We start from the raw sequence: 72,089 nt of genomic DNA, 5'->3' as shown, positions 1-72,089 counted from the left end.
CTACGATTGAGGCAACTGAAAAAATACAACAACAATGTAGTACAACTCAGCGTGGGTGTAGGAAGAAGACAGGGTCGGCTGAATTGGGACTCGCGCTTTATTTAGAAATAAAAATAAAGAAAACAAAAGGTGCGCTCGTGCGCCTTCACCGTAGTGAAACTCTACAGCATAATATAAGAAACACTCTGCCCGCTGTACCAGCTCACGCTGTATGTCTCCAGCTCTCACAGTCTCGTCAGATGACCACTCTTTCCATTTAACTCAAACTCAGTCCGTTTGCCAGTGCGTGCTGCGGGTCGCGTGCGAGTCCCAGCTCTCTCTTCCCGCTCTCTCATTCCCGGTGTCGTGCCAAGGTACTTACCCCTGAAAGAGAGTCCCACCCAGCAAAAACTCGTTGAAAAGACGTTGAAAAGACGACTTTGCCAGACGTCTAAACAACGTTAAATTTTGGTTGAAAAGTGAAAGGTGAAAAGCCGTCTTTTACAGGTCGTTGAAAAGACGTCTATAAAAAGACGTAAATATTACGTCTAAATTTGGTTGAAAGTGAAAGGGGAAAAGACGTCATTTTCAGGTCATTGAAAAGACGTCTATAAAAAGACGAGAAAAGACGTCATTTTCTGGTTAAAAATACCTTTTAGGCTTGACTTTAGCCTAATTTCAAGCATAAATTCATTATAATGTTATATATTCATTATATTATATTATATATTATTATTAATAATAATAATACTCTAAAAATAGAACAACTGACAAAAAAAATAACAAGAAAACGTTTATTTATTATACATTTATTTATTATAAATTTAAAACATTTAATGACAAAAACACACGAAAAACTCATTATTGCTTATTTCCCCCACCGCCAGATCGTCCAGGGGCATGCTTAAGGTGGTCTCCCACGGCTTTGTAGATCTCATGATCAGTGGCCTTGGTATTCCATTTTTTTATTGCATCTGTAATGATGACAACAACAAAAAAAATAATTTGTGTTCTGCTCAGTTTGTTACTCAAAAGAATTAATCAGAGAGGCAACGGTACACAGGCCTTTCAGTTCGGTTCGCATTTTCGCATGAGACTTCAGTGATGTTTTAACCACTGCACCTGCGGAAATTATTTTTAAAATATATAAATTTGCGACTATAGTTGGCTAAAGATGCTTTCGGGAAACACACCCCTGGACGGTAAGGATATGCTGGGAGTTGGAAGGGGTGTGTCGCGATTCTACAGGTTCGTGGATCTGAGTGTCACGATTTCGGTTTCATATCGCATATCGTTACAGCCCTAGTCATTTTAGAATGTTAAGTTCTACTTCTGTAGTTATTTTGGTGAAAGTAACTCAAAAGTAATACAGGAGTAATGTAACGCATTAAAATTCTGAGACAGTAATATTGTAAGGTAATGAATTACTTTTAAATAACAGTAACAATATAATGTATTACAGTTTGGAAGTAACTTGCACAACACTGTATAATATTATTATTACCAAACCAAAACCAAAGCGTGACTTCAAAAACCGAGGTACCAAACCATAATTTTTGTGTTCTAATTCTCCTCCGATCATTGTCTATTATGAATGGTCTGTTACATCATGATGTTGTGATGTGGGACTTTGAATTCCATAAAACAAAATCATATACCTATCACAGTGGTGAACAGTGATGTTGATTGAAAGGCTGTTTTTTGAGCCGTGGCCCTTCATGTTGAGCTGTGACATTAGATTGTTGGTCATCAGTCTGAAAGAGAAAGGGGGGAAAGAAAGTGGTGGGGAATAGAGATGGAGAAAAGATGATTAGTCACATCCTCTACTTACATCTTCTTGGTGCAAGCTGGCAAAAGATGTGAGAAGGGATGAGTCAAGGTAACAGGCATTTTCTTTTATTATCAGAAATAAAATATTTTATGATGAAATAAATTAATGCTTGTGATTTGAATGTACATACCTGTCCAGAATCTTTGTTGTGCAATCCCTGATATTTTTGCCTCCAACTTTACTTAACTGGGTAATCTAAGAGGAAAAAAAGAAAATATCATACTAATATTGGTAACAAACATTTTCAGTCCTTGCATTAACCTAATCAATTGAACTTAATTTTATTGGTTAGGACAAGTCCAAATGTGTGTAAATAATGTTAAAGTAAACACAGTTCTGTATTTTCAGTAAAGTAGAATTATGAGTATTTCTATATTATTGGCATCATTGCATGAGGAACCAGGAACACAATTTAAACACAAACATTTAAATACAATATTTAGTACAATAATATTTACAGGTAATTGTACTCTAACTGTCACTAACACTTATTACATATAATATGTAATAGTATTATTTGTGGGTTTTCACTGTAAATAAAATACAATAACAAATATTAAAACAATTTCTGAGAAAAGCTGCGGCAAAATCAGTCAGAGTCTAGTATTGAGTCTAGGCCGCAATAAAAAAAAAAAAAGAATCCAGGGCTGCGTTTCCCAAAAGCATCGTAAGCCTAAATTGATCGTAAAAACGATCGTACGACTGATCTTAATATTATGGTCTGTTTCCCAAAAGCATCGTAACTTAAGTAGCACTTGAAAATCTTCGTAGAACTACGAGTGCTCTGGAGTAATCGTAAATCCCCAAGTGCATCGTAAGAAGACAGAGTTATGAGCTCACCTGCAGGAAAACCGGCAGATTACACTTTTATCTAGATTTAACAGATTACACTGCAACGTAAGTAGGCCTATAATATAAGGTTTTGATTGTACTTTATTGTACACTTTGTTGTACTCGTGTTTTGTTTATGTTTGTTTGTGTATTATTATTATTATTAAATTAAACGAATGAACAAAAAACAAAAAATCATAAAATAAGTAATCTGGGAAATAGACCGGGCAAAATAGGGATGAATTCAAAAAAATCTGTCAATGACTTGCTGGCGTGCACGAAAACCATATTGGGCATTTCTTGCGGACCTCCTTCCCTGATCTTTGAACACAGCAGATAGTTTGCAATGTGACAATGTCCTTCCAGATGTTTTGTTTTTCCTTATTTGTACGGTGTCCTTTAAATCTGTTAAAAATAAAATCTTTGTTTCCCTCTATCTCCTCTAAAAGCACATTAATTTTATCTTTTTGAAAGGTATCTTCTCTTGTTTTTTTGTTTTTGTTCAGCCATTTTGTCAGTCTGTATAGGTGCTTTATATCCATATTGTATTGATTTCTAATCCACAACACGATTATTAGGTTAAACGTTCAGAATACGATTCCATATAAGGTTATATTTCAGCACTTCGCGAATGGACAGCGACGCTTAAGAGGCGTTCTCGCGCGTTCATGTTAAGTGCAGTTTTGGGAAACGCGCGTGGAATTGCGTCGAGCGTTCGTAACCTTGCACGTAGAGAGCGCTCTTAAGAGCTAAGATACATCGTTATCGGGAAACCCGGCCCTGGACTGATTAAATAAATTACATACAGTAAAAGTAAGTGATAAGTGTTCATTATGCTATATGTTTTGAAGAAGAAGTAGAAGAAGAAAAGAATAAGCAAACTGGTAAATAATTATATTTTACCAGAACATCTCTCTCTTCATTATTTTGGAGCTGAACTGTCCCTTTTTAGTCACAGTTTCCATTTTAATTAATGCTATTATAATTGTATATTTTTTTTTACTAATATACGTTTTTTTCTTTTTTGATGTGTACTGGCCTACAGTGACCTAACTTTGTTTTTAAAAAGTGTGTGTGTGTGTGATTTTCTGCAAAAAAAAAAAGACTATTTGGGAGAAATGTTTTCAGAAGCTTAGAATAAAATAAAAATAAACATTTTAATCTAACGCATACCTATAACTAGTAAAACCAAAGAAATGTACAACTTCAGTGTTCTAGAACTGCAGTGTTCTCTTAATTTTTTCTTTTAATTTTTAAAAAATTTAATTTAAAAATTTTAATTTAAAAATGTAAATATCTCAATTTAAGTTTAAAAATAAAATATACAACATGCATTACTAACAACGCATTTAGGAGCAGCTAAGTAATATTACTTACCTTGAAATAAAAACTGAGGCGGCAGAGGAAGGCAATCCAAAATCTAGTAAAACAAAGAAATGAAAAAAATATATTAATCAAACCTGATAACAGTCCTTATGTTTCATGTTACAGGTATGCTGCATTATGCCAATAAATAATGAAAACTTATCTGATAGTTAGTCAAAACATTGTGTACTTACAAAGACAAATAACTGACTGTGTCTGAGCTCTTAAAAGAACTTTTGGGGTGTATCGGGCTGCTGTGGACACATGCAAAAAAAAAGGAAAAAAAAGAGAAAAACAATAAACAAGGCTGAATACGAGAGTGATATAGGAGTTAAAATGTTTCATTAATGGTTACAGAGTGGGCGTCAGACAGGGTTAATAGTGGAACTATGGGGGAAGGGGGGGGAAGGGGGGGAGGGGGGGAAGGGGGAGGGGGGAAGGGGGAAGGGGGAAGGGGAAGGGGGGAAAGGGGAGGGGAAGGGGGGGAAGGGGGGAAAGGGGAGGGGAAGGGGGGCTCAAAGATATATTGATATATATATATATATATATATATTGTGGTGTTGTGAGGGGTCTAACCCTTGGTTCTGTGACCAGGGGCCCAACATTTTGGTGCTATGCTCCTGTTACAGACTAATCAGATCGTAATGAAAAAAAGCAAATGGCAAATCTGAAATTTAGGATGACTGGTATGTTTGACTTACAACAAGCAGATGGTAATCGAAGGTAATTGAAGAAGCTGAAAAAGAGAGAAGTGAACAATTGTTTTATAAATCATAAAACGGCTCAAATGTATAAATGTAAAATAAGAAAAAAATAAGCTATGAGTTCACATTAAGAATCAGAATTTTTATTTATGGGTGAACTATTCTTTTTTTAGTCACAGTTTCCATTTTAATTAATGTTATTATAATTGTATATATATTTTTTAGTAATAGTTTTTTCTCCCTTATTTTAATGTGTAGCTGCTACTAGCCTACAGTGGCAACTTTGTTTTAAAAAGTGGGTGGGACGGGTGCGCGTGCGTGCGTGTGTGTGTAAAAAACATCAGATTTCAGCGTTAGATCGCTGCTGATAGCCTATTCAACAAACGAACTAAATTAATTATCCGCTAGTTAACTGAACAGCGAGCTGTGCGGTGAGTAAGTAGGTCAAGTGCAGATGATGAGCACCTGTGTCTGATTGCAGTGATCGGCGTGGAGACCGCATATAAGCGACAGGTGTCGTGCCAAGGTACTTACCCCTGAAAGGAAGTGTATCCCCGGTCGCGGGAGCGCGCTCGCATTCAGCAGGAGGTGCGAATGTCCAAGGTAAATTAAACTATAACACGTGAATTGTTTAAGTTATCGTTTTACTGTTGTTGTTTTATCGACGAGGTTTAGCAAAGACAGCTATCACGTGGCCCATCAAAAACAAATTAGTTTATTCTTCTGTGGGCTAACCGATCGAACTTCATGCACTGAATTGATCAATTCTGACGACAATGTCTAAAGTTACAGAAAAACCAAGACGACCATATCGTTTCACAAGCAAACAGCCTGTGGATATAAAATTGCTCTGAATCCCCCCTCCTCCTTCCATGGTGAATTATTATCAAAATGATTCAATAATGCATTGCACTTAAACATAGGCTGGTCAATGGCATACACAAAAAACGATTTTACAGATGCTGGCCTATCATCAAGTGTTTTATTTTGTGAATACTGTACATCATGTGTAATAACAGCAGTGAATATGGACACATTTCTTGTTTCCTGACAAAAGTTATAGTGGGATACAGATTTTTTCAGATTGTATATTCGACCTGCCAAAATATGTATCCCCTCCAAAATCTACAGATGATGGCCTATCATCAAGTGTTTTATTTTGTGAATACTGTACATCATGTCTAATAACAGCAGTGAATATGGACACATTTCTTGTTTCCTGACAAAAGTTATAGTGGGATACAGATTTTTTCAGAGCATATTTAAACCTGCTATAAAAGGTATCCCCCTCTCCATATTCCACAGATGATGGCCTATCAACGTCTCCACTTCCTGTGGCGCCAAGAAAGCAAGGAAAGCCCCCCACCACCCATCCTCACCACATTCTACAGAGATACTATAGAGAGTGTTTCAGTCAGCTGCATCACTTTCTGGCGTGGGAATTGTAGGGCCTCCGACCGCAGCGGATAGTGCTCAACCTCCAAGATCTCTACACCTCCAGAGTTAATGAAAGGGCTAAGAAAATCACTTTGGACCCCACACACACAGCCCAATTTCTCTCTGAACTGTTGCCCTCCAGTCTGAACAGATACAACTCTAATAACTATACACTCTTTCATAACTGTCATGTTGTACATAACATCTCAAAATTGTTGCCTGCATCTGTAGCCTATATAGCATCTTAAACTGGACACCTGTAAATAACATGGGCCTATCTGTACATTCATATGGGCCTACATTTCTATTGCTGTACTATCTTGCATTATTTAAATGTTGTATCATTTTTAATATTGTTATTGTGTTATTTTTTTTTAAATTCCTATGGATGCCTCTATTATCATGTATGTCTGCACTTCGTCTGTACTTTCCTTCCTCATTCCTTCACATCTTTTTCTGATTCTAATTCTTCTTTGCGGCACTGTTGTCCAAGTGAAACGAAATTTCGTTCCCTTGCGTGTATATGAACTATACTATGCGGAAATTACAATAAAGCTGTCAAGAAGTGTCTTCTTTCCAAAAGTTAAGTGTATTTTCACTAGGGTGAGCACCCGTCCCGCTTTGCGCTGGACCGCACGTCGCATATTGAGATAATGTCCCGCATCAGTCTGTTGGTTTTTAATAATTTTAAGATGATAAGACACAAACTTGGAAGGTGTAATGTAATACAACAAGATTTAATTAATAAATTCCTCCGGAACAATAATGTACACAAAATTAAGGAGTACAAGCAGTACACAGGAAGGCCTCCTCCGTTGGTGGGCTTTGAACACACATATGGTGGAACCGACGCAAACAAATGTCACACTGAATCTGGAAAACAAATTATTTGGATTCAGTAAGAGGCTGCAAATTTTCATTCCTGTGTAATTGATGTTATATTTGTAATATACGGTAATTAATGTGGAGATAAAAGAATTCTGTAATGTTTGTAAGTCCTGGGTAAAATAGAAGAAATAGAATATAAATATCCAACATAACACTACAATAAAATTCTTAATAACTTTATATCAAAACATATTTCATTTCACATTTCTTAAGTTTGATTTACCCAACAGAAATCTGCCTTGGGTCCTTCTGATCCACAGAAGTGACATATGTCAGTCAGGTCATCTTAGAAACAAAACAAAACACAGAGCATGCATCTATAATGCAGAATTGTTTCATGCATCTTAGTTTTTCACACAAATACTTTTTAGGTTATTAATGAATAATTCTGATGGCTCCATAAAATGTTTAACAGCAATTATAAGGAACATTTTTTGGATGACCAAAACATCCCCTTATCCACCTTATTCCTACGCCCCATGACGCTTTGCGCGAATTATGGGTGTAACTTCCGTTAAGCTGTAAACAATCAGTGAAAGGCTCGCTCTATGAACGCATTACGTTAAAAAAGTGTCACAATGAGATGACATTAATCGACTCGCCCTTCAACCATCGAACATTAAATGAAATTTAAAAGTTTAAAAGAATCAACAAGGTCAACAGACCAAAAATAGCCCCAAGCCCGCGAGTCTTTGGTAAATATCACTGTAGTAGGCAAATAAATATCTGTATAACAGGCCTTAATCAAAAATGTTCATTAACTTCAGCATTACGTGACACTATATCAAAGTGATTTCCGTCATTTTGACAGATTATAAATTGCATTTACCTGTGAAAACAAACCTGGAAAGAAACGTGAGGATTTGAGGAAAATAACGAGAGATTCTGCGTGCATTCAAGTGAATTATTAACGTAAATTAAATTCGGGAGAACAGACCACAAATGTGCCGTATATGTTGTACTTTTTCATACTTTTACAGCGGATTGCAAAGGAAAAAATAAAAATCATCATGAGGAAAAGAAAGCAGCGACTGAAAAGAGCTCTTGCCATAGATATTCTTGTTATAACATGTCACGTTAAAATACCAAGTATAACGTTATTCTCATGATGTCTGAAAATAAATCATGAAGGAAAATTGACAGCTCATCCAGTCAAACTGACGGATCATTTTTATTTGAAGGGCAACCTTATGATTTGAAATGATTCATTTCAGCCTTTTTGTATGGAAGTTCCCCAAACCGGAAGTGCCACCCATAATTCAAAACGCAGTAAGGTCGTCAGGAATAAGGTGGATAGCTTTTTACTTACCAGTCTCTAGGAGAAGAGTGACAGCGATTTGCAGCCTGTGTGTGATGATAGCCTCTTTTGTAGCGGGAAAATCTACCGTCTCATTTTTCAATAGTTCTTCTGCAAACTGAAAAAGACATTTTATGATTACCTTAAAAAATGATGTTACAGAGGCATAAATCTGCTGTCAGTGAATAACTTTATAGTTTTAGGGTAACAGTCTTAACTGAACAATGGTCATATTATAATGTGAGGGTGAGGACACTGTTCTGAATAGTAGACATACTTTCAAGGCAAAGACTCCACATGCGGTACTGTCCGATTGTTTGGGATGTGGGACTGTGTCACATGTCCACCTTGAGACATTACATCCCTTATTTCGCATGAATGCCCTGAAGAAAGAAAACAAAATTAAACATGTTATGTTTTGCAATTTTGTCACACACAGTAGGGGTCAATGCCACCAGGTATGCATTTTTAAACTGTAACAAAAAAAAGACTAATAAAAACTACCAAATGTTCACATTTATGTTATCACATTTTGTTTTTTTGTTAGATTTGTAAGCTTTTCACATCTCTCCTAGGTGGATAGGTGATAATGTACTCGGTTACTAACGTAACCTTGGTTCCCTGAGAGTAGGGAACGAGTATTGTGTAGCTATACGCTGTGAGGAAACTCTTTTCCTCAGATTATTGAAACATTATGTAAAGCGCATTGCATCTTAGGTACATAGCCATGCCTGGGTTTGAAAGTGACCTTGGAGTCACCTATTCCAAAATCCAAACCGGTAGGGGCTCACAGAGAGCGCCTGCAGATCTCCCACTCGAATTGGCGAATTTGGGCTCCTTTTATGGATGTAGACACCCATTTCGGCGGTGTGTTGGCGCGCTGATAGCTGATTGGCGCACGCATCAGAGGCACCTCACCATTGGATATGCAGTTGCCGCAGCACAGCCAATGAGTGAGCCAGTCACTCACTGTGCTAGCTGTGCAGCTGCAATTCGCTTTACATAATGCTTTAATAATCTGAGGAAAGGAGTTTCCCCACAGCGTAAAACTACACAATACGAAGTGACCGTTCTCGAAAGGGAAAAGTAAAGAATGTAAAGCTCTAATGGTGGCTAAAATCCTGTGCTGACAACTACTCTACTCTTTTATGATTATTTTGTTAAAATGTTATAATTATGTTTTTCTATTGACAGTGGATATACTAAATTAAATTTTGAAATGTTAATAATGCTAAAGTTTAATTTTTACAGCTATCCTTACCTTGTTGTTTCAAGGCATGTTTTGATGTCTTGCTTAGACTCTCCCAGTGGATCCAGGAACAGGGACTTCCTTTGTTGTGGGTAGATCACCTTTTTCATAAAAACAAATTACACATTAGTTCTTTACTCAATCAAGTGTATCATCAAACATAATATTATGGCACTGCGTTTTTCTTCTGTGGCGTAATTTACTTTTATAATATGTGTATAGTAAATTTTACCGCTACTTTCCAGTGGTGATTCTCATTTATAATTCCCACAATGATTTCGTACTCCATGGGTTTAATCTAAAATTGAACAAAAATCATTGTGATTATTGAATTGTCCATAAAATATGAATTTAAATGTGTAAAGAAAATCACAGAATAAAGTCCAAATAAAAGGTAGTTCAAGGCAGTCTCTCGAAATATTAAATATTTAAAGGGATAGTTCTGTCATCATTGACTCACCCTCAAATTGTTCCAAACCTGTATAGTTTTTTTTTTATATATTGGAAGAATGTTTGTAACCAAGCCAATCTCCCCCATTGACCACCATAGTAAAAAAAAAATACAATGGTAGTCAATAGGGGGCGAGATCTGCTTGGTTACACACATTCTTCTTAATATTTTCCTTTTGTGTTCAGCAGAACAAAAGAAGTGTACACAGGTTTGGAACAATTTTAGGGTGAGTAAATGATGACAGAATTTTCATTTTTTGTGGGAACTATCCCTTTAAATTTATTTAAATTATTTAAATCATGAAATGTTATTTATATTATTTTGCTTTATTACACTGTAAATTTGTGAGATCCAATGAGATCCTTTATACCAATACAGACCTTGAGTCTTAGAGTCCTCCTTTTCCACATTGATGTCATTGCAAATGAATCAATGAATGCTGATTTTGTAGTATTCTGGGCATTGTACTTACGCACCAAGATCGCTAGATATGCATTAATTGACTGTTGAGAAATTTTAAACAAGAGATTATGATAGAATAATAAAAAAATACATTGAGAGCTACAGTTGATTTACAAAACAGTTAAAACTGTACATACCTCACTTTCCAGCTCCATGTTCGGACCAAGCTGGTGAATGTCCCAGTAAAATAATTTGTAAGCCCCGAATCTAGAGAGGAGGACATGGACATTCTTACTTGCCCAGGCATCCTGTACATCTGCCAAAAATAATGAATAAAGAAGTAAAAGAATAATAAAAATATCTAGTAAATCGATTTGGAAAATGTAAGTGGCAATTAAAATACGATCAAAGCTCCTAATGCATCACTTCATGCATTACTGTAACCACATGTGTCCATAAATGTAATACAGCAGTCACAGTCTCATGTAAATCATTAAGGGTAATGGGGAAATAATTATGAGACTAGTGTGCTTGGGTATTAACATCTCTTCCATTAAAATAAAAAGAAATCTTACATTTCTCTGCAAAAGCTAGAGTATGTCGTCCATGAGTCGGTGGCAGGACTGTGGTTGGTGGGCCTGTGGCTTGACAGGTTGCTGGTTGTGGTGTGGCAGGTGGTATTGGTTGGACTGTTGCTGATGGGCCTGTGGCTTGACAGGTTGCTGGTTGTGGTGTTGCAGGTGGTATTGGTTGGACTGTTGCTGATGGGCCTGTGGCTTGACAGGTTGCTGGTTGTGGTGTGGCAGGTGGTATTGGTTGGACTGTTGCTGATGGGCCTGTGGCTTGACAGGTTGCTGGTTGTGGTGTGGCAGGTGGTATTGGTTGGACTGTTGCTGATGGGCCTGTGGCTTGACAGGTTGCTGGTTGTGGTGTGGCAGGTGGTATTGGTTGGACTGTTGCTGATGGGCCTGTGGCTTGACAGGTTGCTGGTTGTGGTGTGGCAGGTGGTATTGGTTGGACTGTTGCTGATGGGCCTGTGGCTTGACAGGTTGCTGGTTGTGGTGTGGCAGGTGGTATTGGTTGGACTGTTGCTGATGGGCCTGTGGCTTGACAGGTTGCTGGTTGTGGTGTTGCAGGTGGTATTGGTTGGACTGTTGCTGATGGGCCTGTGGCTTGACAGGTTGCTGGTTATGGTGTTGCAGGTGGTATTGGTTGGACTGTTGCTGATGGGCCTGTGGCTTGACAGGTTGCTGGTTGTGGTGTTGCAGGTGGTATTGGTTGGACTGTTGCTGATGGGCCTGTGGCTTGACAGGTTGCTGGTTGTGGTGTGGCAGGTGGTTTTGGTTGGACTGTTGCTGATGGGCCTCTGGCTTGACAGGTTGCTGGTTGTGGTGTGGCAGGTGGTATTGGTTGGACTGTTGCTGATGGGCCTGTGGCTTGACAGGTTGCTGGTTGTGGTGTTGCAGGTGGTATTGGTTGGACTGTTGCTGATGGGCCTGTGGCTTGACAGGTTGCTGGTTGTGGTGTGGCAGGTGGTATTGGTTGGACTTTTGCTGATGGGCCTGTGGCTTGACAGGTTGCTGGTTGTGGTGTGGCAGGTGGTATTGGTTGGACTTTTGCTGATGGGCCTGTGGCTTGACAGGTTGCTGGTTGTGGTGTGGCAGGTGGTATTGGTTGGACTGTTGCTGATGGGCCTGTGGCTTGACAGGTTGCTGGTTGTGGTGTTGCAGGTGGTATTGGTTGGACTTTTGCTGATGGGCCTGTGGCTTGACAGGTTGCTAGTTTTGGTGTAGCACGTGGTTTTGGTTGGACTTTTGCTGATGGGCCTGTGGCTTGACAGGTTGCTGGTTGTAGTGTGGCAGGTGGTATTGGTTGGACTGTTGCTGATGGGCCTGTGGCTTGACGGGTTGCTGGTTGTGGTGTGGCAGGTGGTATTGGTTGGACTTTTGCTGATGGGCCTGTGGCTTGACAGGTTGCTGGTTGTGGTGTGGCACGTGGTATTGGTTGGACTGTTGCTGATGGGCCTGTGGCTTGACAGGTTGCTGGTTGTGGTGTGGCAGGTGGTATTGGTTGGACTGTTGCTGATGGGCCTGTGGCTTGACAGGTTGCTGGTTGTGGTGTGGCAGGTGGTATTGGTTGGACTTTTGCTGATGGGCCTGTGGCTTGACAGGTTGCTGGTTGTGGTGTGGCAGGTGGTATTGGTTGGACTATTGCTGATGGGCCTGTGGCTTGACAGGTTGATGGTTGTGGTGTGGCAGGTGGTTTTGGTTGGACTTTTGCTGATGGGCCTGTGGCTTGACAGGTTGCTGGTTGTGGTGTGGCAGGTGGTATTGGTTGGACTGTTGCTGATGGGCCTGTGGCTTGACAGGTTGATGGTTGTGGTGTGGCAGGTGGTATTGGTTGGACTGTTGCTGATGGGCCTGTGGCTTGACAGGTTGCTGGTTGTGGTGTGGCAGGTGGTATTGGTTGGACTGTTGCTGATGGGCGTGTGGCTTGACAGGTTGCTGGTTGTGGTGTGGCAGGTGGTATTGGTTGGACTTTTGCTGATGGGCCTGTGGCTTGACAGGTTGCTGGTTGTGGTGTGGCAGGTGGTATTGGTTGGACTGTTGCTGATGGGCCTGTGGCTTGAAAGGCTGCTGGTTGTGGTGTGGCAGGTGGTATTGGTTGGGCTGTTTTTGGCAGGGCTGAGGATGGGGGGGCTGTAGCTGGTGGGGCTGTTGGTTGGGGTGTTCCTGAGGATGCAACAGCAGGTGGGGAAAGTGGTTGTGATGGGGATGAAGTCTTCCCTTTCTTTTTAAAATTCCAGTGTGGCACTCTGGGTGTGTCATCAATGCTCAACTTCAGTTGGTCAATGTTAATTTTGTGGAATATTGCCCCATTGTCATCTTGGAGATCAGCACTTTTACCCTGGATTGCCTTAATTAAGTATGGTCCTAAAAAAATTGGCTTCCAGTTTCCCCCCCTTTCTCTGTTGGCTCCTTATGTTTTGTCTCCAAACTTTATCCCCGACTTTGAAGTCTGATGTTTTAGTAGTTACCTTTATTTTGCCCATTGTTTTTTCTTGCCCCTTGGCAAGATTGTCTTTGACAAGTTCCATCAGCTTCTGTTGTCGCTGAATGTCTTGTGCCAAATCTTCCCGTCCCACTATGTCCTCCACAATGTTGTCAAGCTTTGAACAGACATTCTTTGCAGTTAGAATTAACAGCTTACTTCAGTGGTTCTCAAAGTTATTCTTTTAGATTTAGCTAAATACATAGCATTGCTTGGTCTGCTCAACAGACCCTCTGCCATGGCAATATGTCCCCTAGTTTGAGAACCACTGATTTACATGATAGTCAGTTTTACATGTCTCTGTACCTTATTTAGTGAACAAAATAATGTACAGATAGATACATAGATGATAAAACTAACCATGTATTGTTCCGGGACTTCCGACGGATAACGAGCCTCTCTGCCGAACATCAAATAGTAGGGCGAGTGCTTGGCAGTTATCTGCTTTTTGGTCCGAAGACCAAACATCACAGCATCCAGGTAATCATCCCATGTTTCGGGGTGGTTACCGACCAATTTACTGAGGGCTCTGTAAAAATAAAGGCAATTAATAAAAACATTTATATATCTAATTATATCACTAACATATATCACTAACAAACTAGTTGTGTTCCAAATGTTGGGTTGATATCTTAATAAAGGAGTTACACCGACCGCACTCACGATCATCAAGGTGCCAGACAAACAAGACTAAAGATCTCAAAGAATAAATAAATAAACTGTCCGCACACTTAAATCCTTTGAGCAAATTTTAATAAGCAAGCTTTCGGTCAAAAGACCATCCTCAGGTCTTTTGACCGAAAGCTTGGTTATTAAAATTGTCTCAAAGGATTTAAGTGTGCGGACAGTTTATTTTTTTATAGGTTGATATCTTAACAAATGGGCTTTCAGTAAGATTTTGTTTGGGTGGGTTCAGAACCATACTTTTTTACTAGATGACATCCAAGCTCAATTTCTGACGATATAAGGGCACCTCCATTTTCAAATATGGTTTGAGTGATCTGGACCATATATTTTTGTAATTTTTGTTCACACAATTTATGAAGTAAACATCTCATTGAAAATTAGTATGGACAGTTTGGCAGCATTTGATTTGAAATTGTAAACTTAAGGGTTATTTTTACAGTTTCAGTGGACATGCACACATAAAATAAGTATACACATACACATTTAATGACACATAAGTATCAAATGTTGTATGTTACATGTTACTGTGGTCTATTAAGGAATACAAATAAGGACCCACCTCTGAATTGTGCCATTCATTTTCTCTACTAATCCGTTTGTCTGTGGATGGTATGGCGAGCATAGGCTTCTTTTAATGTTGAGAATTTCGCACACACTTTTGTTAATCTGCAATCATAAGTGAACATTGTTTTAAAAAATATAAAATTTATAAAAGTAATATAATCTCTTAACAACAATAGTGATTTTCTGCGTTGGACTAGATGAAGTACTTACAGCATTGACAAATTCTTTCCCCTGGTCAGTCAGAATCCTTTTGGGGGATTCAAACTGATGGACAAATTTGATTATGCATTTTGTTACTTCCTTGGCTGCCTTTGATGTCAAAGGGTAGGCCTGGGGCCATTTCGTAAAGTAGTCGATCATCACGCATATGTATTGATGTCCATGCTTGGTTTCTGTCAATTTCCCAATTAGGTCCATCCCCACCAACTCAAATGGCTGAGAAACCTTGTAGCAAAATATATTATCATTAAAATAGTTTTCATCCAGACACTTAACTCATACTGCTTGGTGAAGGACCTAAGGTGTTGTGGAAATTTGAATCATACATTGATCAGTGAATTACTAGGTTATCTGAGACATGTGCTTCTGGGGAACCCATTCAATGGGTAAAAAATATACATGTGTACGTGTTGGAGGTGACGCTTCAGGAACATATGGTATAAGACCTCTGACCTGAGAGGACGGTCAGTTTTGGCCAGTTTATTTCTGTGTCAGTTTGTGTCCTTAAAGAGGGACTGAACAGCAGTGATTACCTTATCTGGTGTAAACGTATAAGGAAGAACCTTGAAAAGAGTATAAAAAGCTGTCCCATCTCTTCCTGCTTTGTGTCACTCTCTCGCACAGCGTAACTCCTGTGTACTAGACTGAACCTATTCTTGCAAGAATAAATATTTCTTTCTTTTATTAATTTGACTCTGAGTGTCTCTTACGCAGGGATGATGTTTGATGAGAATTTTTGCCACAACAAAGGTTTTTCAATAACAGTTTTACTTTAAGAGAGCAACATTGGTTTTATTTTCTTTATTATTTTAAATAAGATTATCTTTGTTTTTATATTTAACTTCATAATAATTTATAATAATTAGTCATTTATATAGTTGATTTATAATTTATTCATATAATTGTTATTTGACTTATATAATTTACATAATTTATAATTTAATCATTTTATTATTATTCATTAATGTTTTTATATTTTATAAGACTAATTTTACTTAAATACTTGTTCTTGCTGTTAATTCTTATGATTGTGTTGTCTAAAGGGATGTTTGTCTTCACATGTAGGAGATAAGAGAATGTCCCCATTTCAAGGTTTTCATCTTCACAGCACGATGTTGTGAAGCAGTCATTTGCCATAGTTTACCCTTGGCATAACAACACTTGTTGGATTTGTACTTAGTCAGATGAAGTCTGAGCATTGATTTATGTAACATCTAGACTAGATGAAGAATTTTGAAACATACACAACTAAGATTAATAAATAAACTCTGCTCTTTTATTATCATCACTTAGTCTCCTGCTTCTGCTCTTCTCTGGCTTTCTCAGTCAAACTCTAAGACCGATAGAAGGCTATTAATAGAATCTTGAGACAAAAGACAAGACTTTCTGTTAATGGGTTTGCTGGGTTGCACAAACCAGACAAATGGACATCTTTTGACGGGATCCGGCGTCCGGGCCTGGATTTGATGTTTGAGATTTCATCCGATCTAACATATGAAGTTGTGGACAGGATCATTTATATTTTGTGATATAAAATGCACTTAGCATCTTTTCTTTTACTTTTTTTAATCAAGCACACATTTTATTTTAAGTCATTTAATCGATGCACAACTGGCCTGGCAAGCTGAGCATTGAGAAACCTGATGATAAAATGTTATGTAAAAATGGGAATTCATTAATAAAGATGTGTACTGTAAATATCAGGGTAACATTTTTATTAATCATTTTGAACAATATAGAAAAAAAGTTATATAAAACTGACTATGAAATAACAAGCCTTATCATTAAATAATGATGAATGTTTTGTACGTAGTGACTTACCCACTTGTTGATGTCTACTGACATCCCTGGCCAGTAAAATCTCTTGGATATTGTTTCCCTTTATTTGGTCTGGCCACAATGTGCCCCAGTAGGGCTGGCATGAAAATCCACAAAAATTCTGTTTGCCTCATCAGCCCCACAGACCACTTTAGTTTTAATGCTTTGGGCAGTCCCTTTATAGCGCCAGTAATATAGCTCTTCTCCTAAACAAATTGAAAAAAAAACAAACAAAAAAAACAACAACTATAAACTCTAATACTCATGCAAGTAACACAGGGTAATACATTTGTCATCAATGGCAATACACCTAAATGTTATTACAATTTTATAGATTTAAAGGCATCTGCTTTTTTTTTTATATTTGCTTTTTTTTTTATTGTGACATTATTCATATTGCGATCATACAATTAACATTTCAACGTATACCCAATATATTTTTCTTCCCCCCCCCCGGGAAGGCAAACACAAGGGGATTAAATAGGGAGACACTAATGACAAAGACAGGTGAAGCTGACTAGACAAGGACAGGTGAAACTGACTAGACAATAATGACGAGACGAGGATAACAAGGGGGCGGGGTGACGTGACGAGACAACACAAGCACACGGCTCAAAACACAAGACCATGTGCTTGCACACAAAACATGATTCTGTCATGATCCTGCCTCAAGACTAGAGTAAATCAAGGACACGAGGGCAGAATCATGACAGAACCCCCACCTTAAGGAGCGGCTACCAGACGCTCCTCAAGGGGACATCAAACACGGGACATGACAGACTGAGACATCGACACAAACCAACAAAACATGACAAATAACAGTAATGGCAAACACGAAAACACAACAACCGGGTTAGGATGAAACATTAAAAATAAAAAACAAGGAAGAGGTGGTGGAGGAAACACAGAGTTCATGGGGGGTGGTCCAGGGTGAATGGGTGTGCTGGGGGTCTTAGGTCCACGGGATGAGGATGGGGAACGAGGAATCCGGGCTGGCTTGGAGGGGGACACACGAGGGGGGGACTTGGACAAAACAGTACAGGGTTTAGTGGCGACAGGGAAAACAGTCCGGGAACTAGTGGTGACAGGGACAAACGGGGAAACAGTCCGGGGACTAGTGGTAACAGGGACAAACGGGGAAACAGTCCCGGGGCTGGTGGAGACCGGGACGAACGGAGAAACAGTCCGGGGGCTGGTGGAGACAGGGACGAACGGAGAAACAGTCCGGGGGCTGGTGGAGACAGGGACGAACGGAGAAACAGTCCGGGAATTAGTGGAGACAGACTGGGATACTGCTTCAGTGGTAGCAGCAACAGATTCAGAGACAGAGGGTGAGGAAACGGGACTCCTGACGGCGGACATAGCAGGCGAAGGGGCAGGACTGGGTGCAGCGATCACAGCGGCAGGCTCGGGGGCTGGAGACAAGACAGGACAAACAGGGACTTCGAGGATTTTAGCTAGACACAACAAATAATCAGAGAGGGTCTTGGCAGCAAGGAAGATGGGCATCTCCTGACGAGCAGAAACCGATTTCAGAACCTCTTTTGCGGCTAGATCGGCCGCAAGTCTCTCAGTAGATTCTGGGACGGCGCTAGCTGGAGCGGGCTCATGGACGGCGCTAGCTGGAGCGGGCTCATGGACGGCGCTAGCTGGAGCGGGCTCATGGACGGCGCTTGAAGTAGCGGGCTCATGGACGGCGCTAGCTGGAGCGGGCTCGGCGACTGCGCTGACTGCAGCGGGCTCGGCGACTGCGCTGACTGCAGCGGGCTCGGCGACTGCGCTGACTGCAGCGGGCTCGGCGACTGCGCTGACTGCAGCGGGCTCGGCGACTGCGCTGACTGCAGCGGGCTCGGCGACTGCGCTGACTGCAGCGGGCTCGGCGACTGCGCTGACTGCAGCGGGCTCGGCGACTGCGCTGACTGCAGCGGGCTCGGCGACTGCGCTGACTGCAGCGGGCTCGGCGACTGCGCTGACTGCAGCGGGCTCGGCGACTGCGCTGACTGCAGCGGGCTCGGCGACTGCGCTGACTGCAGCGGGCTCGGCGACTGCGCTGACTGCAGCGGGCTCGGCGACTGCGCTGACTGCAGCGGGCTCGGCGACTGCGCTGACTGCAGCGGGCTCGGCGACTGCGCTGACTGCAGCGGGCTCGGCGACTGCGCTGACTGCAGCGGGCTCGGCGACTGCGCTGACTGCAGCGGGCTCGGCGACTGCGCTGACTGCAGCGGGCTCGGCGACTGCGCTGACTGCAGCGGGCTCGGCGACTGCGCTGACTGCAGCGGGCTCGGCGACTGCGCTGACTGCAGCGGGCTCGGCGACTGCGCTGACTGCAGCGGGCTCGGCGACTGCGCTGACTGCAGCGGGCTCGGCGACTGCGCTGACTGCAGCGGGCTCGGCGACTGCGCTGACTGCAGCGGGCTCGGCGACTGCGCTGACTGCAGCGGGCTCGGCGACTGCGCTGACTGCAGCGGGCTCGGCGACTGCGCTGACTGCAGCGGGCTCGGCGACTGCGCTGACTGCAGCGGGCTCGGCGACTGCGCTGACTGCAGCGGGCTCGGCGACTGCGCTGACTGCAGCGGGCTCGGCGACTGCGCTGACTGCAGCGGGCTCGGCGACTGCGCTGACTGCAGCGGGCTCGGCGACTGCGCTGACTGCAGCGGGCTCGGCGACTGCGCTGACTGCAGCGGGCTCGGCGACTGCGCTGACTGCAGCGGGCTCGGCGACTGCGCTGACTGCAGCGGGCTCGGCGACTGCGCTGACTGCAGCGGGCTCGGCGACGACACTTGACGAAGGACAGGAGGCTCCCCTCTTTCTCCTCGATCGAGAAGCAGGGGCCGTAGCCGGGTTTGTGACCGGTTGGGGAAGCACGGTGGTAACTGTGCTGGGCGAAGGAGGGGATATCTCTGGCCGGATAGACTCCGACGCTGAGGACTCAGAAGGAGAGTCCCACGAGGTCCGCCGCCCTCGCTTCCCACGGAGGTCAGCAGGTGCAGATGGAGTGCCAGGAGTCGTGAGAGAACCAGCCTGGTCCCCGAGCGTCGCGACGCCGATCATACGACCCTCGGGAATAGCTGGCAGGCAGGCGGCAGGCGCAAACCACGGGAAAGCCGTCTCTGACTCCTCCCGGGAGAAATGATCAAAAACCTGAGCGTAGTTCTTTAGGATCCACTCACCCTCAGGCGAGTATGGCAGATTGACGCCTTTCCTGTCGCGGGAAGTTGATAACCGACATTGATCAGAGGGGCCCGAAGGTTGCTTGGCAGGAAAGCTCATACTGTCTGCTGGGTTCTGTCTTGGTCGGTACATTCTGTCATGAGGATTGAAGGAGAACCCAGGCGCAGACAGCAGATGACACTCAAATGATTTATTTTGGACAAAAACAGAAAACAAAACCCACGAGGGGGTAAAACAGGACTGGAGCAGAGTATAACAAGACTAAGACACGATGACAAACAAAGACTCTGACTTGACAGGAAACAAACTCACAATACTGATTAAACAGGTCTTCAGACAAGATACTCACAGGGATTAACACGCAAAGTTAGACAATGTACCGACACAGGACAGCAAACACAAGGGGATTAAATAGGGAGACACTAATGACAAAGACAGGTGAAGCTGACTAGACAAGGACAGGTGAAACTGACTAGACAATAATGACGAGACGAGGATAACAAGGGGGCGGGGTGACGTGACGAGACAACACAAGCACATGGCTCAAAACACAAGACCATGTGCTTGCACACAAAACATGATTCTGTCATGATCCTGCCTCAAGACTAGAGAAAATCAAGGACACGAGGGCAGAATCATGACACCCGGACGTATATCATATATACACCCATATACTCATACATATACATGCATACCCCTGCGTACATACATACATCTCCATATACCTGTTTACATACAGACATGCAAATTTCCATATAAATTCATCATATGTCCATATAGCTGCATCATATATCACAGAGATTACATCCATGGCTCATCTAATTACACAGGTCCAACTCCATGCTTGGTTTTTGTTTTTCAATGCATTTGGTTAGCATATGCGAACCATCTCATCTTAAATAAATTCATTTTTGCCTCTCATCTTATGCGTTATCATTTCATTTTAATACAGGTTTTCTATAGCCTCAATCCATGTATCTAACCTGGGCTGGGGTTTAAAGCCACCCAATCCAGTTTGGTTCAGAAAACCCATTAACAATGAAAACAAATGTTTATTAATGCTGTAATATATGTGTCCCATAGCCTACACAAGGCCTCTTAAACAAGGCTCTTGGACTCTGAGGGCTCCCTGGAACTTACTGTTGGGCCCTATGTGAATGTGAAGGCCCCAAATCCCAAACTATTGTCACTCCTTGAGCTTATTTTTGTGTGTGAAAGTATTGGAAAAATAACTATTTATTATTACATTACAACTGCCCATTTTCCCTAAGTTGAAGTGAGACTACATTTTTAAACATTGCCTCATTTGCATAATGTTGTATTGCCTAATTATAAATGATCCATCAAAATGGGCCTAAAGAGAGCAATAGAGCATAGTTTTAGCTATTTAACTATTTTAGCATAATTATTAAATTTGAACTGTAAAAAGTAAAAACGTACACCATTCACTCTACAGTTGTTTGAACGACTGTAAAAGATGCCCATTCAAATAAAAAAAGTAGATTTAGATCAGTTCACAGCACGTGCTGCTTGAACCGAGGTGCTGATCGTCATATTAAAGACAAGAGCGGCAAAACAGCATTTATTGTTTGAATTTCGTAATAAAATTGACATAATTTGAAAGCTGAGACTTTGTTTCATATAATAAGTAAATAGTGAATACGACCTCACGTTAATACGTTTGCAGCCTCTGAAACTTGCGTCCGTCATAAAAATTAATTCGGATGGTTCGATTTTCTGGATTTTTCGCATCCGTACCAAATATTTTGAGGGGTTTTGACAATTGAAAGCCACCTAATGACGAATATGAAAAAACGAATACGACAGTTTCGGACTCAGTCAGGTGCAACCTTAAACTTTTGAGGCTTGCGCAGCTTCTCGAGGAGAAATCAAACAAATGAGCGCCGTCATTGTCTTGTCTATCATTGTCAGGGGGGGCCTTTGGAGATACCTGTCCCCAGGGCCTTACAAATCATAATCCTTCCCTGTAGACAACCTACTTTATCACAACGTAATAATGTATTATTGTGGGAAATGTCATGTATTGTACTGCACAGCTGTGCCATGATAAGGTTGCACAGTGTCAATGATTCTTAAGAAGTAGACTGGGCCTACGTATTTGACCGAGTAGGCTATATAAAGGTTGTAAGCATGCTTTGCATGTTCATAAATTTGAATTGTTGGGAAGAAATTTGTTCGAAATAAACGAATTAATGTTTTGGTGATATGTAATTAAGCCATCAGGAGAGTGCTGAGATGTATTTTTCATAATTTGTCGATCAATTGATGACCTAGTGGGTTATGATTTTGCTTATCTTACCTTCCGCTTCGTAGAGAGCAGCTTTTCTTCGAAGAAGTTTGTCTCTTTTACTGTAAAGTGCTGGATATTCCCCTTTCAATTTGTAATTAATTATCTGCTCATAATTATTCGGATCCATTGCAGAGTTTGAGTTCAGAGAAGATGACAAAAATAAGCATAAAGACTGATCAAGCCGATCAGAGCCGATTAAATTTGTATCCCCCAACGAAATCAAATGCTGATAATTGACTCGCAACCTATAGGCCTACCCGTGGCGCGATCTTACCTGATTTGCATTATTGATGACTACGGCAACACGTGATAAGTAAAATGTTATAAAAATGTATGGTTTGTTGGTGCAGGACACTAATACTTTGCAAACCACTATAACTTCTGCTATAAACTCCTCCATAGGCTACTTGTAGCCAATATGTATACCCAGGTAAATAATATTATTAAATGTGGGCCAATTAAAAATATAGCCTACTTAAAATTCAAATAGTATGAAAAATGAACAAATAAAATATAAACCAACATTAATTTAGATCATTATGACAGTCTTATACATTAAGAATTTATTCAACCAAATTTTTTTTAGAACGGATCTGAATTAAAACAACAACAGCATGCAACAAGTTGATAAATTCTGTAAAATATTCAATTTAATTGACCGAATTTATAGTTTGTTTTCTGACAGGGAACACATGGAACCACTAGGGTAGCCAGAAAAGAGTCTCTGGGTGTGCATAAGAAAAACTGGGTGTGCCACATTTATTGTCAGATTAATACAGACGTAGTGCAGACATACGTGATAATAGAGGCATCCATAGGAATTTAATAAAAAAAAAACACAATAACAATATTAAAAATAATACAACATTTAAATAATGCAAGATAGTACAGTAATAGAAATGTTGGCCCATATGAATGTACAGATAGGCCCATGTTATTTACAGGTGTCCAGTTTAAGTTGCTATATAGGCTACAGATGCAGGCAACAATTTTGAGATGTTATGTACAACATGACAGTTATGAAAGAGTGTATAGTTATTAGAGTTGTATCTGTTCAGACTGGAGGGCAACAGTTCAGAGAGAAATTGGGCTGTGTGTGTGGGGTCCAAAGTGATTTTCTTAGCCCTTTCATTAACTCTGGAGGTGTAGAGATCTTGGAGGTTGAGCACTACCCGCTGCGGTCGGAGGCCCTACAATTCCCACGCCAGAAAGTGATGCAGCTGACTGAAACACTCTATAGTATCTCTGTAGAATGTGGTGAGGATGGGTGGTGGGGGGCTTTCCTTGCTTTCTTGGCGCCACAGGAAGTGGAGACGTTGATAGGCCATCATCTGTGGAATATGGAGAGGGGGATACCTTTTATAGTATGGAATTGCTTTTGTGCCAATAATAATGAAAGTAACTTTTCAAGAAACTAATGAAAATATAAATTGAAACTGAAAAAAATATCTTTGAAACTGAAAAAGAATAAATCGCGGGCACATTTTTTTACTTCGTTCTTAATACACGGCATGTTTTGCTAACTATTTCTCATATTTCTTTCGCTAATCTGAACTTACAAATGCGCTTCCAGAATTTTCAGTTACGCTTCTGAAGTTTTCGTTTACGCTCCCTGAGTTTTCGTTCGCAGTTCTGACACATATCTCTCGTGGGGGCGGGGCTAGTAGCAGTTTGTTCTCATTGGCTTCTGAGTTTTTGATTGACAGCTTCGTGACCTGGAAGTGAAGACGTCAGTGTTGTGTTTACATGTTTGAATGTGAGCGTCTGTAAGCGCAGCTTTCTATTTCATTTTACTGATATTAAGTTTGTGTATTTATTTGCTGGTACACTATATTGTTGAGATGATTTCTTATAGAAGGAATAGTAGCCTACAGACGAATGATATCATTATCATTAGTCATCGTCACTATCAGGATACTGGATACTCGTGGTAAGTCTTTTTTTTCTTTTTATATATACAATACTAATACTATTTATAATACAGTACTTGCTTTTTAAGGTGGTGAGGCATTTTAGAGCTCAGTGAGCCCATAACATTATACAGTGTTGTCTTGATTCAACTGTTAGCCCAATCATTACATGACTTGTTGTTTATCTACATACGATTATGTCTTTGATTAGATCATAGTTGCTTCGATTAGATAATATTCCCCCCAGCCACCCCAAACAACATTGGGCTAGAGTACTGTACAGTATCTGTACTGTGTAGCCTACAGTACAAAAAGTACTGTATCAGACAATGACCGATGCCACTGAGCGCTGTCAATCACTGCCTGATTCAACTTTGGCAATGTAAAGCCTTTTTTTACCATGCCAATAACGCTATTTAAACCTGAATTTCTCAATTTCTGATGAATTTGTGATGCAGAGTTTTTGAACTCAGACCACGTCTCTGTTCATGATATGTAAACACACAATTATTTTGAAGTATCACCCTGGTCACAATATTTATTCTGATTACTTTTGTGTGATAAAGATGACTGATAAAGCTATTATATGTAGCTAGTATGAGTAACAAAATGCTTTTTCTGTGTCCATATTTGACTAATAATAATGCAAAAATGTTCACTTCAAATTAACATTTCTGAGAAAAATGTTTAATCTTTAATACTCTTTAATAATAAATATATGTCCAAATTCAAAACTTAATACATGCAAGTAATTATGACTGAAAACATCCAGCAACTAGGGAATACACAGCCATGGATATATGTTTATATATAGGGCTATAACAGCCATCTACTGGTTACACAACAGTATTACAGATGATAAATGGTGCATGACTCAGATGTAAATATTTAGTACTGTAAAATCCCTTAAAACATTTATATAATTTGTTTGAAATAAATATTTTAAGTCTTCAACTTGTTACTGTATGTGGGAGTTCAAATCAGTTTGTATTGATTATAATATGTTTCCTTTCTCATTTTCCAGGGAGTTGAACAACTTTTCCATAAACAAAATTCTGATGCTGACACAGAGGATGGAGTGATAGTACCAGAGATACACGGTCCACATCAGACAATAATCTTACTTTGTTCAGACACATCACATTTGAATGACTGGGATCTTGATCTTCAGACACCTGATTTATTTTGTTTTTATAAAATAGCAAATATTTTAATTTCCTCTAGATCAAAACAAACACAGTTCACAAGTACACAAGAGGTTGCACTTGATTTATATTAGTTTATGCTGATCATGGATTAGCATACCAACAGCATATGAATGTTAAGGGGATAGTTCACCCAAAAATACAATTCTCACTTATTTTACTCACCCTCATGCTGTCCCAGATGCATTTTACTTTCTTTCTACAGATAAACACGAATTAAGATTTTAAGGAAAGTAATCCATCTCTGCGAGTCCTAAAGATGCTTTAAAAACCACACACAGTGACCGTGATGTCCATGCGACCTCAGTGGATGAATCAATCACTTCTGGAGTGAAACAATAGGCTAGACAAGAAAAATACTAATAATGTAAATTGTAAACCGTTTAAAACTATTAAAAGTCACTTCCGACCAACTATCATATGTACATGAATTACAATCCACTTGTATTATATGGACTCACAGAGATGGATTATTTCCTTAAAAATCTTTGTTTATGTTTATGTGAAGAAAGAAAGTCATATACATCTGGGATGGCATGAAGTGAGTAAATGATGAGAGAATTCTCATTTTTTGGGCGGACTATCCTTGTACCCACCCAGTCACTGCTTTGTTACTTTTACTATAACAGGAACTGTTCAAAGGATCATAGCATCATTTAAAATGTATATGAATTTTAAATATGTATTCTGTATTTGTAATTGTGCATTTTGTATAGTAATGTATATCATGATAATACTGTGCATTACATGTATAGTATGCAGGTAATGTCTTGTGGATTCTGGTCTTTCCTGTCACAACATTATTGCATCCAAGACTTTCACTTTGATACTTGTGTATATGCCGTATTGACAATAAAGAATGTACATTTATTTGAATTCATATTTATTTGAATTCATATTTGTAATTACTTTCATTTAACTGGTTGTATAAATCACAATTGAAACTGTTGATGATTGTTAAAATTTTAATTTTAAATTTTAAATGTTAGAAGATAATATTAACTAAATTAAATGACTAAATAAAATTATCAGCATGATAAAAAACATTCTTTGTGTGACATATGTAATGAAATGCCTTTTGAGGTCTGTACCATTTGACAACAGGCCACGATTGTAATTTTTATATTGTTTAAATTCCTCTTATGTAAGTGATCATTAATGTTGATGGTGTAAATGCATATGCTGACAATGAGTAATGTGATGGACATGGTTGCCAACCTTGATTACCTGGTTGAAGTGAAACGTTCTTCTTGACGGCTGAATATATCACACACTATGCTAGTATTATTTTTAAATTGTAACAGCTCAATCTAACCAGAGCCTAACATGCAAAAGAATCATCAGGAATAAACAAATATTCTCCGAAAACATTGGACACTATACAATATTTTCAGTATTATACAGTAGGCCTATTTTAATGTACAATTACACCTGAATAGTGAATAGACTCAATAGATCTCTTGCACTCCTAAAAGCTTCTGTCGACAAAGTAGTAGCAGCAGGTAAATACAGATAAAATTAAAAAACAAACATAACTTAATATCAGTAAAATGAAATAGAAAGCTGCGCTTACAGACGCTGATATATTCAAACATGTAAACACAACACTGACGTCTTCACTTCCAAGTCACGAAGCTGTCAATCAAAAACTCAGTAGCCAATGAGAACACACTCCTACTAGCCCCGCCCCCACGAGAGATATGTGACCAGTCACGGAAACTAGGGACACAAGTCGGTTCTGGGGCATTTTGAGTTATTCATAGATTCTGAGGGTGTAATATCCAAGCTTTCCAACGATGTGTAACATGTGGAAATCTGATAATATTTGGAGAAGTTGTGGCCATTTTAAAGTAGGCACTTAAAAAAGCTCAAAGAGGAGAAAACGAGCTAAAGATTGTGCAGTTCTCACCTGTCTCTGCTGCTGGGGGTGACAATAGGGCTCATTTACATCTCATTTAGATAAGCCATACCCCCTGTAAAGCTCCTCCATGTGCTTTACAGCTTTTTTTACACTTCGAATGAGTGCACTTCTGCCGCACTAGGCGAAAAACAATTGTGCTGCCCCTCTATTTGCAACGTACCAGCAACAACACACAAAGACCAATAATGCCATATAGCCTGCATATAACGCGAAACCAGCAACAACACATAAAGACCAATATGCCATATACATATAACGCAAAACCAGCAACAACACACAAAGACCAATATGCCATATAGCCTGCATATAACGCAAAACCAGCAACAACACACAAAGGCCAATATGCCATATACATACAGTATAACGCAAAACCAGCAACACACAAAGACCAATATGCCATATACATATAACGCAAAACCAACAACAACAAACAAAGACCAATAAGCCATAGGCCTACATATCTATAGCGCAAATAGTACGCAACGCTCGTGTGCCCAAAATGTCAACAATATTAAAGTTTATGTAGGAGGCAAATGCCTGCTGGCATTTTTCTTTAAGCAGTCATTTCTGCAATTTTCCAAATAATCACATTTCACCTCCTCAAATTACTGTTGCAAATCTCTTTACACCACTTTCTTATGTGCGTATACACACACAAATGAAATGTCCGCAAGCACATTATATCATCAGCAGGTTCAGCATCTTAAATAACGACTAAAGAGCAAATGAAGCTTAACTTACATTTCAGAAACACGCACGGCAGGCCTTCATCGCAGCAGCAAAGGTCTTAACTGCATCCTCTATTTCGATTCTCCGTCACATATGAAACAGCCAGCCACCGCTGTCAGCGAGCCGAGCCGCCGTATTGAAGCACTGAGGGCGAGCGCGCTGCGCCCATACCTCCGGTTCAGTTTCCCGAGCCCACGAAGTGCGGCGAAAACATTTTCGGTGTAACTGCCAGACGGTTCATCTCGTCTGCGACAATCTTTGCGGCATCCATCTTCATTGAATTTTGATATCAGAGAGAGCTGGCCAGAGCACAGCATAATAAGTAGCCATGTGGTTGACTTGGAGGGCGGGGGCAAAAGCGCCGGGTTATTCAGTATGGAAATACACACAGACAATGACACGCCACGCCCCTACTGCATGCTAGAATCTCCGAAAACAAGCCGATTTCAACCGCAAAATGTAAGCTTTTAAATATACCAATACTGCTATCTCAAACATGGAGAGGCTTCTTCGTGATTTCAATTAACAGATTCTCCAAAAAATTGAAAATCACCAATTTTGAAAAAAAAACTCTTCTTTCTCATTTTGCTCGAAAGTTGTGCTGCCGACTTGTGTCCCTGGTTTCTGTGACGGGTCACATATGTGTCAGAACTGCGAACGAAAACTCAGGGAGCGTAAACGAAAACTTCAGAAGCGTAACTGAAAATTCTGGAAACGCATTTGTAAGTTCAGATCAGCGAACGAAATATGAGAAATAGTTAGCAAAACATGCCGTGTATTAAGAACGAAGTAAAAAAATGTGCCCGCGATTTATTCTTTTTCAGTTTCAAAGATATTTTTTTCAGTTTCAATTTATATTTTCATCAGTTTCTTGAAAAGTTACGTTCATTATTATTGGCACAAAAGTAATTCCATATTATAGCAGGTTTAAATATGCTCTGAAAAAATCTGTATCCCACTATAACTTTTGTCAGGAAACAAGAAATGTGTCCATATTCACTGCTGTTATTACACATTATGTACAGTATACACAAAATAAAACACTTGATGATAGGCCATCATCTGTAGATTTTGGAGGGGATACATATTTTGGCAGGTCGAATATACAATCTGAAAAAATCTGTATCCCACTATAACTTTTGTCAGGAAACAAGAAATGTGTCCATATTCACTGCTGTTATTACACATGATGTACAGTATTCACAAAATAAAACACTTGATGATAGGCCAGCATCTGTAAAATCGTTTTTTGTGTATGCCATTGACCAGCCTATGTTTAAGTGCAATGCATTATTGAATCATTTTGATAATTCACCATGGAAGGAGGAGGGGGGTTTCAGAGCAATTTTATATCCACAGGCTGTTTGCTTGTGAAACGATATGGTCGTCTTGGTTTTTCCGTAACTACATTGTCGTGAGAATTGATCAATTCAGTGCATGAAGTTCGATCGGTTAGCCCACAGAAGAATAAACTAATTTGTTTTTGATGGGCCACGTGATAGCTGTCTTTGCTAAACCTCGTCGATAAAACAACAACAGTAAAACGATAACTTAAACAATTCACGTGTTATATTTTAATTTACCTTTGACAGCACCTCCTGCTGAATGCGAGCGCGCTCCCGCGACCGGGGATACACTTCCTTTCCGGTGTAAGCACCTTGGCACGACACCTGTCGCTTATATGCGGTCTCCACGCCGATCACTGCAATCAGACACAGGTGCTCATCATCTGCACTTGACCTACTTACTCACCGCACAGCTCGCTGACTCGTCTCTCCCTACAGACTTCGCAAAACCACGCCCCCCTCGCCACAACAATAATTTGAATAAATCACCAAGGATTGTGCTGTGTGTTGTGCATGTTTCCCACATGTTTTCACTTTAAAAGGGATGCTACAACTTGGATGAAGATGTGTGGCTTATTATTTGAGAACATTTAATAGGCGTAGGTTGATGACGCATAATCGGAATTAGGGAACTTGTCGTCATGCTGATGGATCTAATAATGTTTATGGATAAGTGAATAAATTCATGTTTTTTTAACAAGACTGTGGTATGAAGCAGGGTGGGATTGCTAATGAGAGACAGATATCAGCGCCACACGCAAGTCCCGCGGATATTCTTGAATTAGGCCTACTACTCACACAGGTCAGTTTATTAGACGAATGAAACTTGTGAGGTAGCCTAAAGCAGCGCTGTTTTACTTGGTCCACTACAGTATCACACTAAACTGCATTAGAGTGTGTTGAAAGGTATAATGTTATTCTATGTGTTAGTTTGTTGGCTGTATGAGATTAGCATAAGCTCGATCAACATTAGAACAACATACTGATATTCTAACATTTAATCATGTTGAGCTATATAACATTGATTCGTTTTATGTTCATTTGCTCACCTGTCTAAAAAAAGGTACACGCAAGAGCGATGTTTCATCAAGTCGAAATTAGTCGCGGACGGGGAGCTCTTGGGATCCCTTACGAAAATATACTTCGTTAATTTTATGAAATATAAGTAATGTTCAAGTATATTTTTGTCACAATAACGAGTCCCAAGATCCAAGTACAAGTCAAAGACAGTTAACCTCAAATCCGATAACATCTTTTACCCACTGGGGTCAATTTGACCCCAGTAATTTAAACCTCCAGATTATGATTTTTTTTTACAAGGGTTTGTGTCTCAGGTAATTTATATCTTTGTTGACTACTTAAATAACCTTTTAAGGAAGATGTAACGTCTCAGTTCCCTACGCAGGGAAGTCTAATCACGCCACCCTCTCGGCTGTCTTCCAGTGCCCTGCGTAAATCTGAGATCCCTGTCGTGATACTGGCACGGACGAAGGACTCCTATTTAGCACAGGAATGCCAAGGTACACTGGGGAGCATATCCCATAGCTTTATAGGAAATATGCAATTATTGCCAACCCAGAGGGGGGGGGGGGGGGACTTAGAGAATACACATATGACCCGAAGGGATGCATATGGAGAACACTGGGGTGTCCAGCCGCAGGTGGTATATTTCAACCCCAGGGGTGGCAAGGTGGCTTGCCAAGGGAAAGACACATGCTCAGAGAGGCTTACAGTGGAAATACACATGTGGGGGTCGCTCAGAGGAGGGACCATGCACACGGGAGGCACCTAGCTGACGCGCAGGCAATAGACACTGGCGCTGACGTAGGGCTGGACTATATGGCCAAATTTTATATCACGATATATTTCTTAATTTCGGTCGATACGATATAATTCCGATATCGATATGAACAATATAAAAGCCTCAGAAAAACTGCCAAGAACGCCCATAACAGATGTCTGTTCCTACAATCTTCTGAAAAATGAATTTGCCAAGTCTATGAAATCTGCTGGAGTCTTTCGCTACTGCACCTTAACAAACTACATGAAGCAATGAAATAACCCATCATAACAATAATATTCTCTTCTCAATACCTGCTACAAGACTATGAAAGCATATGGGTAGCAATATTCCGTTTGAAATGTAATATGAAAAATGACAATGTAATATGTAAAATGGCAATGCATTTCTGTTTTTAAATTTACATTTGCCATAACATTTGTGCAACATTTGGTACACAAAATGGGGGAATTTTTTTTCCGATTTAAATCCCATTTCCTGCATTTACATAAATTTAGGGACTATGGTGTTACAAAATCCAGGAAATAATTAAGTTGATTATAATGATAAATTCTGCCAAAAATAAAAGTAGGCTACTAAACTATGTATAACAGAAATATGTCTTACTTTTTTCAAGACTTGATATAATCATTTTATAAAGTCAAAAATGTTCACCATTAATGTTTTGTGTGTAAATAAAACTGAAGTATAGAGAAATTGAATAAGGTTATCAAATAGTCTGAACTGCATAAATTAAATATAGATTAATCCTTATTAAAGCTACACACGTTCTTTAGACAAGATCAGTGAGTAATTTGCTCTGTTCCCCTTTGTTCTTTGGTTAACTTAACTGACAGACAGAATTGGCTGCTGTCCCTTTAAGATCTGTCGCTGATGAGAGGATCTTACGCATTTAATTTTCTCATTTAGGCTACTCTTAACTTTCATTTAAGATTTTATTTAACTCATTTAGACTGTTCTTGTGAGGATACAATTGACAAAACGGACATTTTGGCATAAATGTGTGTGTTATTATTCAAGCGCTAAACTGTGCGTTCACACCGCCGCCGGCAAGAGCGTCAAAGTGGCCGGAAGTCATTCATTGTCAATGAGAGCCGGTGGCGAGCTCCGGCGAGAGCGGCGCGGCGCGTCTTGGACAGTGAGAGGGGCGAGGAGAGTTGAAGACAGTTCAATTTTATGGTAATAAGCAATGACGCGGTTCGGCGGCAACCGGCGGCAACCAAACGGAATATAGAAGTGCTCCGTTTGAGAGGAGTCCAGAGAACGCAGTCCTGTAAACTTTGATTCCGACCACATTAGTTCCCAAGCAAAATTGAGGAGGTTGATCATTTGAATTTGATAAGAAGGCGCGCAACACTATTTATAGGCAATATTTTCGCGCTAGAACGCTTGTTTTTCAGCGGGAATGTAAATTATAATAGCACTTAACCATGAACACAAAAGCCACACAAATGGCTTTTAATTTGTTTATTTCATTAGCAAACATGTCACTATAATTGTTAAGTTTTTCCATCGATCAATTTTCTGCTAAAATAACGATCGACATGATTGATGCTTTGTGGCCCCTTTAAATACAGTTGTAAAAATGACCACGGCGTCGCTGGCAGGGCGGCGAGAGCGAATTTTGCCGCTCTCGCCGGCGGCGGTGTGAACGTACAGAAAGAAAGAGAACTGGATTCTGCGCGTCGCTGAAACACCGAAACACCACTGAATTTATACCACTGAATTACTCTTTCATCCTTATTCAACTATTTCGTATGCTTTCTCCTCACTTGTGGAAGCTCGTTCAGTCACATTTGCAAATTGCATTGCGGTCAGGGGCGCTCATTCTGTGGCTGAAACTTGCCGCGTTGGAGATCCGCTGCTCTGAGCAGTGGCTGCGTGTCTTTGGTGTACGTCATCAGGAAAGTAGCCAATTGTGTTCTGCTCTTTCTGACGGCTGCGCGCCTAATGTCAGTCAGTGACAAATGCTGCTATGTATATTGAAATATCGAAAATGTGTTTAAAAATCATATCACCGTTATCGAAAAAAAAAATATCGCGATATATATTGATATTGAATTATTGTCCAGCCCTACGCTGATGTCAGGAGTGCTGGAGGAACTCAGGGCTTTCGGGGAAGCTCACCTGAGGAGAATATCGCACATTTCCAGTCCGTGGAGTGGAATGGCGAGCAAGCGAAGACACCTGAGTGGGTCCAGTACTAGCTGGTTGAAGCGAGTACATGAGAGGACACTGGCTTCACTCGGAGATAGTAGAATCTGGCGAATGTGTTAGGTGTCGCCCAGCCTGCAGCTCTGCAGATATCTGTTAGCGAGGCGCCATGCGCTAGAGCCCAAGAGGAGGCCCATCGCTTGCAGGTTCACCACCTGGTCCCGGAAAGGAATGGTAGGAACCTTGGGCACATATCCAGGCCGGGGTCTCAGGATCACGTGAGAGTAAGCCGGCCCGAATTCTAGGCACGCTTCTTCAATGGAGAATGTGTGCAGGTCCCCTACCCTCTTGATGGAGGCCAAATCAGCCAGGAGTGCTGTCTTCATTGACAGGAACTTAAGCTCCACTGATTTCAAAGGCTCAAAGGGAGCACTCTGCAGGGCATTTAAAACCACTGAGAGGTCCCATGAGGGAACAAGAGGAGGGTCGTGCTTTCCTACGGACTTACCTTCCACTGTAACATAGTGTGCGGGAATAGCGGCAACGTATACTTTTAGGGTGGAGGGAGACAGCCTTCGCTCCAACCCTTCTTGAAGGAAGGAAAGCACGACACTGATCGAACATCTCTGGGGGTCTTCTTGGTGAGAAGAGCCCAGTTGACGAAGAGGTTCCACTTAGCGTAGACATGTCTCGTGGACGATGCTAAGCGGAATTGATGGTAACCACCACCGCTGGTAGTAGGATACTCAACCTGCCTCATCCCGTCCAGGAGCCACACGTGGAGGTTCCAAAGATCAGGACGAGGGTGCCAAGGGTGTTTAGATGTCATTTTCAAATGAGAGAGATGGAGAACATAGAGAGCACACAGAGCACAAAGAGAAATGGTTTAGAAGGCTTCTGTTCATGCTTTTATAATGTTTGCTCCTCCCCTTTGTTTGGTAAACCATGAGAATTATGTTTTCCCCTCCCCCACGGCATGGGGGGAATAAATTTATGTAAAATTATAATGAACATTATACAATTATAACATGTTATAGTGACCTCAATAAAACAACCAAAACAAATGTGTGCGAAATTTTAATATTTCTTATGTTTTATACAGCTAAAAGAGCCTGGGGTCAAATTGACCCCAAGGAACACCGATGCTACAAAACGTGTACAGGACATTGAAAAAATATCAGAAGGTTAATTTTATGTTTACAGAGTTGTCCCCATTAAATTAGGAAAAGTAATTAAATCTGAAGCAAAAAGTATATATATATTATGTATTTACAGACGTTAAACATTGAATGGGGTCAAATTGACCCCAAGGATAATAGGAGGGTTAAAGAGGCAACCGGGAAAGCACACTCAAAACACCACAGGTTGCAGGCGGACGACCTGGATTCCGTAATGCCGAGAAGCAAGACGAAGAGGCAAAACTCCGCAAGGAGACTCCAACAGGAACAAGGTGAGAGAACAAACAAGAGTGACGAACCGACAACACACAGTGCAAACGCAAGCCACAGCTGAGCCTCTAATTAGTATGATCAGCTGTAGTAACGCATAGGCTACAGTACGCACGGAACACACCCACATCCCCACACCAGACATAAACTCAAGAAAAGAACACACAGATTTATGAATCGTGATAATTTTAAAGTATACTTTATGTAGTAAATACAGTAATATCAATGTGTACTTGTAGTACCTTGTAAGTATACAATTTAATACTGCTTGGGACTAAAATGTTCCACTTTTAATATATGAAATTATACATTTAAGTGTAGTACTATAAGTGTAACAGTAGTAAACTTTAAGTACACAACTAGGTTTCTCATTTGTAATGCATCTGTACTACAAGTGAACTTATTAGTAGGGGAGAGCCGGGACGATTGAAATGCGGGACGGATGAAACATTGAGATTTCCTTGAAAACCACTCATATTATGTACGTCAAATTTCGTCAGCACGTACAGCACGCAATGCCTATCAGACCCGCGAAAACATTTCTTCTTTAAGTTTTTTAGTTTACTGACAAAACAGGTTTAAATGGCTAGAGGCGCTGTCGGGACGGTTGAAACAGAGACTCGTGCCAGTTAAACCTGGTCATAGGAAAACACTCAATATGACTCAAGGAATAAATATAAGAATTAATTGTAAGCAGGGGCGTCGCTAGGCCCTTTTTAGGGGGGCTTCAGCCCGTTTCAACCGTCCCGGCTCTCCACTATACCAGTAGTTTACAATTTTAATACAAGTAGCACATTTTTTAGTTTATGAAAGTACACACTGAAGTGTATTCTCAGTAAAATACTAGTTTACTAGTTTAGCCTATACTGCAAGTAAACTTGTAAGTTTTCTTTAAGTGATTCTTATAGTTTACTATTTATATATTATTTTTGCACTTGCCATATACTACTATGTTCAAATGTAGATATTATTTTTTTATACCTTTAACTGTACTTTAATTTTAAAAACATTTTATTAGCTTCATGCATCCTTTATTATCAACACTTGAATGTTGGTAAGCCATGACTGAAATAACATGACCCATGTTGAACATTTGAAGGGGTTTGCATAGCTTGTGCATCAAAGGGTTAATAGGCTACTCGATGAAAAGAGTTAACACAACTACAAGCCATGTATACTTTGAATACTTATACTATATACGCTGCTTCCAGTATTGTATATTCATTTTAGCGCTTTTATCCAATTATATTTCAGCCATCATGTATTGCCAGGGTAAAATAAATCTGCCTTGAGGCCTTCAGAATCGACAGTGCGGGCGCCTGTAGCTTAAAATGAATGGAAATGAAACCGTTGCTTTAACCAATCAGTTAATCAGTCAGATTTAATCAGCCAATCAGATTTCGATTTGACTACACCGGGGCCATCTACCAGGGGTGTATTCCAGAAAGCTGGGTTAATTTACCATCAGATTAACCCTGAACTCTGGGTTGATTAACCCATAACCTGCTCACTCAGGGTATGTCGGTTCCAAAACACCTGTGTCGAGTTAGTTTAATCAACCTACTGCTAATAACCTCGAGTTAATGCGCGCGCACGGCGAACATATAAAGGCATTTTCAATGGAACGCCGAATTCAGGAGTCACCATGGAAACTAAGGGTGAAAAGTTGCGTGCCGCCTACTTCTCCAGGGGTGTATTCCAGAAAGCTGGGTTAATTTACCATCAGATTAACCCTGAACTCTGGGTTGATTAACCCATAACCTGCTTACTCGGGGTATGTCGGTTCCAAAACACCTGTGTCGAGTTAGTTTAATCAACCTACTGCTAATAACCTCGAGTTAATGCGCGCGCACGGCGAACTTATAAAGGCATTTTCAATGGAACGCCGAATTCAGGAGTCACCATGGAAACTAAGGGTGAAAAGTTGCGTGCCGCCTACTTCTCCGAAGCAGAGTTAGAAGTTTTAATGTTGGCTTATGAGGAGTTCAAGCCCATTATAATGAAAAAAAGCAATACAGCTGCATATGCGAGGGAAAGACAATTGGCTTGGCAAAAAATAACTGACAGAGTAAATGCGTAAGTTTTTTTTTTTATTACATTTTAAATATGCTTGCCTTTCTTTTGTTAATTTGCAAAGTTGAACAATTGTCTTTTTGAGCATGTGGCATGACTCGACAAGCATTTACTTTTCTCTACATCAGTTTCTTAAGAATACAGTGCAATGTATATTGACAAGAAATATTTAGGCCTCTTGTTTTATAAGGTGTAATCCTTTTGGAGCCAAAATAACTCTTTCCCAAGTCAAAATGAAGCACAAAATCATTCTCCAAAAAGGTAATATTTTATTTTAACTGTTGTAAGATCAATGTCTTAAGTTACTTTTACAGTATTCTTCCTATATAGCTAATAGAAAGAAGGCTGAGGCCCGTCTAACTGGCGGGGGTCCACCTCCACCTCCTCTGACCCCATCTGAGGAGTTGGCTCTTTCCCTTAATAAAGGTCGCCCTGTGGTCGATTGTATTCCAGAGGGCACTTCGTCAGACTTAGCTACCTCCCACAACAACTCAAGTGACTTGGTACAATGTAGGTATACCATATTAGTACTTATGATTATTTAGTCATACGTTTGGACAAAACGATCATAAACTCTTGTCATTATGAAGAAGGCTAAATGCTTCCCAAATGCAGTCATTGTTTCACTTGTGCATTATGCATACATATTCTATTTTACAGCATATGCTGTATACAGTAATCTGTTTTTTTTATTCTTGCATGTTCCTAATGCCTTTATTCAGTGTCTGTCATACTTTAGTAATTTATACATTGAGTATCTTTATTTTTTCTTGCAGGTACTGATGGACGCATTGTATTATTGGATCCTCCTGAAAACAGACAGTCTGTCACAATTGTTAGTGATGCATTTTAAGAACCAGTTGCTTTTAGATCTTTCACTTTGTCTGCCAGACAAAGTAACCTTGCATATTTCCACTCTAGGATGATGATGATGAAGAGACCACATCTGCTGTGACAGAATTAGAAAGTGCTGGGAGACCCACAGAGGTATGATGCATATACTGGACAATGCATAGCTTTTTAGATGGAGTGAAAAATGTGTAATTTGTCCTGTGACAGAATCTAGCTGGGGATGTACATTCAGATGATGGTCCATCTACCTCTACACATAATCTTAGCAGTGTAAGAACTTGTCCCTGGTTGTCCTTTTTTACATAATGTTACTATGTGGCAGATTTTCTTCTTTAACCATCTTATTTACTTTGCCTTCCTAGTTGTCTGCAAAGGAGCTGTATAAGGTCCATCTATTAAGGCAAATTAAAAAAACTGACATGGACATGGACCTTATACAGCTTCAAATAGAACAGAAAAGGCTGGCCATTAAAAAGGACAAACTTGAAATACAACTACTGGAGCATCGCCTTAAGGTGAGAATCATATGTGAACATGAATATGTGATTTCTTTTTGTGTGTGTATAAAGCAATAAATACAAATCTGTCATGTCTCTTTTATTTCAGGATATAAAGAAATAGAACACATTAAATAAAGTGATTTTGACAAATCATGTCTCTAAAACCTTCTGCCATCTCTGTGGTCTGCCAGATTCATTGGGTGTTGTTCTAGGTCATCTTCATCAGGACAGGGGGGATGCCTCTCTCCTCTTATTATGGCAATGTTGTGAAGTACCACACAAGCAACTGTGATGTCACATGCCCTATTTGGAGTGACCCTGAGCCCACGCAGACACTGAAACCTCGCCTTCAGAATGCCTATGGTCATCTCCACCTTGGCCCGTGTTCTGCTGTGAGACCGGTTGAAGCGTGTCTGTGGTCCGGGCTCAGGATCCGGGTAGGGTGTCGTCATATAGGGGAGGCAAGGGTATCCTCTGTCCCCCAGAAAGTAACCATAGAACTGTCCTGTAATGTTAGAGGTGTTTTGTAAATGTAATAAAGACTACAAGCATTTGTCTAACAAAACGTACCCTGTTGAAATTTGTTGCTCAGAGATGACTCTCTAAATATTCGGGTGTCATGTACAGACCCAGGCCATTTTGCCTCAACATTAGTGATGAGGTGGGTTGCATCACATATTACCTGTGGAGAACAATAAGTTTATTAGGCCTATTTGTAACACCAATATTAAGGAGCCAAAATATAGCTACCTGTACGTTGATGCTATGCACAGACTTCCTATTAACATAGTCTCCCTCATTGATAGATGGAGCGTTTATACGAAAACGCTCGTATAATCTGTGCCTCTACGTCCACAGGATCCTCATCAAAAGGGCACGCCATGCTCGGAAACCTCTCTGAAACAAACTAACCCTGCAACATAACCTGCCCCAGAGCAGGTTATCCTCAGAGAGTCAGTTGCTATGGTTACTTACATAACCCGAAAGTTACCTCCGTTTTTGGAACCGAAAGCAGAGCTTATCCGCTTACTTACTCCTAAACTTACCCGGGTAAGTCACATAACCTGCTTTCTGGAATACACCCCAGGCGTACAATAACGTCGGCATTTTCACGTCCTTTGATTGGGTGGTCAGTGTCACATGTTTGTCCTGTCTTGTGATGCACATGGGTGTTTTGTTATTTCGAGCCACGTGCTCTTGTCATTGTTTGATCCCTCCCCCTTGTTATCTGATTATTGGTTTAATTGCTCCACCTGTCTGTCTCGTTACCCTCCTTTGTTTGCCTCCCAGCCTTCCTGTGTTTGCTGTCTTGTGCTCGTTCGTTGAATTTGTTACGTTGTGTTTGTGTTTGCGCCTTGCCTTGCCTTGCCTTGCCTGCCTGCCTGCCTTGTTCTATGTAGTTTTGGTTTGTTTATTTTATGTTTTATCTTCATTAAACACTTCTTTCGCTCTGCACTGGAATCCACAGAATTATTCCCACACGCACCGTGACAGAACGAACGAGACACATGTGGATTCCGCGGAGCGAACTTTGTCCGGCTGAGAGGGAGAATGGAATTTCTCTCTTTAAATATTTCTCCCTGTGTGCCCAGAGGAATGAGGAGAGGAGGACAGCTGAGTCTTCCTCACTGGTCTCTCCTGGAATGGGATCATCGTCATCGGATCCGTCCAGCGTTGGGAATCCGTCTATGGTTTTAACCAACTTCGAGTATGCACAGATCCGTCAAAAGGGACGGAGAAGGAGACATAATCCGTCTGCCCAGTCAGAGACTGTTCACGTCACGTCTGCCCAGCGAGAGACTGTTCACGTCACGTCTGCCCAGCGAGAGACGGTTCACGTCACGTCTGCCCAGCGAGAGACGCTTCACGTCACGTCTGCCCAGCGAGAGACTGTTCACGTCACGTCTGCCCAGCGAGAGACTGTTCACGTCAAGTCTGCCCAGCGAGAGACTGTTCACGTCACGTCTGCCCAGCGAGAGACTGTTCAGGTCACGTCTGCCCAGCGAGAGACTGTTCAGGTCACGTCTGCCCAGCGAGAGACTGTTCACGTCACGTCTGCCCAGCGAGAGACTGTTCACGTCACGTCTGCCCAGCGAGAGACTGTTCACGTCACGTCTGCCCAGCGAGAGACTGTTCACGTCACGTCTGCCCAGCGAGAGACAGTACACGCTCTGTCTGCCCAGTCAGAGACTGAGCACGTCCAGTCTGCCCAGTCTTAGACAGCCAGTGACTGTTCCAGAGCCGGAGCCAGTGTCTGCTGTTCCAGAGCCGGAGGCAGAGCCAGTGCTCGTTCCAGAGCCGGAGGCAGAGCCAGTGCCCGTTCCAGAGCCGGAGGCAGAGCCAGTGCCGGTTCCAGAGCCGGAGGCAGAGCCAGTACCCGTTTCAGAGCCGGAGGCAGAGCCAGTGCCGTCTGCCTTCATGGACCTGGACTATCTGGAGCGTCTGGCTCGGATCCTGCACATGTCCATGTCTGCTGTTCCAGGGCCGGAGCCAGTGTCTGTTCCAGGGCCGGAGCCAGTGTCTGTTCCAGGGCCGGAGCCAGTGTCTGTTCCAGGGCCGGAGCCAGTGTCTGTTCCAGGGCCGGAGCCAGTGTCTGTTCCAGAGCCGAAACCAGTGTCTGCTGTTCCAGAACCGGAGGCAGAGCCAATGCCTGTTCCAGAGCTGGAGCCAATGCCTGTTCCAGAGCCAGCTTCTGTTCCAGCGCCAGACCTAGTGTTTGTTTCTGTGTTTGTGTCTGTCCTTGTGATCATTTCTGCTCTAGTGACTGTTCCTGATCCGGTGTTTGCAGTTCCTGAGCCGGTGGCTGCTGCTCCAGAGGCAGAGCCCGTGCCTGTTCCAGAGCCGGAGGCAGAGCCCGTGCCTGTTCCAGAGCCGGAGGCAGAGCCCGTGCCTGTTCCAGAGCCGGAGGCAGAGCCCGTGCCTGTTCCAGAGCCGGAGGCAATGTCTGTTCCAAAGCCAGGGCCTGTTCTAGTGCCAGAGCCAGTGCTTGTTCCTGTGTTTGTGTCTGTTCTTGTGGATGTTACAGTTCTTAAGGCTGTTCCTGAGCCGGTGTCTGTTCCTGAGCCGGTGTCTGTTCCTGAGGCGGTGTCTGTTCCTGAGGCGGTGTCTGTTCCTGAGGCGGTGTCTGTTCCTGAGGCGGTGTCTGGTCCTGAGCCGGTGTCTGGTCCTGAGCCGGTGTCTGGTCCTGAGCCGGTGTCTGGTCCTGAGCCGGTGTCTGGTCCTGAGCCGGTGTCTGGTCCTGAGCCGGTGTCTGGTCCTTAGCCGGTGTCTGGTCCTGAGAGGGCATCACCGCCTTGGCCTCCCGAGGGGTCTGCTCCGCCCTGGCCGCCAGCGGGGTCTTCACCGCCCTGGCCGCCCGAGGGGGGTTCACCGCCCTGGCCGCCCGATGAGAGGGCATCACCGCCCTGGCCGCCCGAGGGGTCTGCTCCGCCCTGGCCGCCCGCGGGGTCTTCACCGCCCTGGCCGCCCTGGCCGCCCGAGGGGTCTTCACCGCCCTGGCCGCCCGAGTCCTCTCTCTACGCCCTGGCCGCCCGATGGACTCTTTGTTTCGCCCTGGCCGCCCGATGGACTCTGTGTTTCGCCCTGGCCACACGATGGACTCTGTGTTTCGCCCTGGCCGCCCGATGGACTCTGTGTTTTGTCCTGGTCTGTCCCTCCCGTCCCGCCCTGGTCTGTCCCTCCCGTCCCGCCCTGGTCTGTCTCTCCTGTCCCCCCCCCTGGCCTGTCCCTCCTGTCCCGCCCTGGTCTGATGGAGCGTCTGGTAGCCGCTCCGTAGGGAGGGGGTTATGTCACATGTCTGTCCTGTCTTGTGATGCACATGGGTGTTTTGATATTTTGAGCCATGTGCTCTTGTCATTGTTTGATCCCTCCCCCTTGTTATCTGATTATTGGTTTAATTGCTCCACCTGTCTGTCTCGTTACCCTCCTTTGTTTGCCTCCCTATTTAGTCTTCCTGTGTTTGCCGTCTTGTGCTCGTTCGTTGTATTTGTTACGTTGTGTTTGTGTTTGCGTCTTGCCTTGCCTTCCCTTGCCTTGTTCTATGCAGTTTTGGTTTGATTATTATATGTTTTATCTTCATTAAACACTTCTTTCGCTCTGCACTGGAATCCACGGAATTATTCCCACACGCACCGTGACAGTCAGAGCACGTACTATTACTGGTAGTCAGAGACTGAGCTAGCAAACCGCATCTATAGCAAACTGCATAAACTAAAATACATTCCTGTAGATTTAATGTTTCACAAATTAATATTTCTTTCCCTCCTCGACCCCCAGCAGGTTCAATACTACCGGAAAAAAATCCCTTAATCAGCCTTATTCAGCTCAACGCAGAGTCACGAAACTCTATTCGATCTGTCCGGGTAAAAGCAGACCTGACTGTAATGTATGCCACGAATGATTTTGAATGCAAAATCCCGCTGATCTCATTGATTTCCTTCAAAACTCTGTGTGAGAGCATGGGTCAGCTGTGTCCACTGCTTCTGTCGAGCGAACACTCTCAACCCTAAAAACGAATTAAAAATTAGGCCAGAAATACGACGGGACAGACTCGACTTTCAGCATTAGCTGTTTGGACTGAAACGCACAGATAACCTGTACACCAGAGTAATTGAAGTCTTTTTTAGGAAAGAAATTAGGATGGATTTTATGTAAAACATAATCAGTAGTTTTTGTGAGTATAATGCTTTTTTGCCCCCGTTTTTTTCTGTGGTGAATAGGATTTTCTTCTTAATTTTTCTTGTAAATTTATGATCTAGCATTTTTTTTCAAACATTCAAACTATTGTAACGTCTGACAAGGGACTATTGTAACCCTTGAAGGACAAGACAAGGGAGGCAAGAACCACTGTAGCCTACACTAACGCACACGCCGAACTCATTTGCTCGTTTCTCTCTACCCGGCCTTTTCCAAACTCACCTCATTAACCCTATAACTGCCGTTGCAAAATAAAAACAGCAATTTCACAACAATTATAGAGAGTCGGTGCGCTGCCACGCTATTAAAAGTTATTGATTCACTGAAGGCCTAGGTGTGAAATGCACGGCCCGCCACTGCTTTTAAATATATCTAGATCAAAGGATTGAGTACAAGTATAGGCCAAATATACTTGGACTTTTCTCTCAGTATAAGTCAAGTACACTTAAGTGTAATTTTAAGTATTTTTCTGAGAAATACATAAAGTATATTTTTGAGAAGTATATAAAGTGTAGACTGAACGTATACTTTCTTATTTTTAGTTTAAAAGAACTAAAAGAACACTTTCTTTTTTGTAAGGGATCCCGAAAACGCCACACTGATATTGATCCTCATTTTAGTTCCCCTTTTGTCCCAAAGTCTGCTTGCCATGGTCCATGATGTTTGAACGAAACAACAAAAGTGTGAGTGTGCCACTAGATTTAACTTAGTTGTCCAAATCTGTCGCCATGGTTACTATGGCAGTACGAGCGGAAACCAGAGATAACACGGATATTACGTCATTGACAGGCGACAATGACCAGGGACGAGCCATTATTTAAAATAGGAATTTCTCTGAAATTAAAAATATTTGGGAACTTTTGGGATATTGTAAGTACACAACTGCAGGAAATATATCACACTGTGCAAGTGATTTTGGGATATTTTATTACAAAAATCTTACATATTGTACCTGTAAATGGAGCCATTTGGATTACTTTTATAATGGATGGATGCACTTTTTTGGGCTTCAAATTTTCTTCAGCTATTCACTCTCATTATAAAGCTTGGAGGAGACCGGACATTTTTTAATATAACTCCGATTGTATTCGTCCTAAAGAAGAATGTCATTTACTCCTAGGATGGCTTCAGGGTGAGTAAATCATGAGCTAATTTTCATTTTTTGGTGAACTATCCCTTTAAGGTCCTGATGTTTGAAGATGACACCACTGTCATTGGCCTCATCCACAACGTTGACGAATCTATATACAGACAGGAGGTTGAACAACCGGCTGTCTGGTGCAGTCAGAACAACCTGGAGCTTGGCATGGCCAGTCATGCAAACTCCACACACCAATTTCATTGGCCTTTTCTGAAGGATAAGAGGTTTCTGTCAGGAGCACTATTGTCAAATACGATTGACAGTATGCATACAGTTTGGACTGGAGGTATTGTTCCGTTCTGGGCGAGAACACCCTGCGCATCCATGCAGCCTATCATGTATTAGAGCAGGGAGATCAGCAATAACCCCCTTAGTGTAAACAGAACAGAACAAACATGAATGTATGCAAGATATAATTGATTCAAGGTTTTAAAGTACAACATAATTCGAGAATTTATACTGATTCAAGGGGAATCAGAATGCCAAATCCTGACTGGGCAAGAGGAGGAGATGGGGATGGAGGAGGGTAATTAGCTCCTGAGAAATGCGATAGCTTCTGATAATACTGAAGGATCTTGTATACAGTGATAAGCATCGTATTCTTATAGGTAGACTTGGATCAGCTGAGAGTCAGCTGATGCGAGCTTGACTAACGTGACCTGACAGATCTGACGCTACACTTGATGTTTGGGGCTTCCAAGACTGACCCCTAATGTCGTCACTAGACACCACGTCAGGCAATGGAGGTTACAATAGTAACCAAGACGTTCTTACCTACATTGGTTTGTGTTCCTGCTGCTTTAATATAAAACTTACCTGCATTTGAGTCTCTCTTTCACCCTCACCTAACAAAATAGTATGGTTTTTGCTTCGGAATTGGCCAGTGGTAGTAGGCTTTTTCAAGTAAAAATTATCCACCATAATGGAGTTTAGTAACAAAGCACAGTTTCTCAAGTAGTCTATGTGGCATTCCGAAATAGATGTAGAAATGTTTACCGACTACGCTCCCCGGAGCCCATTTCCGGGGAGAAACTCTTAACAATTGAGGGAAGCTCACAGGTTCGTTTACGGCCGAGTCAGGTATCAGAATGGGTCAAGGCAAGGCAAGGCAAGTTTATTTATATAGCACATTTCATACACAATGGTAATTCTAAGTGCTTTACATAGAAGAAATTAAAATGATCAAAAGAAATCAGAATAATTAAAACAGTTTAGAGTAAAAGATGAAATACAGAAATAATCAAAAGAAATCAGAATAATTAAAAACATAAAATAGAATACAGTACAAATAGTCGGACGAACAGTAGTACAGTGCTCATTTATTAAATGCACAGTTAAACAGATGTGTTTTGAGTCTGGATTTGAATGTGACTACTGTAGGAGCACATCTGATCTCTTCTGGAAGCTGGTTCCAGTTGCGGCTGGCATAATAGCTAAAAGCAGACTCGCCATGCTTAGACTAAACCCTTGGTATTTCTAGCTGATGTGATCCTAATGATCTGAGTGATCTGTTGGGTTTATATTAAGTGAGCAAATCAGCAATGTATTGAGGTCCTAGGCCATTGAATGATTTATATACCAGTAATAATACTTTAAAATCAATCCTAAATGTAACTGGCAGCCAGTGTAAAGCCCTGAGGACTGGTGTGATGTGTTCATATTTTCTGGTTCTGCTCAGAATCCTGGCGTCAGCGTTCTGTATGAGCTGCAACTGTCTTATGGTCTTTTTGGGAAGGCAAGTGAGGAGTCCATTCACGGCACTCAGGCAAAACCTCCACCACCACAACACAGGGAGGCGCTGATCCTCTGGAGCCAGCCACCCCAATTCTGAAGAAAAAAATAAAATGAAATGATACATGAGCTTGACAAATTGTTTTTTTTTTACAAAAAAACCCACCACATTCATGAGACAACACATAAACCACACAACAGTTTTAACAACGGAGTTCATCAAACCAGTCCAGCCCGTCTGAGATGCCGCGTCCGGCAACCACAGGCAATTTGTTGAGGGACTGGTAACCAAAAACAATTTCAAAGAAGCAGGTATAAATCATAAAAAATAAACAACCACAAGAAAACAAAACAAACAAAAAAACGTCAAATCACAAATATGAAAACGAATTGTAAATCTATATATAAACAAACGTAACACACACCAAAATAGGAAATATATATATATTACACAATATCAATTAATTGAAAACCAAACAAACAAAGACAATAACAAAACCCTACAGAAATGACTGGTGACAGCTAGGTGACTGATGGTCTATTGTAAACTGTTCAAGGCAAACTGTTTGAGGCTTTGAGTAAAATTGGTCACTCACGACAGTTACGATAAGGGGCAAAATTACCACGCCACAGGCCCCAAACGAATGGTCCAGCTGATCCTGTACACTTCAAACACTGCAGATATATAATTAAGAAGAATCGCCGTAACAGTTTGATATCCAACCAATGGTGTAGACATAGCAGACACGCGAAGATAAGTATCCAACCAACTGTTTGAATAAGACCCAAAGCCCACCGCAACGTCCTTTGCACGCTGGCCCAAACCTTAAATGTGACACAGCACACAAAACATAGATTTAGCCAGCAAGGCCACTAATGATGATACAGTTAGCTCATACTCAAAACATACCTGTTCTTGGCGACTCATATAGCGCAGAATCTGGTGCGTGTTAAACGCATTTCCATGGGAACGGCCATTGCCAAAGGCATCCCGCAAAGCTCCTCAGTCCGCCCTTTAACAAGATAAACCCATGAAACCCTGTATGAAGAACAAACAAGACAAACCACATTGCGATCACGGCCAACAGCTCCTACCTCGCAGACATTCTTACGCCCCACCGGAAGTTGCCTCCACGAAGAAGGTTTTAGAAACAAATATTTTGCAGAACAGCTGTCAGTTTTAGCAGTTTTAGGACGTTTTCCTACCCAAAAAGTAAATAAATCACACAAATCAGGTTTTATGAATGCTTTAATAATACAACATACAAAGACAAGTAGTTGGAATTAAAATAATTGAGCAAAGTTTATACTTAAGCATTTTAAGCATTTGATTATCAGAAAGCTTTGCAAGATTATGGCTTTAATGCATGAAGCCTGATATGAGATCCTACTAAAATCCTACAGCTTTACCTGTTTTCCATAAGCACTCTTGAATTTATTTGAGAAATTGTGAGCTGATTCAAGCCTGGGCATGTCTTCAACCAGAACACCATTCCTTGAGCTGAAAATGTCAGCCAGAGGGGCAGCCATTGGAGAAGGTTTGTGTTCATTACAATGTGGGCCATTTAGACTGGGAGCACATTTCACTTCGTAGGTAAAAAAGAAGGTGCCATATTTAAAAACACAAGCGTCACTCACAACTCCACTTCTAATTTTAAAAGAGCATTCACCAAGGAGGTCGCTGTTCCAGTTGCTGTCTGCATCAAACACTTTAAAGGTTAGTCTATTGGCCATGCTAATCTTAATAGGACCAAACTCAAATGTTTCTGGCCAACGTGGATTATCATTATCATCAATAGTCTCAGTGCGCTTGATTTGTGTGTCATATGCTACTGTTACAGTCCCATCAGTTTTTGAAAATGTATCTCCATACAGACCATTGGCTCTTAGGTTGTAGACTTTTAGGGTGGCAAGTCCTTTTTCAGGTGGACAGCAGTTAGACTTTATTATTTGACTACTTTCACAAACACAAGCACATCGGTCTCTTGCACTGCACTTCTTGCCAATTTTGCAAGGCTCTGAGCAAACCTTCATGAGGGCATTTTTAATTATGTATTCTTCAACAGCTCTCTTCAGTCCTTTCCTGGCAGGGTGTTTAGTACTCAGTACGAAATGGAGGGGTTTCAGAGAGTAGTGCACAATGTCAGGGAGGCTCTTCAAAGACTCAAGCCAGTTCTTACGGGCATTTGGATGTGAAGAACCAGGAAAAAGCAGATCTTCTCCATTTATGTTTCCTCCGATAATCTCTGTCTGACGCTCATTGAACATGCTGCTAAACTTTTGATTTGTGCCCATCTTCTTTTTCAGTTCTTTACAAAAATGGCTCTCTACCTTTACAGTTATCAACTGTATGAACCAGAGGCTTCAACATCCAAACAGTCTTTCACAGCAGTTTCTGTAAGCCCACTCACTGCTGCCTGACAGGTATTGATGGCTGTTATAGCTTTCATTTGCCCCCCTAACTTGACACCTGTGGTAAAGTGAGTGCCATATGTGGTGATCAGGTTGTGGTAGGCGTCTGGATCGTAGGACGCAGGGAGTGATTTGATTGCTTCAAGAAACTCTGCATGAAGAGGAGGCTTTTCAGCTAGACGATATCTGTAAAGAAACGGTTAATACGTTTGAATTCAGTGGGATCAAAGAGGGAGCAATTTACAATTAAAGGTTTCTTTTTTTTTCAATGTCATTATATGAGGAAAAGCAACCCAGCTCTCTCACCTGTAAAAGCTGCATGTAACTTTATGTTTGGTGAAACTGTATTTGTCTTCTTTTGATTTTGTCATTCCAAATTTGGCTTCCCTGGAATGAGTGCTTCCAACTGCAGCTCCAACAGCCTTCACATCTAAACCAACTTTCCAGCCGACCGAGAGTGCTGATGATGAATCATTGACCAGTGCTTCACTTGATTCAAAGATCTGGCTGGAGACTTTCATTGAACACTTTGGCAAGGTCCTCCAGAACACAACTGCAGCTGGTAGCTTCTGTTTAATTCTCTTCATGTAATTGTTTTCGCACAATTTACAAGTGCCGTTTCCTAAATCCCATTCCTCCATGTTGATCACGTAAGATCCTTTTCGCTCCATGGTCACAACATCAAAACCCTCTCCAGCAAGATTGTACCCTGGAACAAAGGGAGCATTCTCACACTCTTTTGATGCACCTTTGTCATCCTGTCCAGAAATGGTCATTAGAAGCAATGCCCAGAAAACAACAAGGTAAATCTGGAACTGCCCCATCATCTGTAGTGAGATAAGTAATTTTTCCATATTTCTGTCAAATCATTATTGTGATTATTGTAAAAAATTAACATCACTTAACAAGAATGTCAAGAATTGTAACATTAATACATTCATAAAATTAGCAATTTGTAAAGCAGTAATTGTATCTTTAAAATAATAATAATTGAATGATTTTTTCCAGTTACCTACCATTAAGTGTAGAGCTTAGATAATCAAATATAAGTTATAAGTTATCTATCTAACCTGTCGATGGTTGAGAGGTTGTGGGTGTCAAAGCTTTATAGTGCAAAGTAAATGCCATGACGTGGCTGTGACAAATCTTCTAATATTAGTAAAACACATTGCCTATGCCTAAGCTGAAAAATGCTATAAATATGTTCTGTGGACAAAGAAGAGCATTTTAAGTACAAGTTCCCTATCAGTCGCTCACGTTCAACGTAACGTCGACGTGACAACGTAATTGGGATCGCCTTGAGCAGTGCCGTCGCAGGCTAAAAAACTTGTAGGCTATTTGCAGTATATTAAATCTTTTTTTTAACCTAATTATTTAGGCATTTTGTAATGTTTACATTACACTCAAAAAATACAAAATGAAATTATACAGTAGGCCTAGGCTATTTACTTGTAATTTAGCTGCAATCATGTAAAAACGTTATAAGCCATCAGAGACGCTCTGCGTGAGTGGTAGGCTACTTATGACAGTAATGTTAAATACAAGTACTCTACAGCGACTCATCCCCCATGACATGACGCTGTTTGACAAAAACGGAATTCCTGCATAGTGTGCCTTTAAGGTTGAACCTCTGTAGTCCCATGGTCTATTTTAATTATGTATTTCCTACCTTTCCTACCTTGTTAATTAAATAGCTGTAAATAGAGCATAACCCAATGAAATGAAGTGAAACTCTAATGCGTTTGGAACGACATGATGGTGAGTAATTAATAACATCATTTTGCTTTTTGGGTGAACTATCCCTTTAAGCCTTGTCTGTGAAACCAGGGGTACATCTACTGAATTAATTTGACTAAATGAGCATTCAGATTTATCTTATTTTCTTATTATCTGATATCTTTATCTTATTATCTGTTGAAGAATCACTTAGCAATACCCTGTAATAGCTTCACAATCTGGCCTTATTTCTCCTCTAGTGCTTAAACCATGATGCTATCTATACTGTGGGTCAATGTAGTTAGTTTACTTGACTTTTTTATTTTACTTTATAAGTTGTGTCCACTAAAATAGGCTGTCAGTTAAAGTAAGTCTGACAGTTCCAGTAAGTTTCTCTTCACCAAAAACAATCACACAGGTCTGGGTTTGTGAATGCTTTAATAAAACAAAATACAAAGAAAAATGCTTTTGAATTAAAAGAGGTGAGCAAAATGTAAGCATTTTAAGCATCCGATCATTATGAAGCTTTTTAAGATTATGAGATTTAAAAACATAAATGATCCTATCTCCTGCTGTAATCTTAGTTACATATCTGCTGTCTAAGCACTCTTGAAGTTAATAGCGAGCTAATTCAAGCCTCGGCATGTTTTAACCAGAACACCATTAAGTATTTTAAGGTTGAGCACACAAGCTCATTCAGCAGGAATCAGCCATCCTGTGCCATCTAGAGTTTTATGACAGAACTTTGTATCATTATAGTTATAGTTCTTGGCGGGATATAGTTATAGTCCTTAACAGGTCAGTTAATTTATGATAGCATGGACAGAGAACACGTTTCACATTTCAGTATATCATTATTGTCAATATCAACTAAGATAATTTATTTGATTTACCAAAACTGGCAATGATCCATTGAGGTAAAAATATTATAAAGCTTTTTGAAGCAGGATGTGACGACACACGTACTGTGATAAAGGTCTATTGTTACTGCCTTGGACTTGCACAGTTATTGACTCTATTGCTTTTGCAGAGTCATCATTGTTGTTGGCATTCTCACCATGTGATTTTGGGGCAGCATTAAACCAGTTACTCTATACTTTTTGGACTTCTTTTTGGTGTAATTATATATATTTATTTAAATTTGTATATCTAAAATACTTTGGTTTGGTCTGGTGCTCAGCAGATAGGGTCAGGGACAAATTATACATATTTAACATATCAATAAATACTAACATATAAACAGCCCAATTTAAAGTAGTCATCAAAGCTGCTACTGTTTTTTTTTCAGCCTCTGTTCAGCAAGCTATTTTGACTCACCATTAGTGCTATAAGACCACAGTGGCATTTCTCGTACAAATATAGTAACATAAATGTCTGCAAAGCTTTACCACATGGAACCTGTGACATTTGAACTGCTAGGTGCCAATTATTCATGTCAAAAACAACATCAGCTTTATCAAGTTGTGATATTAGTTTGGCATGAAACTGGTTGTAAAAAGCCTTATATTCGCTCCATCATACTAATTGCTTTTGCGTTTGAACGCAATCTATCACAACAGCATTTGTTTCTTAAAGGGAAAGTTCATGTGACAAGGAAAATCATAAAATTAAAGAAACATGAACTGAAATTTGAAATCAAGAAGTTTGAAATCGCACCCATACCCTTATTCACTATTACTCCACTAATATAGCCAACTTAAAGGAGTGAATGAAAATGTGTGAGCAAATTCAGACAGAGTGTGTTGGAAGGGCTGCCATCTTTGCTTAGTTCGTCCTTGCTGTTTAATAATCATTTAAAACTTAGCAAATTGGCAGCTCAAGCAGTAGTGAAAAGATTGATTTTGAACTCTGTCAATCTTCAACATGTCAACTCTGTAAATTTTATAATCAACTAAAAAGTATTTTATACCTGTATGATTTTACGCTGTACCCACATTAGACCATCGGTTTGGAAAACGGCTAAATGGATGATACAGTTGCGTCGCCATCTTCTGGCGAGATGCAGGAATTCATTCGGCATAACCCTCACAGTGCATTATGGGTATTCTCTAGGCGTTGAGTGTACATCACGTGTACACTAGTTATTGCTGTGCATTATTTATAGGAAGGAATGAGTGCACTCAATAACATCCACCATTTGACTAATCCCCATGAAACTAATATTTAAGGTTTAGGCCCTGACCGCCATTAAAATTACTTACCGTGCGTTCACATCGCTCGCTCTCGCCGCCCTGGCAGTGACGCCGTGGAAAGATTCGTGGACGCTCTGATGCTCTGACATAGAACAAATGCTTGGTCTTTTTTAAAACTTTATTTAAAGGGGGCACAAAGCAAACAAGCATGTCGATCGTTATTTTTGCAGAAAATTGATCGATGGAAAGTACTTAACAATTATAGTGACATGTTTGCTAACGAAATAAACCAATTAAAAGCCATTTGTGTGGTGTAGCTTTTGTGTTCATGGTTAACAACAGAGACTTCTCGAGGGAAGACACGGGCTCGCTGTAGGGAGCCGTATCGTGGAAGAAAACGCATATGGGATCACCGTAGGGATATGGACCCAGCCTAACACAGGTTCCACACTGCTTACGAGTGGTAGGCCTAACAGCAGACGTTCCGCACATCCGACATCGGAGGGGTGTGGAGGAACTCAACAGGGTTCGGATTCAGGGAACTCAACTGGAGTAGAAAGGCGCACATATCCAGTCCATTGGAGGGGAATGGCGCAGCAAGCCGACACTTGAACCGGGCTCACGGTGAAACTGGCTTCATGAGAAGGGAGCCCATGGGAAGCAGGGGTTCAATGTAGGAGTCGCCCAGCTCCCAACTCTAAAATCTGTCAGCAAAGCACTCTGTCAACGCCCAGGCGGAGCAAACACTCATTATAGAGGAGCTCAACACCTAAGTGGACATGAGCATCTCGGAATTTTTCACCGAAATGAAGGCAGCCACCATTAGTGGGCCAACTTTGCTTGGAAACAGCCTTCCCTCTCTGCTGAATTCCTAACAGATAAGAGCTGGTCTTCGTTGACCGAAAGCAAGCAAGTCCCTACCCTCTAGTAGAGACCATGCGAGCAGGAGAACTGATTTAACAGAATTTTTAACTCACTGCTTGCAGTGGCTCAAGGGCGGTCTCTGCAATGCAGTTGCACCAGAGATAAGGCCCAAGAGGATAAAGAAGGACGCAAGGAATTACATTACCTTGCTCCCTCAGGAACCTGACGATCAGGACGCGCTTCCCACGCTTCTGCATCATGATGTGCGTCAAGAATACAGAAGCAACACTATTTTGAGGGTGGAGGAAACAGCCTACTCCAACCCATCTTGCAGGAAAGAGAGCACTGAAATGATCGAAAGCTTTCAGGATCTCCTCACGGAGAGAAGACAAACCTAATGTTGCCTCTGTATTCTTGATGCACATCATGATAGTAACTATCACATGATCCTGCGATAGCCACCTGAAACTCCACGTTCAGTGTAAGACCGCCCGGATTCGCCAGGGATAGAACGCGGGTACCATCGTGCCCCCTCCCTGAAAAAGTGTTCAGGGTAAGTCAGGAAAGCTGTCGATGGGAACCAGGTCAGGTTGGGCCAATAAGGGGCAACTATGAAGACCTGCTCCCTCCTGACTTGGCACCGTAGGTGCAAGCGACAGGCGCAAAAAGACAGGAGCACTGCTCAACATAACATGTGAAGATCACTGAGCTTCGGGAGTATTTCTGCTCAGCACTTGAGTGTGTTAAGTTCACTGAACTTCAGGAGCATTTCTGACCAACACTTGAGTGCGAAGAACTTCACTGAGCCACAGGAGCATTTCTGCTCAACACTGGGTGTGAAAGGATTCACTGAGCTTCAGGAGCACTGCTGCTCAACACCTGAGTGCGATGAATTCACTGAGCTACAGGAGCATTCCTGCTCAACACCTGAGTGCGATGAACTTCACTGATTTTCAGGTGCCAGGCGACCATGAGTCGCAGTCGCTTTTAGGAGGCTCACTGGGGAAACGCATTTCTGCAGGCCCCCGGGGCAGCTGAGAGCCAGTGTCTGTCCAAGGGTTGTCCGCTCGGACAGGAACAACTAGCAGGGAGATGAAACCGGAGAGGCAACTGAGCGGCCCCGGAGTGGTCATGACCCAGCTTGACCCCAGGGGATGGAGTCTCCACTCATCTTGGCTATAACTGTCATGAGGCTTGTCGGCGGCATGATTGAATAGAGCAGGAAGAGTGGAACAAAGCGTCCTCAGAAGCTTCTGACTCCAAGGAGGAGGTGACGGGTGAATCGTGACATGCAAGTGAAGCTTATGCAACGGTCAAAATGTCTAACAACAAGGCACGAATGCCCGTGTAGTCGAGGGTCGTCCAGGCCCCCGTTAAAACATGCCCTTTGTACATGGCCCCTTTGTTGCTGTGGGTTAGGCAGCAGACCGGGATGAACTGTAGTCCCACAGGGGTGAGCTGCTCTGCCATGGTCACCTCGGAACTCGATCGTGAACGGTCATCATATGGAGGAACCCAAACGGCTGCATCTACCATATGCCCCAGGAGCCTCTGAAAGTTATTTCAGTGGGACCCTTTCTCACTTCTAAACACACCAGCTGAACACACTCTCATTAGAGAGACGTGTTGGACCAAGTCCACCTCCAAAACTGAAAAAGAGATACTCAACCCGTGGGCGAGATTACTCTCGCCCAGTTGACCTGAAGACCCAACGGACTGTGAAGCACTCGAAGGGACGGACTCTGTACTGATACTTGTACTGTACTTGTACTTGTACTCTGTACTGATACTACTGATGCGATGTCACCGGCTTGGACGTCTGCCCGAGCCAGGCACCGGGAGTAAGCCGCGGAGACCACGGCCGCTGATCGTCAGATGTCTCCAGGACACCGACAGGGATCGTATTCTCAAAGAATACAGGAAAAATCTTTCAGAAGTGCCTAATATTCAACTTCAGTTTGCCACGGACTACAGCGAGGCCACTTTAAAGTGTCGTAAAACATGCTACAAGGTGATGCATGAAGCCCGTACAAAGGGGTTTCAGGCTTTCCTTCTGTACCCCGCGACAATAAAGTTCACCAAAGGGATTGACAAGCATTTATTTCAAGACGCAAGTAAGGCTGAGCTCTTCATTTCAACTATAGAGGACTAAAGTAACTCCAGCGCAGTGATTTGGTGAGGCTGCTATGAGGCAATTTTATTTCTTGACTTATTTTCTTGCGCTTATGAACTTTTGTTGATTTTTTTCTTAGTTTGTCACAATGACTGTCACTTTGATAAAAAAATCCCGGGAGAGTGGAACTATTATGAGCGCTGATTTATTTTATGAATGGGAGAGTGGGGGGAGGTGGGAGGAGGGTTGGGGAGGGGTGGGGGGGGGTGAGTGGGGAAAGAGTGGGAAGGGAATGTTCAATAACCAATATTTTGTTTTCTACCTGTCTTTTGAATACATCTGTGGATATATCGAGATTTTTTCAGTTGTTATTATTTAAAACTAGATGTGTAACACTGACAAGAGTTGATATTAGAGAGCAAAGCATGCATGATTTTGATAAGGACCTGGACCCTGATAGCCATGGGTTGAATGAAATATGTGACACCTCTAAATATTATACTGATTATGAGTTTAATTTAAATATTAATTCAAGGGACAGTCTGTCACTTGTTCATTTCAACATCAGAAGTCTTTATGAAAATTTCAACAAAATGAAGGATTATATCACTACATTTACAAGTCGATTTAAAATAATATCACTCTCTGAAACATGGATTAGCAATGAAAGGGATGTATACTCTGAAATAGAAGGATACAAGCTGTACCACATAAGTAGACCAGAAAAAAGAGGAGGTGTGGCGTTGTATGTTAATAGTCATCTGAAATGCAAATTTGTTGAAAAAATGTCTATTGCAATCAAGGGCATCTTTGAATGTGTAGCTGTTGAAATCGACATGGGAAAAAACAGGAATGTGATTCCTGCTTGCATTTACAGAGCTCAAGGATCCAAAATAGACGTTTTTTCAGGACAAATTTGAACAATTACTTCATACACAGAATAACCAAAAAAAAACATTTTTAATAAGTGGTGATTTTAATATTGATTTTACCAATCAATCTAAATGTCAGTTTACTTCACATTTCTTAGATGCATTGTATACAAGATCTCTTTTTTCTTTAATTACACAGCCTAGCAGAATCACTAGCTCGTGTGCCACATTAATTGACAATATTGTCACAAATGATGTTCAAAATTTTTTTCAAAGTGGATTACTGATAAATGACTCAAGCGATCACTTGCCTGTTTTTACCATATATGACATGCAACCTGAGATCTATAAGAGTTCACATCAGCCTACATACTTTAGAGTGAGAACTGAGAAAACAGTTCTCACTAATTACTTAGTACTTACTTTTAAGTATTTTTAAGTGTCTGCGTATTTGTTTTTTGATTTTGTAAGCACTTTGAGATTTGATGTCAAATGTATAGTGCATTATAAATAAAATTCATCATCATCAATTCATCAAAACAATAAATGACTTTAGGAGTGAGCTTTCACAACAGAACTGGTCAGGTGTCTATGTGACTAATGTGAATGCAGCATATGAAACCTTTTTAAAAATTTATATATCTAGCTATGATAAATGCTGCCCACTGAAGCTGTCAAGGAAAAACCCTAAAAGTGTTAAACTTTGGATGACGTAAGGATTAATTAAAGCATGCAAAAAGAAAAATAGATTGTATAAAGACTTTGTAAAAAATAGGACACCCAATTGTGAGGCCAAATACAAAGCATATAAGTTGACAATAATTTTAAGAGAAACTACAAGGGATTATTACAATAAACAATTGAAAGATAATAAAGGAAATATGAAGACAATATGGAAAATATTGAATAATATAATGAAACCAAACTCACAACATAAAGTTACCTGAATATTTTGTGTACAATGAAACTGTTATGAACAATTGCATAGATGTGGCCAATGAATTTAATTAATTTTTTATTAATATTGGGGAAAATATTGCCAAATCAATTGATATATCTAACCACAGTCAAAATGCTGCCTGTAGAATGGAAAGTGGAATAATGCAGTCCATGTTCCTGGGTGAGGTTCAGGAAAATTAAATTTTGTCTATTGTTAGCAAATGTGAAAATAAAACATCTACTGATAGTGATGGACTTGACATGACCATTGTAAAAAGGTTATATTATATTATTAAACCAATGACTTTAAATTGCAATTTGTCTATACAGTCGGGGTGTCTTTCCTGGAAAAATATAAATTAATTACTGAAAAACAATATGGCTTTAGAGAAAAAAGCTCAACAGCTTTGGCATTAATTTAACTCATAGAAAAAATTACATCTGCAACTGAGGATAAGCAATACACAGTCGTGGTCTTCATTGACTTAAGCAAAGCATTTGATACCATAAATCACAGTTTGCTATATAGTCAAAATCATTCAACTGTGGCATTAGGGGTCTAGCTCATCAATGGCTTAAAAGTTATCTCAATAATCAACAGCAGTTTGTTCAAATTAATGGTCAAAAATCTGAGTTAAAAGACATAATATATGGAGTTCCACAAGGGTCCGTTTTAGGTCCATTTCTTTTTATTTTGTTCATTAATGACCTCTGTGAAGTGTCTGAAATATTACAGTTTTTGATGTTTGCCTATGATACTAACATTTTTTACTCTGGAAATATTCTGTCAGAAATTACAGAAAATATAAGTTCAGAAATGGTAAAAATTAAGGAATGGTTTGTCAAAAACAAATAATGTTTAAATTGGGAGAAAACAAAATATTCAAAGACAACCAAAGTTTACAGGACTGAGTTCCCTGGAATCCTCTCAAACGGAGCACTTCTACAATCCGATTGGTTGCCGCCGAAACCGCGTCATAGCTCATTACCATAAAGTTGACCTGATTTCAACTCTCCTCGCCGCCCTCGCCGGAGCTCGCTGCCGGCTCTCATTGAAAATGAATGATTTCCAGTCAGTTTGACGGTCTCACCGGCAGCGGTGTGAACGCACAGTTAGGACTTTTTGGATGCAGCAGTGGTGGCTGAATCCATCCAAATCCATTCATAACTATATTTGTAAACCTTAAAACTGATGTAAACTTGATGTACAAAACATTAATTTCATACTTATTCAGAGAAATACGTTTTCTCAGTGACAGCTATACTTATGTAGTGCAACATAGGCCTACTACACAAATTCATCTGTTATAGACAAATTAATATATGCATGATCTTTTTTCATCATGTTTGGACTCTGTAAGATCCGACTAATGCTGCCTTCATGTGCTATCGGAATTATCATAAAATATGTGTTTCCTAGTTAAAAATTGGACACGAGTGCCCTCTCATGTCATATTTACCACTGGGAAGTTCCCAAGATGGGTGGGCCACTATCTTTAAACATGGCAGAGGATCGTTTTCCAGCGTTTTTATATATGTATTTAATATTGTATATAGGTTATTATATTTTTTAAATGTATTATATATTTTTATGTTTTTTGAGCATAGCGGTGTAGTTATTGTATAGTTGTGTAAGTTGTATACATGTATAAGTCTTCTGTTTGCCTTCTGCTTGTTATTGTTATCTAATAAAATGTGCTGTCATTTTGTGTCATTATGGTTATACTGTGTGAATTATTTTTTGACTATATTTTTGAGCCTTTTACCTTTACAGTGAAGAGTGACTGGAAAGAGATAGGGTGGGATTGGGAAACGACTGTGAGTCACATTCGAACTTGGGTCCCCTGTGAGCACTTGGATCTGAATACGATATGGACATGGCAGTAGTGATTTTGTTACTGTTTACGATCTTGTCCAAAGAGCTGGACTTTGAGGTTTTTGCAAAAAAAGGCACACTTAGAGACTTAGAGTCACAGATTCAGCAACACCATCACTCCAGCCATCAGCAACAGATTACCACAATCCGCCCACTCGTTCACTATCACCAGAGGGCAATCACCTGTCTTCATCAGCACACTCTATTAAGACCGCCATTCCCTTCACCTTATTGTCTGGTCTCATTTACGACAAGCTCTAAAGACCCTACCTGTATACTCACCTGAGAGACTCACCTGAACTACCCGATCCGTCTTCAGTCTAAAGTTTGCCATCATCTGTTCCTCGTCTTCTATTGTGATCTCCTCTTTGTCTCCTCTCCAGCCATTCACCTGCACAGAGAAAACACTGTCACCAGCCAGCTAAGTCTGCATCGATTCATCTATTGCCTGTTGACTTACCTGTGTCGCCTCCCCGCTCTACCTTATCATCCACTCCTGCAAATAAAGTTTTATATTAATCACTTAGCTCGTCTGTCCTCTTCTGTTTATGACACTTAGCTGGTTTTGCAGCAAAAGACAATGCTAATGCATTGACTAAAGTGACGTTTTTGAAACTAAGACATTTCACTAACTGACAATAACCTTTTCATTGCCAAGTTACTGAAACTAAACTGATAAAAAATTGCTAATTTAAAAGAGAAATGTCTGGATTTAGAGATTTTTGCAGTCAGATAAATCCCAGTTATCATCCATTCATTCAAGTTAACTCTCTACCAAAGTCATTACTCACTTGCTCTTCAATGTTCATGCAGCATTTCAACAAAATTTACCATTGTTGTCTTCCAACCTCTAATCCTGTACTTGCATCTGAGTTATCCTGACAGAAGAACCAACCTCAAAAGGAAGAAAAGAAAAGTACTGCTACAACGCCATCATCTCTGACTCCCGGGTACATTCACCATCTCCAGCAAGCATATCACTGCCCCCTACAGACAGGTTTCATTGTCCCATCCTGGAGTATCCCAGAAGGTTTGAGAGATCCACCGGCACAGACCTAATGTCGATGCACTAAGCCAGAACCTGGGTCAATGTCTGCCACGGGTCAGGTGTTAGAGCCATCTTCAACCATGGAGCCACAGCCAGCCAACTCATTCATCCTGGAACTAGAGCCTGAAGCCATTTCATCCTGAGGCCGGAGCCAACCACCAAGTCCATCCCAGAGTCTGCGCCGTGGTGGCAGTTAACTCCTAAGCCAGTTGAAGAGACGCTGGGTTATTAATAAGCCAGCTCCCATCCTTGTCTCCACTAAAGACTAAGATTCTGTCAAAATGTGCCCCATTTAAAATGTTTTTTTCTCTTTTGCATTTGAACAATTGCACCTTATAGCCCTCATGTGGCCGTTGGTTTGTCTGTATTGCTCAGTAATAAATATTATTTTGAGCCCATACCCATACCATTAATCTTCATTAATAACTTTCAAGTATAAATAACAAAATTCAAGTACAATGAATACTAATCTAACTAAATATAATCTAACTAAATTAAACATTGCAATGCTTGCATAATCATATAGACAAGATTGATTTTAATTTTGTGCTCAGACATTTTTCTAAATCTGTACAGTGACAGTTTATTTAATTATTTTTTCTTCTGTTACTAACATGTTACAACATGAACTGTGAGCACAATTACATCAACACTGAAGTACAGTTAAAATGTTACAGTATGATTAACCTCTGAGCATTTGCTCTTCATTCAACGAAAATAAATATAAAATCTTCTATGTCACAGGTTCTCCCTGAAGCTGTAAAAGGCCTGCCATAACATGATCTGGTACCGACTGTAACCAAAGAGAAGGAGAAACTATTTAGATCAACGACAGCCACCCCTGAACTCGCTCCAAATAACCTGTGAAATGATCCGAATTAGTTTTTCTCAGCTCCTCCCTTACTGCTGACTCTCTCCAGCTCTCTGGCTTTGCGCCTCTTCACCACCAGTTCGGTTTTGTGAGGAGGATCCCTTGGCTATACCTCAGGCCTCCAGTCCCACGTCTCCACCTTGGCTTGGCAGCCCTTTGGCTTCGCCTTGGCTGGCATTGCCTTAAACTTCCGAGCCTGCAATGTTGTCTCGGGCCGTCGTCTTTTCATTTTCTCTGGGGTCTCCACCTTGTTCAGCTCCTCCTCCATTGGTCGGCCCCCAGGCTCTGTGTCTCGTCTGCTTACCACTGCTATAGTGCTGACACTTACATTGTATTCAAGGAATACAATTTACCACTTCATGCATTCTGGGGATTAAACCCAAGACCATTGTGTTACTACCTCCAATTTCACTAATGTTTGAGCTACAGGAACTAAAAAGGAACTCACTCTTATGTTTTCCCATGTGACTATACACCAAAGCCAAAGAAGATATTTTGAAGAATGTCTTACAACAACATTTTACCCTTAAGGAAACAACAGCTTTTTAATGAGGAAGTACCCTCAAAAGGGCGTCCATGAAGCCTACCTTATTCAACAGCAGACGATGGTCTGTATGATCAGGATGTAGAGCTTCCCCCATTTTGGCCAATTAAAGTTAATGGATAAATGCATGTATTGCACAGGAGACTGACATTAATTACTTGGGCCCCCTGATCGAAATCAATGATTATTATTCAATCGGAATAGTGTTTTTGTTGGGCAGTGTACCACTGGTATATCTAATGTAGGCTGTTTACCTTAAAAAATACAATACTTTAAATTAAAGACAGTATATATGGTTCGTTTTCACTGTACATAGATTTAGGGGAGTGCAGGATGGAAAAAAAAGCATGCAAAAGTGTTCATTCAAATAGGCTATGATAAACGTTCCCAGACCAAATGCTAATTCTGTGGAGTTGTATTGACAGAATATGTTGTGAAGAAGAAAAAAAAAGTGTTAAGCGTCTACTCCTACTGTGAAATTTTTTTTTGTGGTGAAGACAGTTCTCATGAGAACCTACATTGTGATAAAAAAAAAACTTATTCAGCATAGTTTCTAGAACAGATATAACAATATTAAAAGACCTGATAATCTTTCTGTAGTGAGTTGTTTTCAGAGAGGACCTTACTCTTTACAGTAAGACAGATTTATTAATATTTGTGTTGCACAGAGACAGCTGATTCTAAATGAAAATTACAATTGGTTATAAATCAGAAAAAAACTGTTTTTTATGTGAATTTTATTAAACAATAATTTAGGGTGTTAATGATTTTTGGCCATACAAAACAGTATTACAAAATAAAAATAAAAGTTGTTGATGTTGTTTCTGTTTGCCAAAACCACTCAGTACATGTCTGTGTGTAAAAATAAACATACTTTAGACTATTATGGCAGTAGTGTTATTACAAAAAAATAATAATACTAAAAGAGAAAATTAAAGAATATATTTTTTTACTGAGAAACACTCAATTCATGTTAAATGTAATTGTGTGGGAAGCTGTAACTTTACTTGCAAGTAAAAACAAATTGAACTCCAGGTTAATTATGGAAAATGAAGTAGTTAGTTAACTTGTCAGTATATTATGATTTAATTGAAACTTGATTACTTGATAATTGATTGAAGAGAGATGATCACTGTAACGCTTGACACAATGTAAAAAAAATAATAATGTAAAGATTTCTTGATGTTTATTCTGTCAGCATTTTATTGGAATGTTTAGGAAGGTAAGTTAGTGTTTTGTCTGGAGATGAGTGGTTCTGGATAAATGCAGAGATGCAGAGAGACCAGATATTAGTGGCAGATGCAGCTGAAGTCTGCGGCTCATAGTAAAAGGCAGGTGCATTTGGACAACTTCTCGCGGCTGAGCAGACCATGCTGGGTTGTGGCCAAGTTCTGGATCAGGCCCCAGAAGTGTTTGAAGCTGATGCCTTCTCCATCTTTCACACCCATTTGCTTCAGCACTTCTCCAAAATTATCCGACTAGAGGAAAAAAAAGAGAGTGAAAACCCTCACTGATGTTCATGTATTCTGTCAAAATGTGCCCCATTTAAAATGTTTTTTTCTCTTTTGCATTTGAACAATTGCACTTTATCGCCCTCATGTGGCCGTTGGTTTGTCTGTATTGCTCAGTAATAAATATTATTTTGAGCCCATACCCCCCCACCCCCTTATGTTCTTTAATAACTCTGCAAAGTTCAAGTACAATAAATAATACTAAATATAACTAAATATAATCTAACTAAATTAAACATTGCAATGCTTGTATAATCATATATACAAGATTGATATCAATTTTGTGCTAAGGCATTTTTCTAAATCTGTGTGAAAGTTTATTTAATTATTTTTTCTTCTGTTACTAACATGTTACAACATGAACTGTGAGCACAATTACATCAACACTGAAGTACAGTTCGAATGTTACAGTATCATTAACCTTAGAGCATTTGCTCTTCATTCAACTAAAATAAAGATAAAATCTTCTATGTCACAGGTTCTCCCTGAAGCTGTAGAAGGCCTGCCATAACATGATCTGTTACCGACTATAACCGAAGAGCAGGAGAAACTATTTAGATCAACGACAGCTACCATTTTGCTCCTTGAATGGAGCCACACCCAGTGTCCTTCGCTGGCTCAACCTGAGTTTAAACTGATCTGTGTAATCAGAACACGCCTCTATCTAAGGCAACAAACTATGGGAAACAGTCCCCGTGAAACCAACCAATCCTTCACAGACATCATAAACAGGAAAAATTTTAAATTATGGTTAAAAAAAATGCAAGCTGTGGGTACCAGAACTTTACTATAATTAATATGGTGACAACGTTACAGGCATTACAGGAAGGTGTGTTTTTTTACACCAGCTCATAAGCTGTTCCTAAATATACTGCTACTGGAATAAGTTAAATGGACAGATGATAATAAATAAAACCTGCCCGTTAGCTGCAAAACTGGCCTTTCCAGCACACAAACAGACACACACACACACACACACACACACACACACACACACACACACACACACACACACACACACACACACACACACACACACACACACACACACACACACACACACACACACACAACACCACCAAAGTAACATGTATCCCTAAAGCAATGCAAAAACATTAACTTAGCGTAAGCTATACAATTTATACTTTTTATATCTAAAAATTATTTTTTACTATATGTTTTACAGCAAAAGCTTAATTTACAAAAAAGAGGCCTAACATTATTGTTATCATAAATAAAACTGATTTCACTACAGCATTTTCACATTTTACCCCATTGAAAGGATTAAAGGATTGTTAAGCTGCAGTTTAATAGTCACCGGACATGAGTAATAATAGTTTTTAAACATTCTTATCTGGTGGAATGAATGGCAACATGGGTTTTTACCTTGACTAAGGTTGGCAGCTGGGAGGAGAGAAGGTTCTTGAACTCATCTACCTTCAGCGTAGGCCGATTATCAGGAGAAGCAGCATGGAAGTTTGTGACCAAGGTGTTAATGGCCTTCTCAAGGTCAGAATACTGTAGAATTAAGAGAATACAAGATGTTGTGTACAGATAGAGACAGATAATTATAGGAAAAATAATATAGGTGGAGGTTCTTCTGCTTAAATATGTTTCATTGAAAACAAAAAGGGTTTCATAGCCTGATGTTTTAGGAGAACCTGTTTCAGTTTCACAAATAAGTTTTTTCTCTCTAGTTCTTTAGAAAACCACCCATGTGTTGGCACTTTAAAGGACATAGAAACAAAAAACACTGATCTGGGGAGAATATAATTATCAATGATTTCTTTAGGTTTGGTATGTTAACATCTGTTGCTTGGTCTTTTATAATGAAGAACAATAAACATTCAGGCTGAAACAATCACATGCGCTCAGTTTTATATTAATCAATCAACTCCAAGATCCACAAGCTTGTGCTTTTCTTCACTCTCTTCAAAACTATCAGAGCAATATTAAAGGAGTCTGTAAACTGTGTGTATTCAAACCGTGCTCACTCTCACACAATTATCTAGATTCTAAAGTACCTGAAATACCTGCATGTCAGGCCATGACAGCCCGCCCTCTGAGCATTATTTACCTAAGCTGAGCCTTTTATGACGGAAACCATTTCCCTGTTTTCTTAAGGCAAAGGGTTAGGGTTTCATTGTTATGACTCAAAATACATTCACCGTATGCTGTTGAAATAATACATAAAAATCCTGTGGCAAAAAAAGGGGGGTTAAAGGGATAGTTCAGCCAATAGTGCCATTTTTGTCATTTACTCCCCCTCATTTTGGTAACCAGACAGTTGACTGCACCCATTGACTTTTTTTTTCTTTTTTCTGGAAGACAATGGGTGCCGTCAACTATCTTATTTTGTGTTCAACTGAGGAAAGTAACTCATACAGGTTTGTAACAACTTAAAGGGTGAGTAAGTACTGACAAATTTTTAATTTTGGGGTGAACTATTCCTGAAATATAATTGTAGCCTTGAAAATTCACAACCACCCTGGTTTCACACCTTCGTCTTTAGGCCTCTCTGCCAATGCACAACAACGCAATAGTCTGATTGATTCCCCGTGCTTTCCATTTCTACACAATGGCTGTATGTCAAAACCTAGTTAGCTGCCTGCTTAGACAGCATTTTTTTGGCTATCATAGGCGCGACGGGGGTGGTTAGGGTAGGAACGCAGGCAGCTTACTAGGTTTTGACACATAGCCTAACCATTGTGTCGTTTGCATAGATAAAATTGCGAACGTTCCATTGCAGCGATGGTCTCGACTTATATGGCTTGAATTATCTGCTACAATTTCTAAGATTCTTTCTTTTTTAGGGTCACAGTTTTCGAAAGTAGAATTTCTTTTCAATGTCCTATAAAGCGCTGTGGTTATTACACGAGACGTAAATAACAAAGACACGTCCGCATAAAAACAACATACCAAACAAACAAACAAGAAAACAGCAGGAACGAGGTATGCGTCAGTGGCACTTGGGAGTTATTAATTGCTCATACAAAAAGGAAACAGAAGCAAAGATGTTTAGGGGGGAAAAAACACTTAATAACATTTATAGAAAAACAATCTTGTTTTAGTTTCATTGACAGCAGAATACGACAGCATCTTGACACCGTTTTGGTCAAGTGCGGAAGATTAACGAGACTGACAAACGCAAAGTTTCAAGAGAAAAAAAAAACTCGACGAAACGCAGCTTATGTAAAACACTCTTAAACTGCGTGAAACCCAATTTAAATGTAAAGGAGCAATCACACATATGTAATATAATGTACACCACGTACCTCTGCCGCCATTTGAAGTGAATTTATTTTATGTTCTTGCCTCTAGATAAACTTTACTGTTCCCGTCGTGCAGTACTCCTACTTTACACTCTCAGCGTCCCATCGCTTCTGTCACATCTTGGCTGACATCCTGAGTCCTCCCACTCAGGGGGAAAAAAGAGAGAAAAATCAAACCCACCTTCCGTGTCAGTGACCGCTATGGGAAAAAATGTCTCCTGTAACTTGATGCTTAGGACAGTAAACCTAACGGGGTGGAGTCGTTCGGCTTTCATACGCTCCACACTCTAAAAAAAAAAAAATACTCTGGAAAACCCAGTTTCCTTATGACACATATTTGTTGATGGATGAAACTATTGGAAACTATTAGGCCTACTGCTCTTTTGGGAACACATCTGGAAGCTCTCAGGATACAAATTCCTTTGCGCAACAAGGCCTCTACTTACAACGTGTGATTACATTGTCCTAGCTTTCAGTCTTGTGGCATGTCGTAATCGTATTGTTCGTAAAAACTGATAAGTTTGGAACGTGTTAGATATTCAATGTGCAGTTTTGGTCAGCATAAGCCTACTGTACATTTTCATGAGATTCTTTCCAGGAAACTATCAGAAATACTCTATAGATTCCCATTGAGCAAGGTGTGTCTCTGTACAGATCAAAATTCACTGACTGGTCTTCCTCTCCTTGTTTTCTGAACAGTTCTGGTAATGCACAGGCAAGGGCATGCTTAGCATTTTGGGTGGGTGCACTGAGATTAGGAGACATGACACTCCTTTGACAGCATTACAGCAGCATATTACTACATAATATAGGGCAGCATTGTAGGCTACAGGTGTAAATGCACACAGATTTACACATAAACAAACTGAGCAATGAATTAGTCAGCCTGTCCTCATCTTTAAACAGTTGCACAACACTCTTGTGCAAGTTTAAAAATGTTAATTGAGTGAATGTTAATTGTGAATTTTACAGTCAGGGCCTTAATGTACAGTTAAATGTACTTTAGGCTACATGTGCTTTAATCGAAATAAGTGGATTTCTTTAAAGCATGACAATATTATGAAGACATGATTTAAATGCAGGGACGTGCACAGGGGGGTTGCTCAGGTTGCCCGGGCAACTGCCCATATGCCCTTCTCGACTCAAGTTGCCCTTCCGAGAAAAAAAAAAAAAATCGTACAATGGCTGCAGAATTTCACATAGGCCTAGATACATTTTTTTTTTTTTTTTTTTAATTCGCAAAGCCTCATTCACTTCCATTCGTGCACCGAACGTGAAAGTCAGTAAGGTAAGGGCAAACTGTTTACGTGGCTGCAGCGCTGCACGCGACCGGTGCGTAAGACCCCACAAATTACTTAAGGCCCCGCCTCCATCTCGTGTCATAGCGTGTCAGTTAATGTGTACAACATCCATGACAAAATGAAGCGAAACTATCCTTCTGGTCACGAAAAGAGGAGGAAGAAAAAACCCATGAGAGTGAATTGCGGGAACAACAATCAGGTAAACTTGTGTTCTCTCCTCTCTAAGTTTGATGTCAGCAAAGTTTGATGTTTTTGGGTCTTGCTAACCTAGCTGGGCAGGCAGTGCATCTCTTGCATCACTTTGTGCCTGACAAAAGTGAGAGTAAAATAAAAAAAATTATTACGTTTGTTTTTGATAAACGACAAAGTGCAACGGTGTTTGTTTACTGCAGCTCGGAAAACATAACCGCGTCGCGTGTGTTATCGTGCGTTCATATGCGCGTGCACGAAATGAAACTCATTTTCAAGCAGAAATATGTGGAGACCAGACATACTGTACAATACATGCCCGTGAATGATGGCACTCCCAATCAAAGTCACATTTATAAAACAAGAAACTGATTATCTAGTCTCAGTGTAGTTAAAAACTCTAAACAACTGCACTAATTATGCAAGATAGAAAGCAATGTATTGACAATTTGACATTGATTGACTATTGATTTATAGGCTATATTGAATTTAAAATGTTGATTAGCTGGACATACTGGTCAATATGGATGCACATCCCTCGGTAAATAATAACCATAAATCAAGAATTGCTTCAACATGCATAATAATAAATAAAAAAAATCATACTGATGCCGAAAATACCCAGGCTGTAGAGAGAACCAAAGTTAATCCCAAAAGCCAAAGCTCAGGGTTATAATTTATTATTTTCTTCTCATTTATGTTTACGTTAATATTCACTTGTTATGTTAACATTCTATAGAAAATACTCTATTCAATAAATATTGTTTGTTTGAACCTCATTCTGTTCTATATTGTTGTACTTATTTTTTGACTGTTTTGTTTAAAGGAGGGAGGATTGTATTGGGAGCACTGAAGTGTCAGGTGTGATTGTGTGGCAATGGCAAATGGTTTACATAGCTCACGGCGTCACAGGTCAGGTAGAGGGCCCCTTTTGCTTGGGCCCCAGGGGGAGTTCAGGATCGGCCCTGGTTTTAGCAGTCGATTCTGTTGCCTACCGGAATTTCTGTTCCCTTTACGCAATCATACTACAAATCATGCGTAGTTGCCAGTAGCCTACCATCAGAACTGAATACGAGCAAGAAGCACAACTGAATGTAGGGGAAGCCGTTTTTTCAGGTCAGAGCAACTGCCCCTCATAATTCCTGTGCACGTCCCTGTTTAAATGTACTTTAATTAAAAGTATATCTTTACTGTATTTCATTATTAATTAATAATATATTATTTGCAAGTACAGAAACTTTTAAGATTAGAAATACACTACAAGTGCACATTCAGTTCAATTAAGCACATTACTTTTTCACAATACAAAGGCCATTTGTTTCTGTCTTATGAAGTTTATTCGTAAGTTGTCTTTAGTGCATGTTGATTCTGGTTTGTTACTGCAGAATGACAATGTCCATTTGAAAACATCAGGGTTTGGCCCCATATTCAAGTAAATTGTAAATGGTCGCAATTTTTCTGTTCTTTTTCCTTGCTATATATTTGCACATTTGTATATTTTTTTGGGTGTGAGCACAAACAGCAGTGTTTTTGACTGCAGATGTTAGTTTCAACTCAGTGCAAGTCTACATTCTTCACATACCACATTTTTATGGCAAACTGCACGTAAAACAGGCAGTTTGCAAATGGCAGTCAACCTCAAATGTAACATACTCACAAAGAGAACAAATGTACTTTGTATGTACAAACTCGTGTTCACACTTGTATGATTGTGATGCATAGATTAAGCATGCTTCAGAGTCCAGAGTCAAGTATTTGAGTGTGTCATCATCATCTGCTTCAATGGATGCTGCACTCTCATGGCTAACTAAACAGACAATAGAATATGCACTGTTCAGCCACAACATTAAATCCACTGTCAGGTGAATTGAATGACATTGATTATAACATTACAATGGCACCCGTCAAGGAGTGTGATATATTAGGCGGCAAGTGAACAGTTGGTTCCTAAATTTCGAATGTTGTAAGCTGGAAAATGGGCAAACTAAAGATCTGAGCTACTTTGACAAGGGCCAAATAGTGATGGATAATGACAAGTCTTGCCAGGTGTTCTTAGTATGCATTGGTTAGTAGATACTAAAGGTGGTGCAAGGAAGGACAACTGGTGAACCGGTGTCAGGGCCATGGCCACGCAAGGCTCATTAACACGTGGAAAGTGAAGACTATAGCTATCTAGTGGGATCACACACAATAACTACTGTAGGTTAAAGTGCTGAAAAACCTAATGCTTCCTATTATAGAAAGAACTCACAGTGCATCGCTGTTCGCTGTGTATGGGGCTGTGTAGCTGCTGTGTAGCTGCTGAACGGTCAGAGTACCCATGATAACCCTTGCACCGCCAAAAGTGCCTACAATGGGCATTGTTCAAATGCCCATTGTTCAAATGGCAATGAAAATTGTTCAGAAATGGTTTGAGGAACATGACAAAAAGATCAAGATGTTTCCTTGGCCTCCTAATTCCCCTGATCTTGCTGCGATTGAGCATCTATGGGATGTAAGGCAAGGCAAGTTTATTTATATAGCGGATTTCATACACAATGGTAATTCAAAGTGCTTTACATAGAAGAAATTAAAATAATCCAAAGAAATCAGAATAATTAAAACAGTTTAGAATAAAAGATAAATACAGAATAATTAAAACAGTTTAGAATAAAAAATAAAATAATAAAATAAAATACAGTACGAGCAGTCGGACGAACAATGGTACAGTGCTCATTCAGTAAATGCACAGCTAAAGAGATGTGTTTTGAGTCTGGATTTGAATGTGACTACTGTAGAAGCACATCTGATCTCTCCTGGAACCTGGTTCCAGCTGCGGCTGGCATAGTAGCTAAAAGCAGACTCGCCATGCTTAGAGTGAACCCTTGGTATTTCAAGCTGATGTGATCCTAATGATCTGAGTGATCTGTTGGGTTTATATTCACTGAGCAGAGCTGCAATGTATTGAGGTCCTCCTAGGCCATTGAGTGATTTATATACCAGTAATAATAATTTAAAATCAATCCCAAATGTAACTGGCAGCCAGTGTAAAGACCTGAGGACTGGTGTGATGTGTTCATATTTTCTGGTTCTGCTCAGAATCCTAGCAGCAGCATTCTGTATGAGCTGCAACTGTCTTATGGTCTTTTTGGGAAGGCCAGAATTATACACCAGCATTACAATAATCCACCCTGCTGGTGATGAAAGCATGCACAAGTTTCTCTAAGTCTTGACTGGAAACAAAGCATCTAATTCTTGCAATATTTTGCAGGTGATAGTATGCTGATTTAGTTATTGCTTTGACATGACTACTGAAAACTAAGGTCTGACTCTAGAGTCACACCAAGATTCCTAACTTGATTTTTAGTTGTTTGACCCCTAGACTGAAGGTATGCGTTCACCTTAAGAACTTCATCTTTGTTTCCAAACGCAATGACTTCAGTTTTGTCTTTGTTTAACTGAAGAAAGTTTGGGCACATCCAATTGTTTACTTCATCAATGCATTGGAACAGGGAGTTAATGGGGCTGTAATCGTTAGGCGATAGGGCTAAGTAGAGCTGTGTGTCGTCTGCATAGCTGTGGTAAGCGATTTGGTTATTTCTCATTATTTGGCTCATTGGGAGCATGTACAGGTTGAATAGGAGCGGCGCAAGAATTGAGCCTTGAGGAACTCAGCATGTCATGGGTGTCCACTCAGACTTATGATCTCCAATACTCACATAATAACCTCTCCCTCCTAAGTATGAACTGAACCATTTTAGGACTATCCCAGAAAGCCCAACCCAGTTTTCCAGCCTGTCAAGAAGTATGTTGTGATCGATAGTCTCAAATGCAGCACTGAGGTCGAGTAGTACCAGCACTGATAATTTGCTTGTATCAGTATTTAAGCACTGTACTGGACATGAAAGCTTCAGCATAGGTTCTACCGGGAAGGCTCTAATATCACGTCATTCATTAATTACATAGAGCAAATTATAAGTCTCACCCTACTCTCTCATTTTCTGATCATAGGTGACCTGGTGAAGTAGCCCTCCATCTTCCCCACCACCACCACCAGATTGGCCCTTTCCTCCTATCCGAGGTTGGCCAGCTTAAATCAAGACCTGGACTAAGGACAAAGAACTTTGTGATAGGACTGTAGGTGACAAAAATTTACATGTAATTGTTAAAAAATCATTCAGAGAATAAAATTATTCAATGTTTATCTGCCTACTGAGTCTTTCTGGTACAACAACAAATTCGATCCATGGAGGCCCCACCTCGCAACTTGCAGGGCTTAAGGCTCCAATATATACTCACAGTGAAGTTCTTTTTTGTTCTTCACTTTGGGGTAAAAAGAAGTTAGAAATACGTGACCAGTGGTATACTATTAGCGCACATTCCGATGATGCCCATACTGCTGCAAGTGGCATTTAAATAAATTAATCTAAACACAGCAAAACCTTGACAGACTGTACAGGAGACATGAAGATTTCCACATCATAAAAAGGCAGAGCCCCAGAGCACACCTACCTAACTATAACGTAATTGCCATGGACCAATGGGGGTTCGAAGGTGGTCACCAGCCATAGCGAACTTTTCCTGAAAGTAACATCACACCAGTTTATTCTTTGATTTTGTTTAAAGTATATCGGTGCCTTTAAAGGAGCTGCTGCTTATGTCTTTGTGGATCAGAGCTGAGGGTGGCGT

The 72,089-nt window shown here is 40.6% G+C and overlaps 1 protein-coding gene, 5 long non-coding RNA genes and 1 pseudogene across 7 annotated transcripts; 1 reads left to right on the top strand and 6 right to left on the bottom strand.

Moving 5' to 3' along the window:
* Window positions 1-1,677: 1,677 nt before the first annotated feature.
* Window positions 1,678-3,576, bottom strand: LOC143702654 (uncharacterized). Its single transcript, XR_013190489.1, has 3 exons — window positions 3,545-3,576; window positions 1,941-2,005; window positions 1,678-1,733 (listed from the first exon to the last, which is right to left on the bottom strand). It is a non-coding gene; the product is annotated as an uncharacterized LOC143702654 (long non-coding RNA).
* A 3,335-nt stretch (window positions 3,577-6,911) lies between these two features.
* LOC143702653 (uncharacterized) lies at window positions 6,912-8,718 on the bottom strand. The gene is made up of 4 exons (XR_013190488.1): window positions 8,610-8,718; window positions 8,345-8,450; window positions 7,259-7,320; window positions 6,912-7,020 (listed from the first exon to the last, which is right to left on the bottom strand). It is a non-coding gene; the product is annotated as an uncharacterized LOC143702653 (long non-coding RNA).
* Window positions 8,719-13,848: 5,130 nt separating this feature from the next.
* LOC143702652 (uncharacterized) lies at window positions 13,849-15,165 on the bottom strand. The gene is made up of 3 exons (XR_013190487.1): window positions 14,947-15,165; window positions 14,732-14,838; window positions 13,849-14,014 (listed from the first exon to the last, which is right to left on the bottom strand). It is a non-coding gene; the product is annotated as an uncharacterized LOC143702652 (long non-coding RNA).
* Window positions 15,166-16,550: 1,385 nt separating this feature from the next.
* On the bottom strand, window positions 16,551-22,396 carry LOC143702651 (uncharacterized). Its single transcript, XR_013190486.1, has 3 exons — window positions 22,265-22,396; window positions 16,777-16,979; window positions 16,551-16,595 (listed from the first exon to the last, which is right to left on the bottom strand). It is a non-coding gene; the product is annotated as an uncharacterized LOC143702651 (long non-coding RNA).
* A 1,582-nt stretch (window positions 22,397-23,978) lies between these two features.
* On the top strand, window positions 23,979-25,357 carry LOC143702650 (uncharacterized). The gene is made up of 2 exons (XR_013190485.1): window positions 23,979-24,185; window positions 25,190-25,357. It is a non-coding gene; the product is annotated as an uncharacterized LOC143702650 (long non-coding RNA).
* A 21,781-nt stretch (window positions 25,358-47,138) lies between these two features.
* On the bottom strand, window positions 47,139-48,966 carry LOC143702649 (perforin-1-like; annotated as a pseudogene). Its single transcript, XR_013190484.1, has 2 exons — window positions 48,480-48,966; window positions 47,139-48,359 (listed from the first exon to the last, which is right to left on the bottom strand). The product of XR_013190484.1 is annotated as a perforin-1-like (transcript).
* A 12,810-nt stretch (window positions 48,967-61,776) lies between these two features.
* On the bottom strand, window positions 61,777-66,254 carry s100v2 (S100 calcium binding protein V2). Its single transcript, XM_077196524.1, has 3 exons — window positions 65,935-66,254; window positions 64,046-64,177; window positions 61,777-62,626 (listed from the first exon to the last, which is right to left on the bottom strand). The coding sequence occupies exons 1-3, from the start codon at window positions 65,944-65,946 to the stop codon at window positions 62,468-62,470; spliced, it is 303 nt and encodes a 100-aa protein (XP_077052639.1). The 5' UTR covers window positions 65,947-66,254; the 3' UTR covers window positions 61,777-62,467.
* Between the last annotated feature and the right edge of the window lie 5,835 nt (window positions 66,255-72,089).

Source organism: Siphateles boraxobius, unplaced genomic scaffold (genome assembly GCF_051911475.1).
Source record: "Siphateles boraxobius isolate OS27281-9 unplaced genomic scaffold, OSU_SipBor_1 35, whole genome shotgun sequence".
In the NCBI taxonomy this organism is placed as follows: Eukaryota; Metazoa; Chordata; class Actinopteri; order Cypriniformes; family Leuciscidae; genus Siphateles; species Siphateles boraxobius.
The sequence above is the reverse complement of the archived record's forward strand: the minus strand, read 5'-3'. Positions and strand labels throughout refer to the sequence as shown.

Bases quoted from the DNA above. Each gene is read 5' to 3' on its own strand.
- s100v2 (XM_077196524.1), bottom strand. The intron at 62,627-64,045 runs GTAAAAACCCAT...TTTTTCCTCTAG, and splicing joins AGCTGCCAACCTTAGTCAAG to TCGGATAATTTTGGAGAAGT.